Genomic DNA, 72089 nt, shown 5'->3' with positions numbered 1-72089 from the left:
AAAAGCTGGGTTTACCTTCCACTGCAGACTTGTGCATACTCCTGAGGCCACACATGGGTCTAATGGTTTTCTGTGGAACACAGAGCATAGAATGTTGAATGTATTTACTACTAGACACATGGAAATATATCCATGCTTTATTCTTTATACCTCATACTCTCACCATGAATCTGACAGAGAAGAGGTCAATGGACATGTGCAATGGCCTGCTGCCGTTGTCAGACACACATCTGATTAAATCTGCCCTAATGAAAGAGCCATTGTACAGGTGAGGCGGTGCTACCAGGTGTGGTAATGTGGTCAGAGCTCAGTGAAATTCATCCCTAGAATTTAATCACAAAACCACGTGTGTCTATTTCTTCTTCTTCTTCTATTTTGTTCGTTCATTACAGAGAATGGAAATGTCCTGCTCCAGAGATGCAGACAGTCAGTGCTCAGAGCTGCAAGGAGAATCTCTGAGTCAAACAGAGGAATTTGTGCCCTACATTGCAGATCAGGGTGAAATGGGTCCCTATAGTCCAACTGCAAAAAAAGATATTCTGAAGCTTACCTGTATCTTGAAGAGCATGGCTTCACTGTTGTGTTTCTGCAGGTTGGTTGCTTTATGCTGTTCTCTCGTCTGTGGTCTGTTTTGGCTTCTGTCCTCTTCTTGGTTTCACCTCGTCTCTTCCTGTGTGGATGCAGAAGTTAGCAGTCAAGAAGTGGTGAAGGATGCTGATGCTTTTCAGGTGAGCGGCTACCTGCCCTTATATAGGCCAGGACTAACAAAGCCACGATACTGGGAACAGGCGTATCCATCACAAGTGGGATTTCCACAGTGGTCACCACCATCAGAGGAGGAGGAGAAGGAGGAGGAGGAGGAAGAAGAGGAGGAAGCTGATTTCTTTAGAGGTGAGATGAGGTGACCTCATTTCTCAGTGGGCAATTAGGTAAGTGTGGGGGAATGTGCACGGAGCCCCTCCTACAGGATGGGCATATTTATGACAAACTTAAAAAATCTGCTTCAGAACAACGCAACTCACTTCAGCAGGTAAAGACTTACTTTTCCCATGCTTCACTATACTGGCTTTCACAATGCCTACTGAATTTATTTTGAATGCAAGTTTCAATCATGCTACATGTTAGTGATAATAACAGGTTTTTCATATGTCAGCTTGATATGCATGTGATTTGAATATTACTTTACATTATGCTATACAGAGTAAATATTGCTGCTGTATAGGCAAGATTATTATTGTGATGAAAAGCTGTTATTTATCATATTAACATGAATACATTGGCTATACCAAACTTTTAGAGAGGTTAAAACGGATAAACATTACCTTAGTATGTTGTGCATCTCTTTAGTTCCTGGCTTATAGGCAGAAACCTGCTCCTGCACCTGTCAAATGACAGCAGGCAGACTGAATACAGCCTCCGGAGTTTCTCTGTGTCTCTTGCCACTGTCTCTCTACTACAATGAAAGCCGGTCCTCCTGTTACTGGGCAGGGCCAGAGACTGACACGTTTCTGTAAACCCCTTTAGTAGTCCAGTAAAAATGTCACTTGACCTCACACTAATTGCAACAAAACCAAACTCAACTGATTTTGTATCCTCAATATGTCCTCAATGAAGGAAAAAAGTGTTAAGGAAATGTATGAAGGGAAATTTTTGAAAATGACCTGATGCTACCAAAAACGTTTTTTTATTTATTTTTTAACATTTTTTTTTTTTTTCTTTTTTTTCCCTCCTCAAGCAAAAAACACATACAGGATATAAGTGATGAGATTTATGTCACATTAAAAAAAAAAAAAAAAAAAAGAGGCTTCCATAGGCTTCCATAGGCTACCATCTTATTTAGGTCATTTTCAAAACTTTCCCTTCATACATTTTCTTAACACTTTTTTTCCTTGATTGAGGACATATTGAGGATACAAAATCAGTTGAGTTTGGTTTTGTTGCAATTAGTGTGAGGTTGACCCACATATTTGCGTAAAATGCCTGGACTATAGTGAACAAAACACAAGACAATTTCAAGCTCAGTTATTATAACCTAAGCAGAATTTTCTGCCCTTCATTATTCATTTGCTATTAATTGATATTAGTTATTTATTAATTTGATTAATTTATCCTATTTTCTGTTTGTGTAATTTTCAAAAATCTTTGCATGAGTGCTCCGATCATTTTGTTCACTGGAGTAAACCCCTGGTTTGTCATTAAAGTATTTTTCTGACGCATGCACCAAACAGGCCATGCTGCTGTTTCCTACAAAGTGACGTCACTCTCTAAATGAATTGATTTGACTGTAGTGCATTTGTAACATAGCCATACTCACCTGTCCCTTTGGCAAATCCTACTATGCAATAAATTTGCCAGTATTCAAGACAGTATAGCGAACCAAAGTGGAACGTCACTTCCTGCTTCAGCACTGTACCAGAGATTTTCATCCGCCATTTATTTTCCCATAGACATTTCGTAAAATGAGTATAAAAATAGTTTTACTTGTTCAAACCAAACGGTTCAGATATATTTAGAAACAGGAGAGAGCACATAACATTTCACTCAGACCAAAACATAAAAAAATGCGGGTTTAAAGAAAATGTTTTTTTATGTTTTTTTTGGTCTGAGTGAAATGTTGTATGGATTCTCCCGATTCTAAATATATCTGAACCGTTTGGTTTGACCAAGTAAAACTTTTTTTACTATTTAAAACTATTTTTATAAGCATTTTAGGAAATGTCTATGGGAAAATAAATGGCAGATGAAAATCTCTGCTACAGTGCTGAAGCAGGAAGTGGGTTCCACTTTGGCTCTCTATACTGCTCTGAGTTTGTCTGCTGCATGATTTATATTATATTGTATAGACCAGGAGTGGGCAATTATTGTTCCTGGGGAAGCCACATGAGAACAGAAATTGTTGCCGGGGGCCAAAACAATATTGCCATGCTGTGACCTCTAATTGTATGACTAGATTAAAACATACTGTGCACTTATTCATCAGCATTTATTATATTGAAAATCACCCCAAACAGCCAATTTAGGTCATCTCATTTGATTTCTTTAGCTTCATCAGTACAATGGTGTGGTTCGTGTTAGACCTCCTGGGCCAGGCAGAACCATCATGAAAGGCCGGTTCTGGCCCCCAGGCCATTTGGATTGCAAATTTGTTGTCTGTGACATTTGTTTCATTGCTTCATCTGCCCATTGTTCAGCTGGAAAAAAAAAAAAAACTATAATTGGACAAAGAAGACACTATGGCAACACCAGATGGTTTTCCAGCCAGTTTCTATGGCGAGCCCGGAGTGCTAGGCTTGTTAGCCAATGGGATCAGTGCATTCATCGTACTTCTACAGAACTTCAATACAGCACACACTGGCATCGCACCAGTGGGGGTGGAGAACATCCTCGCAGGTAAAACTTAGAACAAATCTACTATTTTCATTACATTTCAGTTTTTTTACCTGTGCATTGTTTCGCTTGCCTACAAGAGCTGACAGCTACCAACCAAGAACATTGTGATCCTTTAAACATTTAAACTCACATACTGTACAATTTTGAATGCATTCAAAATGTTGGCTATAGTCTTATTGCCTTACACTAACCTACTCAACAATGCTTCTGCAGGTGTTCACCTCATCCTGATTGGCGGGTTAAGCCAGGTAGTAGCCGGCCTCCTCTCCTTCAGAAAATACGATCATCTGAGTGCCACTTCCTTCATGGGCTATGCCGCTCTGTGGGGCAGTTATGGTGCCACCCGAATCTACTTTGGTGCAATAACTGAAAGTCCCACTACAGCGCTCCTACCCCAGGAGATGATGAACATGTCTCTGTCCACTAACCCGATGAGCAACATGACGCTGAATGCCACTGTTGGCTTCTCATATCTGTCCCTAAAACAGTCGGCCATCTCTGGTCTGGTTCCCTATATCCTTCTCTCTTTTCTCCTTGCTTTCTGCTCCGCCACAGTCAACGTCATCATGCCTTTTGTTTTTGGAGCGATCACACTCACCTTAGTGTTTGAAGCAGCGGCTCTGGCGACCACCGCATGGGCTCTCGTGGTCTCTGGGATCCTGGAGCTTCTCATCCTGATCTTTGCCATCTACGGCTCGGCTGCACTGCTCGTCAAAGGCCTGACTCAACGTCTAGCCCTCAAGGGCTTCGGGACCCCCCTCTTCAATGTCCTCCTGCTAGGGACCACCAACTCAGCAAGTGCCCAGAACATTGGCCAGGAGAAGAAGAAGAACACAAAATATGCAGAGCCAATGGCCTTGGGTTTCTTCTGTGACACAATTGCTTCCTTCATCTTCGCGTTCTACAGCTTTGGCTACATGAAGTCCTTTGCCTTAGGGGTTGCATGGGTCTCCATCATCATTGCTGCCCAGCTGTTCTCCAGCTACTATGCCCATCTGCGGCAAGATTGCTACCACACCACAAAGTTTGGTCTTCATGCTACATATTGGCTGATCAAGGCTTGGGGTGAGTTTGTGGCATCTGTTCTGATCGTGGAAGACAGTAAAGTGGCCTCTGGGAGAGAACCGATGGTGGGCGATTGGTTCTTTGTGGTGGCAGCCTTGGTGCTCTGTGTGGGAAGCCTGAACACGGATATGCTGGAACTCATCCACAACATGCTGTTCCTCCTGCTCACAGTCTCCACCATCCCCCAGATCCCTCTCCAGGGATACTACGTCTTCTTCGGTGTGGCCTGTTCGCTGTTCACCGCAGTCTCCCTCTATGGCACCTTCTCCCGGCTCATCAACACCATAGCAGAGAAGTCCCTGATTCCCATAGGCCCCCAGCCCGTCTCCACCAGCCAGCTTCAGAAGGCTCTGAGTTGCGGCAGGTCCAAAGGGACAGACCAGGGGGCGCTGCTGCTCCATGCTGAACAGACCCCAGATGCAATGTTCTACCTTTGCAATGGGGTGGCAGCTCTCTCAGCACTCCATGCAAGTGTGACCAGCATGAACCCCTTCTTCCTCCATCTGACTGTTCCTTGGGTCCTTATCTCTGGAGCCATCATCCAGGCCTATGTCAGCCGGCTGCAGGTCACAGGAGGTGGCCGCTTTGGGTCGGTCATCCCGTCCTTCTACGTAGCAGTATGGGCAACCTGGACCTGGTTCAGATTTGCAGGTATGTCTGTAAAAAAAAAAACTTGAAATTAGAAGATAGAATTGCTGATTGAATTTAATTAAATAATAAATTAAATTGATTTAATAATAATTCTTCTTCTTCTTCTTCTTCTTCTTCTTCCAGGTGACCTGCTCCAGTTTTCAACAGAAGCAGCATATGGCTTTACAGCAGGAGCCATTGCTTTCCTGGTCATTAATGGTTTCCTCATGCTGATTGGTCAGTTTAATTAATTATTTTTTATAGAGCAACAAATTATTTAGTTTATTTTTCAGCTAATGGTCCTATTCTTCTTCCATGGTTTCTTTCAGCTGCATATAGGAACCTGGTTTTGCTGTTTCTAACAACAATCATGGAGGTGGTGCTGGTCTGTTTCCTGCTCTCCACCCTGCAGCGACTTCCATACCAACTAGAAAGTAAGGATCGATTAGATCTAGTCCCAAACTCAGCATTTCCACTGAAATAGACTGTTACATTTGACAGTAGATTTACTTTGATCTATCTACACTAGCCTTTCTTTAAGTTACTAAAAGATTGTGAAATAATTTTCTTTTCAGTGGCCATGCTTGCAATCTTTTCAATAATCTGTATGTATGGAGCGCTGGCATCATTCATAAATTGCATCTTCTCAGAGAGACTGCTACCCATGGGCCCACCCTTATTAAAGGTGACATATTTAGAGACCCATATTCTATTTTATTCTATTCTGTTCTGTTGCGTTTTGTTCCTTTAATGACCATCGCCCTCCATCTGGCCTGTCTTAGGAAGTGAAAAAGCAGGAGAAAACTCCAGAACTGCCATGTCCTGTGGCCGACTCCCGGCATACCAGCGGCCTTCTGAAGATCTCTCTCCTACTAGAGGAAGGTGGGGTGTGTGGTATTCCCACTGATACAGTGTACGCCCTGGCTGCCTCCTGCAAGAATCCCCAGGCTATCGAGAAGATCTACAACATTAAAGTAAGATTGAAAAGAAGCAGCTAGTCGGGTGTATCGTAATGGGAGATAAATCTATGGGACACAGCTATATCACGATATAAGCCTCACTATTGATGTGAAAAACTCATGAACTTCTTGTCTCTGACCTTTTCCAGGACAGACCAGCGGAGAAGCCCATCTGCATTTGCATCTCCAGTGTGGAGCAGCTGGTGGCAGCAAAGCCTCCCTTCAGCCCTCTGCTCTGGGAGTTCATGAGGAACGTATACCCTGGAGGCATCAGCTGTATCGTCAGCAAAGGAGACTGGCTGTTCAGACTAGGTCAATAAAATCGCCCATGGCTGCTGCGATTGAACACCTATTTGCTATACTAGAATGTCCTTAGCTTACCTTAAAACATTTTTTGGCAACAGCTACAAGCATTCACTTTACTTTTTAAGTGGTGCAGCCGCTTCTATACCTGACATGCGTGTCTGTTTGTAGCATGAGGGGATAGACCAATCAGGACTAGCCTATGCATACAGTATGGAGAGGGGGGCGGGGGAGAAGGAGCCGACCTGCATTTTCTCAGATAACTGTTCCTAAACCTGCACTGCTTACTTCAACACCTGGGTGTGATTTTTTTATTTTTTTATTTTTTTATTTGTTCATTTATTTATTTATTTATTTATTTATTTTAGGCGTGGGACCAGCTTATGACCGTGTCGGCACGAAGGACAGCATCATGATCCGTGTCCCTGACCAGACTGTGACCTGTCACCTGTGTGACATCACTGGGCCCCTTGCCATCACCTCAGCCAATCCCAGTGGAGAGCCGGACAGCACCCACCACAGCATGGTCATCAGGTAAGCGTCTCCTCATTACAGAAGCATGCCTCTCGCTATTCATCTGACCCACTTACACCGTGTCTGTGTCTGGCGGGTCATGTTTCAATCTGGAGAGATTTGGAGAATAGTTTGTTGTTGGGATTCATTCCAAAAGAGCATTCCTGAGGCATGTACTGGGGCAGAATGGGCTGATCTGACCTATGTTACCGGATCTAATAAATCTTCTCAGCAGATTAATTTGAGTGTGTCTAGTGTATCAGGGTGACAATAAAATGTGTGGTTTATCAGTCTGTTGTGGTATATTGGTAATCGTGGATGACACATTCACTCATCCCCTCTTTCTACCATCTATTTTTGCTGCAGTCGACTGGGACACAAGATCCAGGGGGTTCTGTGTGACGGAGACTCTAATGAAGTGGTGGCCTCCACCGTGGTTAACTGCCTGAAGATCGATGAAGGTACAATGCCAAATCTTTACCAGTAAATTGCTTTTGTTCCTTTGTTTTAAGCAGCACTATCTCATTCAAACCTATGTTTCTGTTTCCACAGGGACCATCACCATTGTCAGAGAAGGCTGCGTCCCTGCATTAAAAGTCCAGCAGATCTTTGACCGAGTGAAAAGCACTATGCTGTGATTTCCATATGGACCTTTTCTTTGCCTCATCCTGTCTCTTCTCTCTTCTCTCCTGGTTCCTCACAGTTTCTGCTCCTCTTTGCCCACTTAGGGACACTATATGAAGAATATCTATTTATATATATTATTTTAATTACTGAATGTTAATAAGTGAAAATAATCTATTGTTGGTTATATATGCCAGGTGTGATTGTCTTTGAAAATAATGTAATTCGATCAACAGTAGATCGTACTACATTGTAGTAACTACAATGTAACTAATGTTGCTGCTAAATGCGCTCACTGTAGCAAACTTTACAACCTCAACAAAGTATTAAGCCCACTTACCATGAAGAAGTCCAACAAACATACAAAATCTAGATCAAACAATCGAATGTAGCACAATTTACCAGGAAACCGGAAAATTGAAATGAATCCTCTACTAGCTGGTGAAACACTTCAAGCAATCTGAATTGAGAAATGTGAAAAGGGGAAAAGCAATATGCACCTGCAGTGCAAGCTGCAGAACAAGAACAACAAGAACAACTCAACAGGGCATTACATGACATTACATATACCCTGGAGGCATGAGCTGCATCGTCAGGCAGTTTGGAGCAGTTTGGAGACATGCTAACCTTTCTGGCAATGACAAAAGCATCTCTGCAAACCGACCTTTACGTTTTCTCATATGTACATGAGGGTATGCGAGTTTGTTAGTTTCAAAAAATATCAAGGAAGGGTTCGATTATTGTAATAAAAAGTAATAATTCTGTAAATATGTATTCACAAGTATGAATTATACTAAACATTGACATGAGTTGTGAATTTTAAGGGTCAAGTGGAATCTTTTCTCCTAAGTTAAGTTCAGTTATCCTTTATTTATCCCCATGGGGAAATTCATCCTCTGCATTTGACCCATCCTCTACTAGGAACCTTCCTAGAACTAGGAGCAGTGGGCAGCCGCAGTGCAGCACCCGGGGACCAACTCCAGTTCTTTTTGCCAGTGCCTTGTTCAAGGGCACTGACAGGAGTATTAACCCTAACATACATGTCTTTGATGGTGGGTGGAAACCGGAGCACCCAGAGAAAACCCACACATTACTGCATGTGTTCCAGCTCTTTGTCTATTCTCGTATTGATTATTTCTTTGTGAATAAATGTTTCGTTATTGTTGTTGTTGTCTATAACTTATATTTTGTAAAACTGAATTTTCAGTATGTATTGAAAATTATCTGGAATGTTTGCCACAATTTTCCAATAAAGGTTTACCATTGATATGCATGTCCTCATCGTGTGTTTTTCATTACCATTAAGGGCCAAGCCAGATTTTGTAATTGTCTTGATGTGGCTATTAAAGTTTAAGCCAAAGTCCACAACTACACCAAGATTTCTGTCATGTGAAAGGGCTTCAAGGTGAACACTGACCTAAATTCTCTCCTCTTTGACACCAAAAACAATGATTTCATTTGTATTTGTATTTACAGTAGTACATTAGTAGTAGTAGTAGTAGTAGTAGTTGCATTTAGTGATTCTATTGTAGATGATTAAGCAGTTGTACTCAATATAAATCCCAGTCACATTTTCAAGACATTCAATATACTGGATTCATTATTTATTCTATTTAAAAATGCTAAAAAGTAGCAAATGCAATGTAATTAATGGGCCCAATTCAATAGCATTTTGCTTTTTCTATATGCAAAGATATGGTATGAAAACACAATAGCCAGCTAGGGTGCACAGCACACAGAAAGAAATGGACAGGACAGGACAGGACAGGACAGGACAGGACAGGACGGACAGGACAGGAAGGAAAGGACAAACAGGACAGGACAGGACAGGACAGGACGGACAGGACAGGACAGGAAGGAAAGGACAAACAGGACAGGACAGGGCAGGACAGCTACCTAATGCTACAAGACCAATGAAATACACTGAAACACACCAAGCCAGGGAAATAAATAAATAAATAAATAAATAAATAAATAAATAAATAAATAAATAAATAAATGAATAAATAAATAAATATGGACAAGACACAATAGGACACAATGACACATACTGGTATTTCGTCTAAATTAAGATACATGGTAGTGAAAAAGGCGATCTAAGACAAGCTAATCTGAAAAATATATTTACCTTAATCAGACAAGTTTCATGATGTTATGTAAAATGCCTATGCCTATCTATTGGTTCTAATCATATGGTAAATGGAAACAAGAAGCCTGCATTGAAACTCGGGGCTTTTGAAGAGGGTGGGAATTCTGGTAAACCTGATGATCATTCTCCAGTGTATCCAGGGTGTTTCCATGGCAGGGAAGGGCAATGGTCAAGAGTATTAACTTACTGGACAAACACTTATTTTTCCTTGTTCCTTTCAGCTTCAATGCAGCTTGTGTGTGCAGACACAGCTGAGTAACTGTACCTCTACCTTACTGGAATGTCCTTCCATCTGACCCCACCACTCATTTTGAACCATGAAGAGACGTCACGTGGAAAAATCACTCCCAAAAGAGACTTACCTTGGACAGTTAGACTGCATTTCTGAACATGTTTCTCTCAAAGCTAGAAATAAGATTGATCAGATTGATTGAGAGAGCAAATATATTGACAAATGACATCAGAATTATGTGTGTTCTCAATAATATGTGGATCCAATGAGTAATAACCCTCATAATCCCTTGTGAATATTTTGATGACAAAAATCTTAACCCTTGGACATCCTTTATTAATTAACCTTCATGTGACCTTTCACACAAAAATCTGCACTAGTGTTATGAGTAGTATATTTGTTGGCATAATATCTTTATTTTTTTCAAAATTTTAACCAACTTCAGTCCTGATCATAGATATAAAGAAAAAAAATCTATTTGTCGTATTTTAACATTTTAAATGCCCATTTGTTTACTTACTAAATTATTTTTTTCCCATATACTGTATATGCAAATTGGATGGTGGGGTTATCACAGTCTGGGGTATGTCAATTTTTAGCAACAACAATGATTTTGATAAAATGTTTGTGCAGTCATGTTTTTGTAAATCTAATCAAGACATAATCAATCAATAGGAGGTAATTATGTTTCCCTGGTACCTCACCCTGAAAGCACTTGAGTGATACACTGATGTAGCAATATGATTGAAACCAAACTACTAAAAATAGGCTCATGAGAAGAGGAAGCTCTCTCCACTAAGTAAGCCATTACCAGGAAAAGTTTCATTGAATACACAAGCGGGAAAACTGCATCAATAAGGGGAAATATTAACCATTAGCCTACTAAGTCAAAGTCAAAGTCGGACGGAAAAACCCATATTTATTGTCACATGACGACCCACCAACACACACATACATCCTGACGGTGGCCGGTGAAATATAGGGCTCCAGCTCTATCGTTACATCGGCCTATAAACTGCGCTTATAGTGCCAGGAGCAGGCCAGATTAGTGGGTGTGGACCAGCGCACTCGATATTTTGGTGTCGGCGCTACACGCGGCCTTATAACCACGCCTTTTAAGCGTAAAATTATGCACAATCTGCTCATTGGGGAAGTGCAGTAAACTAATCACAAGCTTCACTTTTAAGCTCCAATTCCACGGAGCGATCCAGTCCGGCTTCAGAAAAGCAGAGGGCTCTGATCTCCCCCCTCCCTTTTATCCCCTCTGTCTGTCTCCATATATAGGCTATTTTCCATATTATTATGCTTCTCAAACCAATCTAACTGCAGTTTAAATACTGCAAGCATGTAAATACGCTACACTATAGCAAGATCAAAGTGAAAAGAATGTTCTAAACGCATCAGCTAGAAAAATATAGCCTATCCGTATGATGAGATTAGATTGGTGAAAGTTTGTCCAGAATGATATCGTTTTGCTACCTTTTCTTCTCCCCTGCTGCACAGGTAGGATGATGCAGGTAGGACGTTCGCAGGTGCCACTGTCATAAAACCCATTGAACAACTTTACCATAGAGCCATCAAGGTATTTGCTAGAAAACCATTGTCATACCACCACTGTAACATTCTGGAACAACACCGCTTTTTGACCTTTGAGAATATACCTTTCTATCTATTTCGGCTCATTTTGTTGCTATTTATTATCGAAATGTATTAGCCCAATGCATGCTGGGAGATTTCACATTTGTGAAAGCCAGGCAGTGAACATTTGTTTGGGCAGAATGATCTCGTTTTCTCTGGCCTTTTCTTCTCCCCCACTGCACAGGTAGGATGATGCAACAGCCTCTCAATGTCACAGGCTCAAAACTGTCATGTTATAAAAAACTGTCATGTTGTTATACTATGTATGGTACAACAACTTCGGACTTGTGCCTGTCTGAGCGAGGGAGTGAGAGAGAGAGAGAGGGGGACAAACTGAGATCAGCAGAGCATAAGCTGTGCGTGGAATATCCGCGGCGCACTGAATAAGGCCTGGTTTTCAAAAGCGCAAAGCGCTAAAACTTGCAAAAACTCTTATCACTGTTACATTGACACAAAGTTCACGTTCTTGTCGATGCAAAGAAACGTACTGTACACGTTCTCTAGGTTGCAAAATCATTCTACATTGTCAGCGGAGCCGCCCCGTGTTTTGTCTAACAACACCCGAGATTAGCATCTCGTTCCCTTTGGTTTGAAGTATTGCAATAACACACGCACCTTCTGAAACAAGATATAGAATTTATATTTTTCAGGTCGCCGCCTCCATGACAAAGTTGAATTAAAAAGTGGATCAGCAAAAACCCAGAGGAGTGAATGCTCTCTCAGTCACGTAGCCGAGCACTGTGGAGGCACAGGATCCTGATGGTGTGGATAAGTCCTCACAGGCAAGAGAAGTTATCCGCACGCACATCTGACAGGGAGATGTTTGCTGCTGTGCACACCCTACCAAGCAAACATTTTATAACACCATAACATGTTCTCCATGTGCATGTGCATGTGCATGTGTTTACACTGTTGTTTAGATTGTCTGGGTAATTTGTATTTACAGGGAATCTTAACCCTAGTCACGGCCTTTGACCTTTCAAACATATACAAAACATCAGAAGAATAGAGGCGGGAGGTTGTGTTTATATGTACTGGAAAATTAATTTCTACGCCTACAAATCTGTAACCTGTGGTTCACATTGCCAGTTGTGTTTGTGTGTATGTGTGTGTGTGTGCAACTACATTAGTTACACTGCCATGTTTTATCTCTTGCTTCATCTTTTGCTGAGTAAAAGCACGAAAAAAGGACATTTACAGATGACAAGTAGGGCTGATAAAAATTCTCTCTCTCTCTCTCTCTCTCTCTCTCTCTCTCTCTCTCTCTCTCTCTCTCTCTCTCTCTCACACGAGTGCGTGTAGAAAATATATAACCTTTATCTTTGTTTTGCACCTGAGTGAGGTTTGCGTTCAGGGCGTTTCGAGATATGAGTAAAGAAATCAAGAGTTAATCATTGAATTATCTGCAGTGGCTCTGAAATGCAATCACTTCAAAGCTGAGGGAGCCTTTGAAGTGTGTATAATTACTCTATAATTATGGGTGTCTTTATTAACTGCTCCATGCTCGCTTGAGCGGCTATCAAACATCATGTCATTTGACCTTCCTGGACAGATCCTCTGGAGGATCAAGCTATCCCAGTAGCTCATTCACTTTGCTTCAACAGTACTTCTCTGAATACTGCAAGGTTTTTATTTTCACTCCCTGAGGGCGCAGTGAAATCCAAGAGAGCGTTTTATGAAACAGTTTGTAAAGCTGCTTGTTTAGAAAGCAAAACTTGTTCAGATTTGTGCCTTCAAATTTGATATACTTTTAATATATATTTTCTTTATATAATTTAATGTTGATTCATGTTTAATGTGGCCTATATGAGCAACCCACCATGTCTTGTATGTGTGTGTTCAAAATGATTTATTTATGAAAAACCCCTTGAGATGAATCATCTCGTTTTCGAGGGGGTCCTAAGATACGAAAGAACAATTCAAGTTCAAGGGAAACAAGACAGACAAAAAATGTCAACAAAATGATAAAACAACAGGACAGGACACTACACTACAACAAATATAGCAGAATTATTAATACTTAATCTAATTATATAATATTTATATTTATAATATTATCTATAATAATTAATAATATTAATATAGTATAAATATATAATACATAAGCAGTATATTTTATGAAGTGAACTGTGTAGAACATGCACAGAAGCATATATCATATAACCATAAACATACATTTACACATGTATGATATACAGATATATATACATATTCATAAAGGTAAAGGTAACATAAGTATTAATAGGCAACACAATCATATCACACCTCATCAGAAACAGGAGCACGTCAACTCAAAACAAGAAGATAAACCTTTCTTAAACAGGTAAAATTATGTGATGGTTCTTATGTTTGGGGGTAATTTATTCCAGTCTGAAGGGGCTTTAAACATAAATGCTCTTTTACCAATTGTTCTCCTAACTGAAGGGATGAAGAAATAATATTGTGAGGAGTGTCTTAGTTGATATGGTGTTGAGTAAGGAACCAGAAATTGCTGTAAATAATGTGGATAATTGAAATGTATGCATTTGAAAATGAGTTGTAACCAGTGAATGTGTCTTCTTGTACTGACGGCCACTTGAGTGAGTTGTACATTGTACAGTGATGAGTGGTGAAGGAACAACCAAGTGAAAATCTACAGAAGTTATTGTATGCTGTATTCAGAGGTTGAAGGTTAGTTTTAGATGCATTTTGATAAATAACATCAGCATATTCAAAAAAAGGTAAAATAAGTTGAGCAGCAAGTTTCTGTTGTACAGAACGAGTAAAACAATTTCTAGATCTAAATAGAACAGCAGTTCCAAACTTAATTTTGTGAAGAGCATGATCAATGTGTTGAATGTAAGCTCAGAGTCAAGCCAAAGACCAAGATATTTAATTTTCTCAACTTTATGCAGAAAAGTCCCATCACTACATGTAATAATTAAGTTATTCGATTTTGTTTTAAGGCTTTGTCTAGAACCAAAGACCATAGTGAAAGATTTTGTTTTATTGAGCAGTAGTTTGTTCGATAGAAGCCATTTTTGTAGTTCATTCGAATCAGATTGAAGGGCAGTTTGAACTTGCAGTAGATTAGGTTTAGATGTATAGATGACAGTATCATCTGCATAAAGTTGAACAGAAGAGTTAGAAAAGATTAAAGGAAGATCATTTATGAAAATAGAGAAAAGGAGTGGACCAAGCGTCGAGCCCTGCGGCACACCCATTTTTTTAACAAAAAGGTCGGATTTACTCCCTTGAACAACAACACACTGTTTTCTGTTATGTAAATACGAGCTGAACCACAGTAATGCATTTCGAGATAGACCAATTGCATGGAGCTTATCTAAAAGTAAATAATGATCAACAAGATCAAATGCCTTCTTAAGGTCAATAAAGATCACACCTGTGAGGTCGCCAGAATCTGAAGCTGAAAGTATGTCATTGGTGAGTTTTAAGAGAGCAGTGGTTGATTGATTGGGTCTAAATCCTGATTGAAATGGTGAAAGAATGCTGTTAATCTTAAGATAGTGTGACAGCTGATTAAAAACAAGTTTTTCAAATATTTTGGCAAAAGAACAGATTATTGATATGGGTCTATAGTTGTTAGGATCAAGACTGTCACCTCCTTTATGCAGTGGAGTGATACGTGAACACTTCCAGATAGCTGGCAACTCACAGGAGGATAAGGACATAATAAATAAGTCAGCAAGAGGATACATCAGGACATGACCAGCTAGTTTGATATATCTGGATTCAATCCCATCAAGACCAGCACCACTGTTCGAGTTCAGTTGTTTAATAGCTGTTAAGACATCGATCAGTGTTATTTTCTTAAAGGAGAAGGTACTATGACAGGGTGGAGTGAGATTGATACTGTCAGTAGAGCCAGATAATAGGTCCGAGCAGACAGAAGAAAAATGCTGACCAAACACCTGGGCAATAGATAAACGATCATGAATTGTGTTATTATTATTATTATTATCATTATTATTACTATTACTATTGTTATTACCATTATTACCAACATTATTGTTATTATTATTATTATTATTATTATTAGTGTTATTAGTGGTAGTAGTAGTAGAATTGTCTCTTATTTTATTAATAGTATGTTTATCTGTTTTATTTATTATGGAATTTATGCTGTTCCAGAACTGTTTGGGATTTTTAAAATTATTAGAGAGACATTCTTTATAACAATTAGATTTAGCATTTCGAGTCATAGTCTTAGAGATATTCCTTAGAGTGGACATCACAGTAGGACATGACAGTAGAACCGCGTTACACTGTCACTCATCTAAATCACATTAAATCTGCAAGGGATATATAGAGGCCCAAGATGACATATTTATGTTTCACATAGGGTTGTGTTTTGATTTCAATGTTTTATTTGGTCCAATATTGAAATGTTCTACAATTGCAGGTTGTGTTAACATTACACATTATTTAGATCTACCTTTCTATCTATTTCGGCTCATTTGGCTGCTATTTATTATCGAAATGGATTAGCCCAATGCATGCTGGGAGATTTCACATTTGTGAAAGCCAGGCAGTGAACATTTGTTTGGGCAGAATGATCTCGTTTTCTCTCGCCTTTTCTTCTCCCCCACTGCACAGGTAGGGTGATGCAACAGCCTCTGAATGTCACGGGCTCAAAACTGTCATGTTATAAAAAACTGTCATGTTGTTATACTACGTACGGTATAACAACTTTTTTTTTCTATCGGACTTGTGCCTGTCTGAGCGAGGGAGTGAGAGAGAGAGAGGAGGACAAACTGAGATCAGCAGAGCAGAAGCTGTGCTTGGAATATCCGCGGCGCACTGAATAAGGCCTGGTTTTCAAAAGCGCAAAGCGCTAAATTTACGCCAGGGGGGAAGATATCATTAGGCCAGTATTTAAGGCTGAAACGCCCATTCTGGCCTATTCTGGCACGCCTGTTTGGCGTACAGCACATTTCGTGGCCTAAAACCATGTTGCTATCTTCCCGAGGCAGGCGCAAGGCGCGTTTTTTTGCGTTTAAGGCCAGTTTCTGCGCCTAAGGCCTGTGGGAAAATAGAGCCCATAGTCTCTGCTTTTAACCCATCCAGGGTTGTCCATCCTCCGGGGGGCAGCCAGGAGCAGTGGGCAGCTTTCTTGTGTACAGCACCCGGGACAACTTCAGATGTTGTCTACACTGGTCAGGTTATGATCTTCTGCATGTTTTTACGGGGGGGTCCATACCGATGTTGTATGTAGGAACCCCAGGGGAGCACGGGGAGAACATGCAAACTCCAGACAGAAAGGCCCTTTTTGACGAGATAGCCCACCTGGGCCATGGGCACTGAGGACATGGGGGGGACACACACCCTCAGCGCCCACAGCATCCCGGGAATCGAACCCAGGACCTTCTAGCTGTGAGGCGACAGCACTAGCACTGCGCCACCATGCCCCCCATGTCGCATAGCCTACTTCCTCAATGAGGGGGCACACACACACACACACACACACACACACACACACACACACACACACACACACAAGATGCTCCTTGCTCAGTGACGTTCTGGTCTCAGTGTGAGACAGACATCAACACACTGTTTGAGATTGTGGATGATGTTTGGGCCAACAGTACAGATAATAATAGAGTTACCACTGCGCTCAGACTGGTGCGTCGTCCCAAAAAGACTTAATGGAAGAAAGGAAAAGTGGGGACCGCACTCGAATGCAATAAACAATGAACAATTGTTTTCGGTCAACTTCATTTATAAAAGGAACAATTGTTTTCGGTCAACTTCATTTATAAGGAACAATTGTTTTCGGTCAACTTCATTTATAAGTTTATAAATTTATAAGTAAATGAAGTTGACCGAAAACAATTGTTCCAAAAGAAACTAAAAAGCAGAAGACCAGGCATTAATTATGTCCTAACTTATGATCCATTCAGTTCTGTCATTAAGTCCACAGTAATGAAACACTGGCACATTCTATCATCAGACAAAGCGTTGAACAACCGGTTCCAACATCCACCACTCTTTACACACAAACGGGCGACCAGTCTCAGAGACCGCCTCGTAAGGGCAGACACATATTCAAAACCAGAACCCTTTATTTATGGGAATTTCCCATGTAGATCTTGTACATCATGCAGCAACATGATCAAGACCAATACATTCAATGACACCCACACAGGGAAAAATTACAAGATTCGATCTCTTATCACTTGTAATACAACCCATGTTGTTTATGTACTATCATGCCCGTGCCAGAAATATTATGTAGGACAAACATCCCGCAAATTGAAAGTGAGACTTAATGAACACAGAAGCAACATTGTACGGGCTGATATAAACTCTCCACGACATTTCGCTGAAATGGATCATAAAACTAGTGATCTCAAATGCATTGGCTTAGAAAGGGTATGGCTCAACAGAAGAGGTGGCAACCACCGAGCAACTATTATTGCAGCGGGAGTGCTTATGGATTCACAGGCTTAATTCCATGTTCCCCACAGGAATGAATGAAGAACTTAACATGACTCCTTTCCTGTAGGGGGCATATGTACTCACCCTCTTGTCTCGTCTATTGGTTGTAAACAATTTTTTTGTCAATGATTAGGCTACACTGATTCATGAACGGTCTAAACAACCTGATGCCAGTGAGCTATAATTGATTTGCATAAGCAGGTTATTGTTTTAATGTGAATTGTGAACATATTGATAATGTTTTCTGTGACATAGACATGTCACATGTGTATATGCTGAACAAGCTGGAGCTTGACTCCCAATCACCTAATTAGGTGCTGATGACTGATGATTGTCACCTGTCAAGGTTTACCACCTGATCATTCATGTTGCCTCACTGCCTATTCAAGGCCTGTTTGTACACCATTCCAGCAAGCACACTGATGATGGCCGGACGGCCGAAAACGTTCTGTGCCAAAGTACATTAAAACTTTGTATTGCATTCGAGTGCGGTCCCCACTTTTCCTTTCTTCCATTGGGCCAACAGTACAGACACATGGACCTGTGTCCAGGCTGTTAGTCACTCTGGTTAGCAGTGTGAGGAGGAGGATGAACTGTCGCCTTCAGTCCAGCCAGCCTGTGGATTAGGTGACTCCCTCAGAAGAACATGGCAACACAGTCCTGTAAGACAAGACCCTGTGCTGGCCTGTGCTGGTTCTTGATTCCCAAGTCAAGCTACATTCGTATCAGAAAAGACTGAGGTTCCATCATAAGTATTACTGGTACCACTCGATTTGGAATCAGAATCACTTTTATTGCCAGAGTATGCAAGTTACATAGGAATGTGTCTTAGTGTCTGTATGCAGCGTAGCGGTCACATCAATATACTGTACAGAGATAAGAAGTAGGAAGATAACTAAAGACAATCACAAAGTCGCAAGTGCAATCAAATCGAGTAAATATATACAATATGTACATGAGTGGTGAAGTGTTCTGTGGATGATAAATATGAATTTACATGAGATTTACAGACTGAGTTAAGACGTTAAATAGGCAGTGGATTTACATGAATTTACAGTCGGAGTTAAATAAGAGTTTACATTGAATGTACATGAAATTTACAGGCCAAAAATAAATTTAAATTTGCATTAAATGTGCAGGGAATTTACATGAATTTACAGTCCCAGTTAAACAGGCATTAAATTAGATATGAGTTCCAGTTTTATGGGGGGGAGGGGGAGTTCAGTTGAGTTTAGGAGGAGTTTGTGTGTGTGTGTGTGTGTGTGTGTGGGGGGGGGGGGGGTTGTTGGTGAGGCTGATGGCGGTTGGGAAGAAGCTGGTCTTGTGGCGGGTGTTCTGGTCTTGGCAGACCTCAGTCTCTTGCTGTGGGGGAGTGTCTTAAAGAGTTTGTGGCCAGGGTGGGAGGGGTCAGCCATGATCTTGCGAGACCACTTCAGTGTCCTGGCTGCATGCAGGTCCTGGAGGGATGGCAGGTTGCATCCGATTATCTTCTCAGTGCAGCGGATGATGCGCTGAAGTCTGTTAATGTCTTTGAGAGTGGCAGCAGCATGCCAGACGGTGATGGAGGAGGTGAGGATGGACTCAACGATGGAGGTGTAGAAGTGCACCATCATGGCCTTTGGCACTTTGAATTTCTTCAGCCGCCGCACAAAGTACACTGTGCCTTCTTGGTGAGAGCTCTGATGTTCAGCTCCCATTTTAGGTCCTGGCTGATGATGGTCCCCAGGAAGCGGAAGGACTCCACAGTGTTGACTGGGGAGTCACCCAGGGTGATGGGGGAAAGTGGGGCTTTGTTCCTCCTGTAATCAACAATCATCTCAATTGTTCTTTGACATTTAAATAAACGTGACCTGACAGGAAATAAAAATTGTCCGATAGGAAAGAAGAGGAAAGAAGAGAAGAGGAAAGAAGAGAAAAGAAAACAAAAAAACGTGTTTGACAGGAACACACACGGCATCACTCATTCTCAGTAACTTTTAGATTCTGCATGAGGCCGGGCCACACAATCCAACCTTTCCCCGGGCCACAGTCCAGCCCAAACAGCCGAACCTTGGTTCGATGAAGAGAGGCGGTCTCCGTCCAGATCAAACTGGACCATGGTTCGGTTTGTTTGTAGCGTGAAAATATTTTTTGGATGGTTCGGATTTTCTGACCAATTACAGGAGGTTCCAGCAGGCTATAGAGGAAAAAGAAGCCACGGTAGTCAATCAATCAATCAATCAATCAATATCCTTTATTTAACCACGTAAAAAAACCTCATTGAGATTAAAAGCTCTTTTCCAAGAGCGACCTCGCCAAAACGGCAGCATAAAGACAGTTACATCAATACACACAAACACAAAATAAACAGATAAAATACAGTCAGTCTGTAGTACAAGTAAGCACTAAAGCAGGAGTTTGCAGTCAACTAGTTGAAATTAATATGTGGCAGTATTTGTGGGGGTCAAAATCTATGTAGGGTGTACCACCACAAATAGATCAGTGTATGGGAAACACTGACTATTAAATTGTGTGACTAGAAAGACATCAATAAATCTGAGAAAATGTACTTTAATTTTGAACAACAGCCCTACAACGGTGGCATTACAAATGGTATTATGAAATTATTGTGTGAAAAAACAAGAATGCCACTTTTTTCATGAACTTTAAGCAGAAAATTAAAAAATAGTTTTAAAGCAAAAATAAATAATAAATAAAGATAATTTTAACATTGGCTCAACCAGCCCATCTTACTGACCACCAGGGGTCCTGGTCCTTAATCCCTTTTTATTACTCCCATGCCACTGGTACTGTACACAAACAAGGCTGTTTAAATATCTGCCTTGCACTCCCTTAGAGCAGGGGTGTCAGACTCATATTAGGTAGAGGGCCGGATTTGTTCAACTGAGACCTCATGGGGGCCAGATTTTTTTTTTACTAAAATCAATTCGACTCATTTACCCATTTACTTCACAAAAGAAATACTGCTCTTTCCATTTCTCTTGAAACTGCCTGCATTCCGTGTCAACCTTTCTCTTTTTCGACAGCATCTTGTTCAGGGGCAGACTGGGATCATAATTCAGGCCGGGCATTAGATACCAAGCAGGCCAGGCCGATACGGGCCGACGCGCGTGCCGGCGTCAGAAAAATTTGGGGCGTTTAAAGCTCAATTTGGGCCGTTTGAAGCCAGATGTGGGCCGTTTGAAGCCCAATTTGGGTCGTTTAAAGCCAGATTTGGGCCGTTTGAAGCCCAATTTGGGCCGTTTGAAGCCCAATTTGGGCCAAGTCCAATTTTACAATGAGATGCACCCACTTTAATCCTGAATAAAGTAATAAAACCACTAGTAAACCAATAGGCGGCGCCTGGCCTGCTGTTCAATGAGTGACCTGACTGCGGGCACAATTTTTTTTTTTTTTTTTGCAGGCCAGGCCAGGCCAGGCCAGGCCACCGGGCATTTGCCCGACGTGCCCGATTATGCAGTCCGCGCCTGATCTTGTTGATTCTTTTGTTTTTTGGTAGGTAGCTGAATGCGCGATTCAATTCCAGCGTGGCATCATGGCGGCTTTGTTTACACCTGATGACCTACTGACATACTTCCTTGTAGTGCAGGTTAATTAACTTATGAATGAACTCTTAGCTTGCTTATTAGCCACACGTAGTTCATGATAATGGGGTGCGAATTTAATAATAATAATAATATATATATATATTTTTTTTAATATTCCAAAACATCTCGCGGGCCGGATGAAACCTGCCCGTGGGCCGGATCCGGCCCGCGGGCCGTATCTCTGACATCCCTGCCTTAGAGGGAAATAACAAGCCTGTAAGAACTTTTATTGAGATACTGAACTAACATCACAGCAAGACATAAGTGATGCCATGCACGCATGTTAAGCTATCGTCATCATCACATCAGACAGGCTGTGTAAAGCAGCCACTTGCGATTCTGAAGGGCTTAATTTCATTCAGATAACAAGGGACCCGTTTGAAAATGTTTGTCACTTATATATGTTTCTCAAAAAACATCACATCCATTTACACCCGCTTACTGCGAGCTAGCATGACATGGCTGGCTGGTGCCATGGTAGCCTACCTACCTTCCTCCAGTCCACCTGTTTGTCTGGCAGGCACAGCGACAAGTTCTTTTGTTTAGCCTACGACAACGTTACGTGCTAATTTGCATATCAATATGCGCTAATTAAGTAACTACTAACGACTCTGACTGCTCAATGCTCACCTCAGTTTCATTGATCATGAGTGGGGAGAACGATTGTGTGGACTGTGGAGGACCACTTCGCTGCTGTACTGTGTGTGTGACCTGTGTGAAGTGATGTGGGATTAGGCAGATAGATGGAGGAGGGAGCGCCTGCGCAGCCGCGGTTCTAGAAACTTTTCGGGTGGGCTGAACCCCCCTAAATTTTTGTCTCAGCCCACCCTAAGAACATAGAGGGGGGGGGGGGGAAACATGCACACAGCGCATTGAGTGTAGTCAGAAACTGCTACTAATGACCACCATGGATTTGGAGAGGGATTTAAAAAAAAAAAAAAATTGCCTCTATTTTTTTGGGTGGGCTGAGACTATTTTTGGGTGGGCTAAAGCCCACCCAAAAACGGCCTAGAACCGCCCCTGATTTGAAGGCACCGGTGGAATTAAAAATAGATAGTGTTAGTTTAGAAAGAGTATATGAGAACATATTCCTGGGCGTCATAATCGACCACAACTTCAGCTAGAAACCCCATGTCAGCTATGTCAGGTCCAAATTAGCAAGGAGTGTGGGGTTACTGGGTAAAACGAGGCACGTTCTGAACCATAAATCACTGTATACACTGTACTGCACTCTTATTCTACCATATCTAATCTACTGTGTGGAGGTGTGGGGAAATACCTACAAGAGCACACTTCAGACAATAAGCACCATGCAAAAAAGAGCAATTAGAATAGTGAACAATGTAGGCTATTATGAACACACCAATGACTTATTTTTAAAGTCACAGACATCGAAATTTAGGGATCTAGTGGATTTCAAAACTGCACAAATAGTGTTTAAAGCAACACAAAATCTACTGCCAAACAACATCCAAAAAATGTTCAATGATAGAGAAGGGGGATATAACTTAAGAGGGAGATTTAATTTAAAACAGCCGATTGTGCACACCACAAAGAAAAGCATGTGCATTTCTGTCTGTGGGGTGAAGTTGTGGAATGGTTTACCGGAGGAGTTAAAGGAAAGTAAAAATATTGTTCATTTTAAGAGAAAGTTGAAACACTTTATACTGGAGAAATATAGAACTGATGGTTAACTGTCTTTCGATGACGTATAGATCAAATGCAAAAAAAAGAAAAAAAATTGCTTGCTGTTTTTGTTAATTTGTTCGTTTGTTTTTTTTGTAATTAGACCATATGGAAAGTTTGTAATTTATAAGATGAACTGGGTTAGGGCATTTACAAGCTTATAGCTTCAGCCCTAACCTTTTCGGCCAGCATCGTATGTTTGTTTTGTTTCGCATGTTTGTTTTTTTGTGATGTGGCGCGAAATAAACTTTATTCATTCATTCATTCATTCAAGATCTGACAGAGCTACCCCCTTGTATGTAACACATTTAAGTCAATCAGAAAATCAGCTTTCTATCATCTTAAAAATATAGCAAGAATTAGGGGCTACATGTCCAGACAGGATCTCACTGTGCCAGTGCATTGACCAAATAAATGACTGGATGTGCCAGAATTTCCTCCAGCTAAACAAAGACAAAACAGAGGTGATCGTCTTCGGTCCCAAAGAACAAAGGCTTAAAATGTTCTTATGTCATCCATTTTATGTGAAGCACTTTGAACTGCATCTGTGTAAGCAATGTGCGATGTATGAAATGTGCTATACAAATAAACCTGACCTGCCTTGAGTTTGCCTCTCTATTGTTTCATGGGGGGGGGGGGGGGGTAGGGGGGCTTGTTTGACAGGAAATACAAATTGTCTGATAGGAAAGAAGAGAGTTATTGTATTGTAGGAGAGTTATTGATAGAGAATAGAATTCTATACATCCGCTTAAATGTATATGTAAATGTATATCACAGCTTATCTAATACCAAATGAATTGAGCCTTGAGTCCAGGACTGTTTAACACAAAAGTATATTTAATAGCTTACATTCTCTGCAATACATGTATATTGACAGAGGGCATGAATCTCAATGTACACATTCTGATATGTCATACAGAGTCAATTATTCAGCCGCGATGTCACAATTTGACATACGCTTTATACTGTAGAAGAGGAGCAGAGAGGAGGGGAGGGGGTGATGACTTGACTTGGAGCCGCAGTGCTGCCTGTCTGTATCAGCAAGTGTTCCTGTCTCATGGCCATTGTCATGCTGAGTTTCTGAAGGCCAGAGCAAAGGGGAGAAATCTCCTGCTTGATAAGCTAGTTATGTGTCTCTGCATAGTGCAAATATGCATTTGTGAGATGTCATGGGTGAATCTATATGTCAGATGTCATGTCATAATGTGTATGTCATGTCATCGTTTATAGCATTAATTATGTGTATGCAATTATAGCTTATAGCTTATTGATTAGGAAATATTGATTAGGAAATGGCATGGAACTTATATTTTTCTCCAACAATCCACCCAATTGTTATGTTCATCAACTATAACAATAATAATTACAAAATTTAAGTTCACTATTCACTATAATGCTTGTATCTGTACTTGTGGGCCAGGGCTGGGCAGGGGGGGTTTTGAAAACATAGGAAACATTAAACACTTGAAAGAAAACAGAATTTTTGATCAATATGCAGTCCAGCGCAGTCTCAGCTCATATCACAGCATCTCCATTATCTATTGGAAAGAGAAAACAGATTTTAGTGATATAATGACAAAATTACATCACCACTGCGGCTATAATAATATAGGAGTGGGCCTTAATGTTAACTCTATATGGTTCAATGCAAACAGTCTAATTAATAATGCATTGAACTTAATATTCAGTGTGTTCCAAATCACACTTAAATCTTTTCCACTATTGTAAAAGAAGCTTCTTATATACTTGTATAATTTCACTTTATTCAACGCTCGAGTCCTTCGGACCTTCCTCTAAAAGGAATCATGTTAAGTATTCACAACAGGAACAATATTTTCAAAGTATTCACAACAACAACAATATTTCTCATCTTATGTGATGACTCTAGTTCATTCATTTATTTGTTTGTTCCTGGTGCTGTTGTTGTAATTGTTGTTATTAAAAACTATTTAATAGCCCAACTCCATGCAGTGGTTTAATTTCTTTTTGGGAACTATTTTATTAGAATAAAATTCTATTTCTAGTTTACTTTAATATTGGTTTGTTTGGAATAATGAACTGAAACTTTCTAAAATGCAAAACATTCATAACATTGATTAATCATATTCATTAAACCATAATCACAGTATCATATAACTGATTATTCTTAAAATGATACTTTAAAACACTTCATTTGCAATATTGAAAATAGAAAGAATTTTCTTTACTCTAGTGAGCACAGTTAATCGTCCTCTCTCTAGTAGTTTACTAAACTAGGGAGCACAGTACTCAAAGTACAGATTTGTGCTGGTGTTGAAGGTTTTCTGTGACGTACAACCTGTAACTATAAACATTAGATTTCACAATGTGCCTGTATTTTAGACAAAATAACTTCATTACAAGTTATTAGTACAACAAGTACGTACATACGGCAGATAATGTTTTGAGATACTCTGTGAGTACATATTCAATTGTTTATTTTATAATTTGTTTGCAATGAACCTCATAAACAAGATGGCTCCTTGAGTCTGCCTTTCAAGTTTACAGATTTCGTGGACTTGTCTTGAGTGGGCTGGATGAATTCCCAAAAAAAACTGCTTTAAGAGCTAGCTTATTGGGGTGGGTCAGTCCCCAGACTGAGGCAAAACAACAATACTCTAAACGCAAACTCAAGTGTAATCTCGTCCTCAGAGGCCATTGGCTTATCTATAGATACTTTTGAAAACATCTCACCGTACTTAAGTGTAAATTTTGCTTATGTGTAATCATACCAAGAGTTAAATGTTGGTATGCCCATTTAATTTTATTTCTCATCCACCCAAATGGTGGTTGATAAATGTGCATTTTTCTGTTTAAGAAAATACTTCAGATTCAGATTATCGTACACAGGAAACTCTTATCCATCACCACACATCTATTATGATTTATTTTCAAAATAATAATCAACAGTCTATTTATTACTATTCAAATTTGCTTACTGCACTTTAAATAATGCAGAGCTTACTTCACTTCTATTGATTCATAACAAACAAAACATTCAATCACATACTGTGGGGTTTGAACCTGGGGCTTGTTTCGACATTCAATTTCATAATGTGTAATACTGTGGGGTTTGAACCTGTGACAGGGCTTATCTCTCCGACCTAGAAAGGCGGTGGCTGGCTCACTGTTTGCTCAAAGGTTTTGGGATTATCTCAATTGTTTCTGGCTAAGTTTAACCTTGTTGGAAGACTGACTGTTCCTAGGGAACATAAACAAATTATTTCAGTCTGCTATCACATTGGGCCAGCTACAGTATAGGGGAGAATGACCACCGTGTTGCTACTTGAGCCAATTGAATCAACAGATGGCTGTTTGTCCACTGGCTGCTCCCGTTTTTTCTTATTCCGACATCTAGTGGCCCAGTGTCCGAGCTTACCACAAATATGACATTTGTCCGTGCTAGGTGAGGGCTTTTGATATGCACCCCCCGTTATGTTTGTATTGGGGGAAATCACAGGCTTATTGAGTGTTTCTGGCAGGCCACGATTTTTACGTCTGCTACGACACCTGTTCGCCCAATGTCCTAACTTACCGCACGCATGACATACGTCGGTGCTGCTAGGTGTGTGCTTTTGAGGTGCTTTTTCCATGGTGTTTACATTGGGGAAAATCACAGCAATAGTTATTGGGTTTGGCGCTGTGGCTAATTGTGGGGGCCCAAGCATCTGCTCATATTGTTTGATAACAATCCCAAGCTGTCTAATTGTCTCTCTGGCTCCTTCACACTCTGGCCTTCTACAAGGCCCTTCAGCATCCATTATGATAGCTTTTTCAGAGAGCAGAACCAGATGGCTTCCTTACAGTATGAAAAGACAACTGAGCAGGCCTAGGCTTATCTACAGTATTTGTTTTAGTTTACACACGACTCGGTGAGCCGTTGTTTTGATCAATTCTGTTACGTCTCTCTCTCTCTCTCTCTCTTTGGCAGAAGGCAAATCACTGATTAGGTAAACTGACCTCTCAGGAAAAACTCTGGAGGCAAACACACATCTCAGGTCAACTCAAAACTCTGGAGGTAAAACACACATCTCAGGTGAACTCAAAACTCTGGAGGTAAACTGACCTCTCAGGTGAAGGCAAAACTCTGGAAGTAAACTGACCTAAAGTAATAAACCTGTATTTTAGAGAGAGAGAGAACTAAGAGAGAGAACTACGTATTTTGTTTATCACTTACTTGTGATCTCTGATAGTGTCCGTGTGTGTAAAGTAATTTTCAACACTTTACCTTTTAGTCGATGTGGGGTCTCTGGTGACAGAGGGACGGTTGTTCTCCTGTTGACCAGTTCCGTCCGTGTGTGGGGTATCTGGAATTTACAAACTTGGTGACAGATCAATTTGTTCAATCGACAATTGATTCTGTATTTTGGGATTGGCTAAAATACACTTTCTGCAAACTTCCTTCAATTTTTTTTCTTTAAAATAGGCTTCTTAAGAAATTGTGTTGTTTTACAATGAAACAGCTGCTTATTTTTGGTTGTTTGTTTGTTACATGCTTGTTACACATTGTGGGAATCTCAAAAAACTTATCAACCATATTGCTATACAACTATGATTGATTACAAAAGCATCAACTTGGTCCTGCGTTTGGACCTGTTGCTGGACTTGTTATGTCCTCTTAATAGCCTCAACTAAGTCCTGCTATCGGACCTGTTGCTGGACCTGTTTCACAAAAGCCTCAACTAGGTCCTGTTTGCTTGGACCTGTTGCTGGACCTCATTTAAAAGGAGATCCATAATGAAAAGACCCATTTGTTCAAAAGCATCAACTTGGTCCTGCTTCCTTGGACCTGTTGCTGGACCTACAGTATTTATAGATCCATCTCACAAAAGCCTTTTGATAAACCCACAACATGCAAATATTTCAGATTCTTTTAAATATCAGATGACAGCTCAGTAATGAATTATGAAATTAATTCAGACTTACCCGCTCTGTCATAGATATCCTGTTCGTGACACGCCAATTGATAGAGAATAGAATTCTATACATCCGCTTAAATGTATATGTAAATGTATATCACAGCTTATCTAATACCAAATGAATTGAGCCTTGAGTCCAGGACTGTTTAACACAAAAGTATATTTAATAGCTTACATTCTCTGCAATACATGTATATTGACAGAGGGCATGAATCTCAATGTACACATTCTGATATGTCATACAGAGTCAATTATTCAGCCGCGATGTCACAATTTGACATACGCTTTATACTGTAGAAGAGGAGCAGAGAGGAGGGGAGGGGGTGATGACTTGACTTGGAGCCGCAGTGCTGCCTGTCTGTATCAGCAAGTGTTCCTGTCTCATGGCCATTGTCATGCTGAGTTTCTGAAGGCCAGAGCAAAGGGGAGAAATCTCCTGCTTGATAAGCTAGTTATGTGTCTCTGCATAGTGCAAATATGCATTTGTGAGATGTCATGGGTGAATCTATATGTCAGATGTCATGTCATAATGTGTATGTCATGTCATCGTTTATAGCATTAATTATGTGTATGCAATTATAGCTTATAGCTTATTGATTAGGAAATATTGATTAGGAAATGGCATGGAACTTATATTTTTCTCCAACAGTTATGTTATTGTAAGTCGACTATGGTTGCCAAATGGTGACTATGGTTGCCAAATGGTGACTAACCAATGTCACGGGCCCCTATATATAGATCTGCAGACCATATCAGATCTGGAGACCATAAAAGACACCTGTCTGACAGAGTTGACTGAAAGCATGCTTGAAAACAGGCACTTCTTTGTTGAGCTAGGAGGAAAGAAAAGCAGATGGGGAAGACTCAAGAATGCCACAGGGAAGTGTGCTTGCACCACTCCTCTTTACCATCTACACCAACGACCAACCAAAACAGCCGCCGCTTCATCTATGCAGATGATCTTGGCATAGGTGTACAAGATACTGACTTCAAAGTTGTGGAAGACAGACTCTCCAATGCTCTGGAAGAGCTAACACCTTATTATGAAGAGAACCACCTATGCGCAAATCCATCCAAGACGCACGTGTGTGCCTTCCACCTGCGAAATCGTGAAGCCAAGCGCCAACTGAAGGTCAGGTGGTCAGGAACCCCCCTTGAACACTGTGAACACCCAGTCTACCTAGGGGCAGTGTTGGGAGTAACTAGTTACTAAGTAACTAGTTACTGTAACTTAACTACCTTTTTCAGTAACTAGTAATCTAACTAATTACTTTTTCAAATTCAGTAACTCAGTTACAGTTACTAAAATAGTAACTGGGCTAGTTACTAGTTACTTTAGGACATGAAAATAACGGACAACTTCAGAGGATTACCCAGTTTCTGATCCTCAGACCTAGTCCGGGGAGAGAGCTGCAGCCAGAGCCCCAGAGGCTAAGGACCTTGATAGGCTATAAGCCTCCCCAATAAGTGAATGTTCAATGCCACACTGTGGCACAGCAACACTAACATAATGTGTGCATTAATAACAATCGAAGCGGAATTTTAAAAGTAACGCAAAAGTTACTTTCCCTAGTAACTAATTACTTTGAAGTAACTGGTAACTTTAAAGTAATTAAATTACCTTTTGAGAGAAGTAACTAGCAACTGTAACTAATTACCAATTTTCAGTAACTTTCCCAACACTACCTAGGGGTAACCCTGGACATATGTCTCTCCTTTAAGACTCATATTGAGAAGACCAAATGCAAAGTGAATGCGAGAAACAACATCATCCACAAGCTCACTGGCACAACCTGGGGTGCTAACCCACAGACCCTGAAGTCAACTGCACTACAGTAGCTCTCTGCTACTCAGCTGCCGAGTACGCCTGCCCAGTATGGGAGCGAGCTACCCATGCAAAGAAGTTAGATCCTGCCCTCAATGCTAGCTGCCGTCTTATCACAGGCTGCCTGAAATCCACACCTACGGACCGTCTGTACATCCTTAGTCTCGGCTCCCAGACGTTTGGTGAGCTGCGCCACCAAACGTCTGGGAATTTCACTGTCAGACACTGTCTGTCCGAGCCCGGCGAGAACCGCCCGCAGCAGACACGCCTACATTTATTATTAGAATTTTATTTGGTAGCGGCGATGCCATTTATCATAGTCCTAACACAGAGCATGAAGTTGATATGCTCCAAACAAAATTTATAGCTGTGGTTTATTTTACAAAAAAATTTCCTACCCGGAAGTGGTCCGCTTGCTACTGTGAAGTCATCAGCAGGCTCTGTAACGTTAGCCTCGGGAGTCGGGTTTATCGCTGGGGGAAAGACCTCTAGCCGCCGGGGCCGGATGAAACACGTCCTATTAACAGGTTATGTTTGTTTCTAAGTGATTAATATGTTTCTCCGCAAATGCGACGATGTTTTGCGAGACACCGGTTCTGCATGAGATCTGCCCCCAGAAAGCAGGCACGCCCACAACACTCATGATTGGTTCTCCGATGCAAGGCTTCCAACAGCGCCACCTAACGTTATGCAAAGATTTAAATAGTAATATTCTCAGTCTTACATATTTGAATGACGGGACGTTGTGTGTGACTGCGACACCGAACCACACACCATGCAGCACCTCCTGATATGCCCCCTGCTGGAACACCCCCAACACAACAGAGTTTAATGAGAAAGGACAGCAGTGTGTTCAGCTGTGGCTGAAACACATCTAGCATTGTAACTGACATTTATTTGTGGACACGATAAGAAGAAGAAGATCAGATCTGACAGAGCTACCCCCTTGTATGTAACACATTTAAGTCAATCAGAAAATCAGCTTTCTATCATCTTAAAAATATAGCAAGAATTAGGGGCTACATGTCCAGACAGGATCTCACTGTGCCAGTGCATTGACCAAATAAATGACTGGATGTGCCAGAATTTCCTCCAGCACAAAGACAAAACAGAGGTGATCGTCTTCTAAGCAATGTGCGATGTATGAAATGTGCTATACAAATAAACCTGACCTGCCTTGAGTTTGCCTCTCTATTGTTTCATGGGGGGGGGGGGGGGGGGGGGGGGGGGCTTGTTTGACAGGAAATACAAATTGTCTGATAGGAAAGAAGAGAGTTATTGTATTGTAGGAGAGTTGTGTTATTGTAAGTCGTTGCCAAATGGTGACTATGGTTGACTAATGACTATGACTATGTGACTATGGTTGCCAAATGGTGACTGTGGTTGCCAGAGTTGATTGAAAGCATGCTTGAAAATAGGCACTTCTTTGTTGAGCTAGGAGGAAAGAAAAGCAGATGGGGAAGACTCAAGAATGCCACAGGGAAGTATGCTATGTGACTATGGTTGCCAAATGGTCACTGTGGTTGCCAGAGTTGATTGAAAGCATGCTTGAAAACAGGCACTTCTTTGTTGAGCTAGGAGGAAAGAAAAGCAGATGGGGAAGACTCAAGAATGCCACAGGGAAGTATGCTTGCACCACTCCTCTTTACCATCTACACCAACGACCAACCAAAATGAGTACGCCTGCCCAGTATGGGAGTGAGCTACCCATGCAAAGAAGTTAGATCATGCCCTCAATGCTAGCTGCCGTCTTATCACAGGCTGCCTGAAATCAACACCTACGGACCGTCTGTACATCCTGGCGGGCACAGCCCCACCAGAGATACGACCAAGTGCCGCAAGCAAGATAGAGCATCAACAACAGGCTACAGATCCAAAACATCCTCTCTAAGATCTGGTGTTGGACGAGCAAAAGCCACTCTCGCAAAATGGGGATATTTGAATGACGGGGACGTTGTGTGTGACTGCGACACCGAACCACACACCATGCAGCACCTCCTGATACGCCCCCTGCTGGAACACCCCCAACACAACAGAGTTTAATGAGAAAGGACAGCAGTGTGTTCAGCTGTGGCTGAAACACATCTAGCATTGTAACTGACATTTCTTTGTGGACACGATAAGAAGAAGAAGATCAGATCTGCCAGGGGCCAAATTAACGAGTCCAATGCAATTAGTCATTCAATGTACTGTGAGATTGTGTGGCTGCTTTGTGTGTAGGCCCATATGCTCTCTCTTTGTGTGTAGGCCTATATGCTCTCTCTTTGTGTGTAGGCCTATATGCTCTCTCTTTGTGTGTAGGCCTATATGCTCTCTCTTTTCTGTTTATTGGTTGTGGTTTCGACTGTTTATTTCTGTATGTCCTGCTGTGTGTGTTTACTTGCGTACTGTAGATGTGGAAGTGTCCTCTTTGGACTTCTGTTTTGAAGCCTCAAGTATGACCTCAGTAAACACTTTCCTAATGCATTTATGGTCTCAATCACTAGTTTCAGACTATGTTGTAGTTGCAGACTATGTTTTGGGGCATGATTGACAGGTCGCTTGTCCACTGTTCACACAGCTCACCGATCACGGACCAATAGCAGGCCGTGCTCCGTGGGAAACCCCTGGACTCCACAGACCAATGGTTCGCCTCCTGCAGGCCATTCAAAAGAATGCAGGTTTAAGTGCACTTCTACATTGGCTTCAATTTTGACAGAGCTACCTCCTTGTATGTAACACATTTATGTGTGATGACTGGTTTACACTTTAGATTAGGGGATGCAGAAAGCCTTGTCAATTAATTGTAAATGATTTACACATCATTTATAACCGGTGAGGAACACTTCATTTACTAAAAGTTTATAGATGACTTACAACACATTTGTGATATGTTAACATAACACTTATTAATCATCTACAAATGTATATTCAGTCACATTTTGTAAGTGATTAGTTCATCATTAACTAAAGGCTTATAAATGACTTATGACTGAACATTATTATAAAGTGTTACCGGTATCATCAGTGCCTATGACATCATCTCGAGACAATCATTTTTTTCTCATATCATTAACAAAAATGTCAACACTGCACGCACCCTATTTGCCACAGTTGATAGACTGACTAACCCGCCTCTCTGTGTAGCACCTGAGTTCCTCTCCACTGTCAAATGTAATGAGTTTGCTGCCTTTTTTACAGACAAAATTATTAATATCAGGCAAGCTATTAGTGGCTCCACACTAAGAAATTATGTGAGATCACTAGGGGTGTCACAATATATCGTCCCACGAAATTTCGCGATAGTAAAACGTCACGATATGTATCGTTGAGATGAAATCTCATATCACAAAAAAAAAAAAAAAAAAAAAAAGATTTTTTTTTTTTTTTTTTCAAAAAATAGACTAAGAAACGTCTTTGTTTGTTGAAGTTCAATGTGTGGAAAGTAGTTCAGTTGAACAAGTCTCTGAAGAGACACATGAGAAGTTATACAGGAGAGAAACCATTCAATTGAGTTTCTGGCAAAACTGTTTACTTGACAGGAAAAACTGAAGATGCATAAAAAATAGATTAAGAAAAGTCTTGTTGTTTGAGTTTGAAGAAAAACTGAAGATGCATAATGAGAATTTATACTGCTGAGAAACCTTTTAGTTCAAAGTAAATCTAAGTGACGGTGTAACTCATTCTATTTCAAGATAAGCCTTATCTCCAATCTCATGTTTTTTCTAGTTGTTATTGTAATAACAATTTCCCACAACAGCATGTTTTGTATTTGTGCATTTCAAATAAAATACTACTTTTCCAGTCATATATTGTCATTATTCAAGTTAAAAAAAATATTGTTAAAATCGTATCGTATCGTATCGTTATCGTGAACCCAGTATCGTGATACGTATCGTATCGTGAACTGAGTGTATCGTGACACCCCTAGAGATCACCCTACCCACTGAACCCTAGCTCGATAAATTTGTCCCAGTTCAGCGCTATTGACCACAAAATTTTAGATGAAATTGTGCAAGGCCTTAAACCATCTTCGTGCTTTCTCGACACCCTTCCAACAAGTTTTTTTTTAAGCGTTTATAACTGCTTGTCGTCTGACTTGTGAAAATATTTTTGGGATGGTTCGGATTTTCTGACCAATTACAAGAGGTTCCAGCAGGCTATATAGAGGAAAAAGGAGCCACGGTAGTCAATCAATCAATCAATCAATCAATCAATCAATCAATCAATCAATCAATATCCTTTATTTAACCACGTAAAAAAAACTAATTGAGATTAAAACCTCTTTTCCAAGAGCGACCTGGCCAAAACGGCAACATAAAGACAGTTACATCAATACACACAAACGCAAAATAAACAGATAAAATACAGTCAGTCTGTAGTACAAGGAGAAGAGTTTTTAATTTAAATGATTTGGTCAGAAAGAAAGTCAGGGAGGGGAGGCTGGCCAGCAAGACTAGAGCATCGCTAACCAATGTCACGGGCCCCTACAGACCAATGGTTCGCCTCCTGCAGGCCATTCAAAAGAATGCAGGTTTAAGTGCACTTCTACATTGGCTTCAATTTTGACAGAGCTACCTCCTTGTATGTAACACATTTATGTGTGATGAATGGTTTACACTTTAGATTAGGGGATGCAGAAAGTCTTGTAAATTAATTGTAAATGATTTACACATCATTTATAACAGGTGAGGAACACTTCATTTACTAAAGGTTTATAGATGACTTATAACGCATTTGTGATATGTTAACAGCATCAAAGGGTTGGAATTGGGGGGTTAGATCACCATATGATTCCCAAGCGCGGCGCACGCCGCCGCTCACCGCTCCCCCAGGGGATGGGTCAAATACGGAGAACAAATTTCACACATTGTGTGACAATCAGTGGGACTTTACCTTTACCTTTAACATAACATTTATTAATCATCTACAAATGTATATTCACATTTTGTAAGTGATTAGTTCATCATTAACTAAAGGCTTATAAATGACTTACAACTGAACATTATTATAAAGTGTTACAGTTATTTGCATAACACACAATTTGATTAAGAAATTATTGTATCTTTATTTAAATATGTGCTTTGATGGAAAAAAAAGTAACGCAATTTGTAACTTGTGTTACTTGACAAAGTAACTGGTATAATATTACTGAAATACTGAAGTTATATTACTGAGTTACTGCTAAAAGTAATATATTACATGTAATATGTTACTTTTGTAATGAGTTACCCCCAACACTGTGTATATGACAGCCATGCCTGAGGATGTCCCAAAAAACATGTACAATCCAAACACTCATGCAAACGCAGCTGTCAGATGGAGTGGATCAGCTCTGTGGTTGGACCTCAAGGATATGGATAAAGATATGGATAAGGATATGGATAGGAAGTGTTTTCAGTGGGAGTTATGATGTAGAGATAGTGTAGCATCATCATGTATTGTAGAGTATGTATGCAGAGATCGATGATGCTGGCGGACCCACCCTGGTTTGAGCTGGGGGGCCATGTCTCAGGTGCGAAGGACAACTGCGCCCTCGCACTCTGGATGGTGTGCACCACGTTGTCTGACACACCAGCATGGCTCAGTCTATCCTTCTCAGGTTTTTACATTGTGGCCAACATGAAAATCCAAGATGGCCACCATAATATATTTGCAGGAAGTGGATCCTATCAAAAATGGAAAGCTATGGCTATGGGCAGGATTTGGGGAAAATTGGATGCTTTTGTTAGGAACGTCCACATCCATCTCAACTCAAGTAAGCCACCTGACTAAATGGCTTATAAACACAAGTTTTTATAAAGTCTTACCAATGTTATCTTTAATGAAGTGAACTAGTGATGCAGGTCTCCAACTTGTATCAGAGAACAGGCAATACTTGTACTACATGATGCAATTGACAAGGTTTGATTATGAAACCTTTGATGCAGTCAGTAACATTTCACCTTTACAAAGATCAAAAGCAGAAAAATAATCCATAATCTCAATAAATTAAAACAACCTCTTTCCTGAACATATCTTCTTTGTGTAAATGTTCAATAGACTTTGTAGTGCCATAAAATTAAAACTTTGATATGATTTGCATTTTTCTGTGTGAGAGTACATTATAAACAATAAAATGTTATAATATTGTATTATAAAAACATGAAACATTCCATTATAAAACAAACAAAACAAAAGTGTACATCTGATGAAAATAAAACACAAATATATATACAGTATGGACACATTCTATCTTCTTGGTAGCGCGTTTCTAACAGTATTGGTAATCAGTGTTCTTTATTTCATAATTGCTATTTCCGAACATCAGATTACAATGTTTATGTCACAGCTTTGGCAATATCTTTGAGCGATGCATTGATCCTATGACCCATTTCTGAGGACTGGACTCTGGTCAGGTGAAACTGTGCGTGGTGTTGTGGTTCCTGATCCGCTTCCTGACTCTGCTGTGCTGTCTGAGAGATCACCTTCAAAACCAACATTCGTCTGACCCTGCATGTGCCGCTTCTGGACCTCCTCAAAGATTTTCAGAACCTTCCGAGCAGAGAAATAAAAGAGGCATAGTGTGAACATGCACCGAATTGATATTATTTGTGTGTGAGTGGGATGAAAAGGGAAATTTATTTATTATTTATTTATTTATAATACCTTGGATTTAGGGATGAGACCCACTCTGAAGAAACCAATATGTCCTGTTTCAATCTTGGTGCAGTCAACCACAGTAGACGCAATATTCTCTGGGGAGGGTCCATCGCAGAGCACACCATCTACCTAACCAAGCAAAATGCACGTGTTGCCAGAAAATCGAAATAGCCATTGCCTCTTGTATTTAATAAAGCTGAAATATTGACCCCACCTTGTCGCCCAGCTTGGCATAAACTTGGTTATGGTGAGTGGTATCTGCCTCGCCTGTAGGGTTGGCTGAGGTGACGGCGACGGGCCCCACCTGTACGAGAAAAAAAGGTTGTATTCACTAAATTGTCTGTGGACTATAGTTTTCATTCACAAGACATGTATTCAACGCTATTGAAACATTACCAGATTAATGAGGTGCGTGGCCACAGTGCAGTCTGGGTATCTGATGGCAATGCTTTGTGGAGTTCCAATGTGTTTGGCTGCTTCTCCTAAACCAAAGGTGTCCATCCACGGGCCTGTGTAAGAGAGGGAACGAGGAAATCAATGTGACTCTCAAAATGAACAAACTCAAACGTTTTAGACCATGGCACTTCTTTCCCTCGCCCCCATACACCCCCCCCCCCCCCACCCCCAACAACACCCATATCCCCCTAGCCACTAATCCTACCCACCCCTTGAATCCTGACTCTCTAGCACCTTCTTATCCCTAGCTATGGCCCTTTAACCACAAACTCACTAAACGTCCACGAGTGACTGATTGAGACTGAGTGAGTGACTGACTGACTGAGACTGAGTGAGTGAGTGAGTGAGTGAGTGAGTGAGTGACTGACTGAATGACTGACTGACTCACTGACTGTCCTGACTTCTCCATCTTCTGACCTGGCGTGACCGCTGGTCCAGCGCCGCGGTAGAAATATCATGCACCAACACAGGCACACGTACGCACGCACGCACGCACGCACGCACCCACTCACGCACGCACGCACACACACACACACCTCTGGGTATGACCATGCTGATGGAGGAGGGCCATGCAGCCTGCATGAAGTCCAGGAGCAGCGGGTTCAGCAGGTGCCTGACTGGCTCTAGCTGCTTTATGGAGGAGATCCACAGGGACATGGGCCGGTCCTGCGCCTGCTTCTTACAACTACAGTCAAATACAGTTAGGGAGTCATGAGTCAAATACAGTTAGGGAGTACTGAGAAGGAATCAATAAAGGCATGTGTGAAAGGGGATCTGTGTGAAAATGCAAACTCACTTGAAAGCTTTGATGACAGCATCGGGCCTGTTGCAAGCTGCCACCAGCACATAGACCGTGTCAGTTGGCATTCCACATATGCCACCATTTTTCATGATGTCTGCAGAAGGGAGAAGATGACAAATAAAGTGAGTCACATCATTTAGGACAGTGAACCCTTTTTCATATCAAAGAGCCCTAATTTAGTCCACATTACGGTCAGTGATTTAGGAAACCGAAGGTATAACTTCATAACCGTCTTAGGCTTCTTCTCACCTGCGATCTGCTGGACAGAGGTGGCCTTGCGCGCTGGCACATGCGGACAGGCACTGCTGGCTCCCCCGACCCCAGTCAACTTGACCAAAGGGTCTCCCAAGGGCATCTGTGGCGACTGGAAGGTGCTGTTGAAGAGCTGCGCCAGGAAACAATAGAAACTGACGAGGCCAAAGATGATGGTGACCCCGATGTCGTAACCGTAGGGCAGCGCGTCGACCGCGTCCAGCAGGAAGCTGATGAGGATGAGCTGGAAGGTGAAGGCGTAGGCGAACCAGGCGACGTTGAGAAACAGCGCCGCGACCGTCACCAAAACGTTAAACAGCATGAAGCTGATGATCCCCACGGCCACACTGAAGCTCCTGTGTTGGCCGTACAGGCCTCCGTAGCGCGTCAGCCCCCACACTGTCCACATCACCCCGTACAGGATGAAGGCCGTGCTCTCTAACGTCTTACCGCGAGAGAAAGCCACAGAGCCGCAGAGCAGGTGGAGCGCCCCGCCAGCCACCACCGCCCAGGGAAGGATCAGCACCGACAGAGGACCTCCGTCGCCCACAGTGGCCGTGACGGCGAAAGCAGCCAGCACGCTGCAGGCGTGCCCTAGCACCTCTGCGCCTGCGTATTTGGAGTAGCCCAGGTAAGGCGCGTGCAGATCTTTATCGTGGGGTCTGAGAGTGAGACCGTTCATCCTGGTCACTAAAGCCTTGAACCAGCCCCGCCCCGTGGGAATCTTCATAGTGGCGACCATATTGAACGTGGTAACTAAAAGCACGATGGCAGACGCCACAAATATGGCCGCCTGGACGCCCTGCGCACCTCCGTGGAAGAAGCCTTGAGGCTGCACGGCGATGGCGATGCAGTACGCCACGAAGAAAAGCTGGTAGAGGCCATCGAGCAGGCCCTTCTGACAACTAAACACCGCCAGGATGAAGAAGAGCACAGAGAAGACCACGGGGAAGGGAACGGGGGAGACGGGCCGGATGGAGTAGCTAGCGAGGAGGGCGCTGTAGCCCTCGGCGAATCTCAGCACAGCCGTGAAGCCGAAGAAGGTGGCGGCGAGCGTGTCCATGGCGCGGTAGAGGAGGACGCACGCGCCGAGCTGGAAGACCCCGGCTGTCCACAGCCAGGGGACGTGGCCTGTGAAGAGCTGGGGGATGACACCTAAGAGGGGACAGGCTAACACACAGGCGGACAGCAGGTTCATCACCAGGCCCACTGACGCTACATCGCTGCAGTCCTGGTTCTGCGTTGTCTTCAGCTCGATCTTTTCCTTTTCTGGGCCAGTTCCCGGAGCTTCCACTTTGCCGTGGGTGATGAAGGACAGCAAGCGTCCAAAACCAAAATAAGCCCCCAGCAGACAGACAAGGAGGTAATTAGCGGCGGTGGCAGATTGACCAAAGCCAGCGGCCGACAGACCGGCGATTTGATGCGCGCACGCTAAGCTAATGCACAGAGCTATGATGAACAGGACAACTTTCTTTACTAAGAGTGCCGCCACGCCTACGAGCAGCAGAGCCAGAGTGAACGCTGCCAGGCCGGGGACCAGAGAGGACCTGAGCTCTGCGGGCCGCAGCACCCCCTGCCCCAGCAGAATGTACACCAGGCCCGAGCCACACCACAGGGCCGACACAGTCAGACTCAGGGTGGAGAACAGCTGAGTGCGGGACAGACTGCGACGCACGCCTAGGAGAGAAACAGATGGGAGGGGCCAGGGGGTGGGAGGGGCCAGGGGGTGGGAGGGAGGGGCCACGGGGTGGGAGGGAGGGAACAGAGAGTAAGTCAAGGTGTTTACTCACACAGACAAAAATCGAGAAATGAGTTGAGCAAAAAACTACTTGCAACAGTCACGTATAAAAACCAACCTGCGTAAGCTAAGAGGGCAGCGATGATGAGGAGCAGGACCCCCAGTGTAGTAGGGGGGATGAAGGTTTCTCCAGGGGAGCTGGCATAGTCATTCACCAAAAGCAGGAGAGAACCTATCGTTGGAAATGAAACACATTACCCTGAGGGGCCCTGACATTATTTTCTGTTCAACTGTTCTATCAGGTCGATTCAGGGACTGTCTAAAAGTAACTCTGAGACTTACAGTAGGCTACAGGGGTTTTCAACATTTGCTAAGACTGAAAATCACTTGAAGCAGATGTGCTCTTGCCCCCTCCAATGGTATACATGGTACACTGCAATTTATTTGACAAGAGCAAGTGCATCTACCTATTAAGCACCAAGGTTTTGTTGGGAATTTGCCGTTTATTTCTTGCATTTACATTAGGCCCATGTAATTTCCAATAAATTATTAATCTAAATCTAAATATATAGAGTATACACAGCATTTATGAGTTTGAAGTTATACCTTGTTTTAAGCCTCTCTATTTCTGCCCAATAATGAATTCATATATATTTTCTAAAGCTGCTGACTAACCAAGCAGATTTCATTTGCAGCTAAAAACGTACATCACATGATCTTGGAGTTTAGCCATACTTTCACTTATTGACCTCTTTGCAGATTCAGATTTGAGGCTCCTATTTATATACAAATTATGCTATATTTAAAAAGTAGAGGTCTGACATTGTGTTTTGTTTGTTTTGAGATATGGCATCGATTGTGGCAAATCCTAAAAAAGAAAGTAATAAAAAGGACCTTTGAGCCAATTAAAAATTATTTAAAAGCTTACCAGCAGAGATGCCTAGAATGCCCACGGAAAAATGAAGCGACTGAAGTTGAGTCATCGCGGGAATGAAGGCTGAGGATGTGGAGGCTTCACTTTATAGCCTCAGGCTCCAGCCACATGTGACGTCAGCGGGAAAACCCCCTTAGAAAATCCTCCCCAGAGACAGACTGGTGTTCCTGTGATGTTCCTTACCTTTACAACTATACTTTCTAAAGAAACATAACACATAGTCACAAAAGAAGCCTGAAGGCACAGTGACCTGGTGGAAAAGGGACCGAGATGAACGTGAAAAACATATTTCAAGTGTCAACATGTTGAACTCTGAAACACATTCTTTATACTCTTACATGTTTTTATCTATTAATTAATTAATTAATTAATTAATTAATTAATTAATTAATGTATGTATGTATGATTGTTATTGTTATTGTTGTTATTGTTATAACACATTTAACTTCTACAGGTTAAAAATATATTTGAACACACATGCACATAAGTGCGTTTATTAAAAACTCCACTACATAAGTAGTAAGTAATAATTATAAGTTATAAGTATTGGCTCTCAAACACTGCCATGAAGTATATATGGTTGAATGTTGTTTTATTGTTCTTTGAAAACTGAATGTCATCATGGGGAGGAGAGTTACTGAGAGGATGGAATGATTCAGCAGTTTGTCTCAAAGGCTAACACACATTATCCTCTTGCATGATGTCAGCCTGCAGACAGGAGGGAGTGGGCGGGGACAGCGGAGGCAGGCAGGAGTATAAAGAGCGTGCTTCAGAGTTCAGCGAGCACACCTCCTCTGAAGCACGCTCACACTCAGACTAAAGCCAGGCCACCACCCTCCTCCAGGTGAGACTACACACACTTTACACCTGTTATCCAAACATGGAAACTTTAGCAACATGGATGACGTATTTTTGTAGTCTTACTCAGAAGTCTCTGCACTTCCGGGTTCCTACGTGTAAAAGTCAATGGGATGTTTGTATTGGAATTTCGGTTAAATGCTTGAAATAAGGTCTGTGGTTACCAACATTTTATGAAACAGTGAATTTTGTGTTCAGTAAGGTAATCTTCACAAATGAGGACCACTTTTATGACTTCTGAAACGTTTTCTGAGAATCGCTTAAAAGAAAAACACATTTACGCTTCGAAAACCATAAAAGTGGTCCTCATTTGTGAAGATGATCTTACTGAACACAAAGTTCACTGTTTCATAAAATGTTGGTAACCACAGACCTTATTTCAAGCATTTAACCAAAATCCCCATAGAAAAATCCCATTAACTTTTACACATAGGAACCGGAAGTGCTCATATCCAGGTCTTTCCGGACTCATTCCTGGGGTTCTCTATTTAGTCCACATTAGAGCCACGATTTAGTCTCTCAGACCCAAATGTGAGAATATTGTTTTTTGCCAGATATGATTTTGTCCAGAATTCATGACTATGTGTACCTATTGTAAGGAGAGAGATGACAGAGAAACTATGATCCGAACAATCATTATTCTACATTCTCTAAACTGTGTTAACGTCTTGTAAATGGAATAGTAATGATGAAGTTTAACAATTCATACATTTTATGGGGACCCCCGGAAACCCCCTCAAGGACCCCTGGTGGTCCCAACGTGGACCCCACGTTGAGAACCACTCATTTAAAGGAAGAAACACTGAACATGAGTCCCACCCGTGGGGGTTCTGCAAACAAGACTCCAACCACTCCCTGTTTATCTTGTGTCCACTGAGGCCTTTCTGCACTTGTGGTGTGTTACCTGGCATCTGCACTCCAGCTAACCCCCGCGGTGTGTTACCTGGCAGCTGCACTCCAGCTAACCCCCGCGGTGTGTTACCTGGCAGCTGCACTGCCAGCTAACACCTTGCCTTGTGAATGTTTAATATGAACATGAGCAGCGGGTGTCTTATAAATAGTGCTAAGTCATGCTAACCCCTCCCTCGCTGCTGATATCGGGAAATGAATGGGCAACCAACACCTTATCATAATATGAACGTAATGAGAACTGATAGTGATATTTTGTTCACACAACTTCCCTTTGTGCGTCTCATATTCTCTTGGGAAGCCTCCAGATGTGTAAATGTGTGTTTTGTGTGTGTTTACAGGAACCATGGTGAAGCGAGTTGCAGTACTTCTGTCAGGCTGTGGAGTGTATGATGGCACAGAGATCCATGAGGCATCCGCTGTCCTGGTCCATCTGAGTCGCGCTGGGGCAAAAGTAAGATCAGCACCTGGGACAGTTAGAGAAGAGAGGCAATGACCATTACAATGAACTTCCTTCTTACAAGCTGTCAGGATTTCCCCCCCTGTCCCATTTCTGTGCTTTGAATGGAGGCCACCACATCTACATTTATTTCCAAATATTCCACTGAACCAGAGAAGTGTGATTTAATTAAATGGTAATCTGGCCCAGCAGCACTGAGATACACTTGACTCCATAACAGCTCTGGTGGGACCCCAGCCCCACACCCCCCCCCCCTCCCAGTTATTTGACTTATTTGCATTTTGTCTCCCTCCGGACCCTCCCAGGTGGAGATGTTTGCTCCTAATGCAGATCAGATGCACACTGTAAACCACTGCGAGGGGAAACCCACCGAGGAGAAGCGAAACGTCCTGCAGGAGAGCGCCCGCATCGCTAGGGGTGCCGTGACCGATCTGGCCAAGCTGGACGTCGCAGCATTTGATGCCGTCATCATTCCAGGTTGAGATCGGAAATCAGACTCTGCCATAATAAAAGACAGTATGGACGTCGCTAGCTTTCACCTCCACCGGTGTAATATGCTAAAAAGAAATCCTCCTTGTATGTGTTTGTAATCCAGGGGGATTCGGTGTGGCGAAGAACCTGAGTGACTGGGCAGTGAAGGGGAAGGAGTACACCCTCAAGCCCGACGTGGAGAAACTCATCAAGGCCTTCCACAAGGCTGGCAAGCCCCTGGGCATGTGCTGCATCTCCCCTGTCCTCGCCGCCAAGGCCCTGCCCGGCTGCGAGCTCACCGTGGGCCAGGATAAAGAATGTGAAAAGTGCGTGTGACATTGTGATGGACACAGGTGAACACCAGGGTGTTGAAGCGTGCGACTCACAGTCCTTAACTCTCCCTTGTCCTTTGTTGTCCTTTTCCTGTCAACAGATGGCCGTACGCCGGGACGGCCGGCGTCCTGAAGGAGCTGGGCTGCAAACACGTGAACAAGAACGTCGGGGAAGCGCACGTCGATGGGAAAAATAAGCTGGTCACCACCTGTGCCTTCATGTGCAACGCTGCCTACCATGACGTTTTTGATGGCGTGGGTGTGATGGTTAAAGAGGTGCTGAAACTGGCTTAGTGAATGTGCAAAGTCATGCTGGACGTTTGTGTTTGTTTACCTAATGATTTTACTGTACTGGCAATTTGACAAGTCACTCTTACACCACTCTCACCCTTAACTGAGCCTTCATCTGATGCTGTATTGTAAATGTGTTGTTTTATGATTGTCAATAAACGTTGATTTACCCTTGAGAAATACGCTATTGCAGTTGGTTTATTCTCTTGAAATAATATTTATTTTCCTGGAAATCGTAAAAGTTCATCAAGGTTGTAATAAATGTCATCGTAAATTTACAATTGATTAGAATTTACAATTTATTAGAAGGATAAACGCCTTGAGATGAACCATCTTGTTTTCGAGGGGGTCCTTAGCACACATATACAGAAAGAAAACAGGTGTTACATAAAACAAACAACATACAAATACACTCATACATACACATAAGAAGCTCTCCCAGGCCTATAGCCACTCCCCAACCCCTTAGTCTCCCCAAAGATAGCATAACACATACATACTGTATAAGTGTACACATACCCAGATAAGGTGAATTTACATGCAGGAAGTATCATGAGCAAGTGATACATGGAAATGGAAAGGTGTTCTCATGTGTGTGTGGATTTATGTGTGGAAATTAGCCATCTTTAGCTTTAACTTGAATAAATGATGAGGAAGACTGAATGAGGAAGACTGAATGGTCACCCAAGTCCATATCAAGTCTCCGTGGGTCAAGTTTCAATCTCTTGTCCAGGGAGAGATCCACACTGCATCTGCCTGCTCATTTAAAGTGGACATTTTACCCATCAAATCCTTTCATGGTTCAGTCATTCATTGGTTTAAACCAGTGGTTGTCAAAGTGGGCTCCGGGGGTCCTCAAAGGGGTTCCAGGGGGGTAATAATGTATTTTCACTAGAATTCCAACCATAAGCAACACAATGACAGAATGTATGACTATTTTGACCATGGATTTCATACACTTTCTGTAATCTAAAAGTATGACGACGACGACCCTCCCACTCTCCTGGCCCTGTCTTGCAGGAGCCTGGTGTTGGGGTCGTTATGCACGTGCACCTGGGCCCGGCCATGCACTCATGACTCCCCTCATTTGTTACTCTCTTGAGCCAGGGGTTGTAAGAGTCATACACCAAAGTAAAAGTTAAAACAAAAATAAAACTAAGGGGAAATAACTACCCAACACTAACTACATTGAACAAATGAACAGATGTCCTACTGAATGGCCTGGGCCCACGACTCTAATCTAAGGGGACCAATCTATCTGCTTGACTGAACATGCATTTTTGTTTAGTTGAATATTTTGAATGAAGTTTGTTTGTGTGTCTTGATTGCAAATAAATAAATAAATAAATAAATAAATGAATAAATGAATAAATCAATCAATAAATAAATAAATCAATAAATCAATAAATCAATAAATCAATAAATAAAGACATACATAAATGAATAAATAAATACAAGTCTGACTGACTGACCGACTGTGCAGAGCAGAGATGAGCCCACCACTGCCAAGGGTCTACAGCACTGGTCTGCACCACTGAGAGGTCCATGGTCTGCACCAGTGGTCTGCACTAGCAAACAGCGCCAGCGGGGGCACTGTGGCCTGCTTTTATTGTCGATGATTCCACCTCCCAGTAGGCTACCCCCTTAATCCGGGCGCCGCCCGCCACTCTGAGTCAATTTGGCTGCTGGGAGTTTTAAATGCTAAAGCTAGCAGCCTGTCAGTCTGTGTTTCTTTCTGTTGTGGAAAAATGGGGGCAAAGTACAAGTCAGCTGGACAAGGAGCAAGACAGAGCAGAAGAATCCTGTGGCCTCATGTGTTCCGTCCACAAACTTCTTCTCACTCTCAACAACTTTAGCCCTCCATGTCCGGCAGCAGCAAGTGTCCCGCTGCTAGCTCAGTGCACGTGCTGCGTATTGTATACGCAGCTAACATTAGCTTGGTGCAGACAGTGCACGTGCGTATTGTATACACAGCTAACATGAGCCTAAGCTAACATTAGTGCAGGTAGCTGTGGTTATGCAGGAAAGCAACCGTGATGGTGCTACCTGCAGCTAGGTGCTACCTACAGGCTACAAAGGATTCCATGTGATTTTTTTCTGGATTGGGTTCAAACTGACAGCTGCTCGATGACAACAATTGGTAAGTTGTTTTATATTCATTTATTTGTGATGTAGACTTGTATGCTGCTAGCGTTATATGTCCATTTCCAAAACAAACAAACAAAAATAGCACTGTTTGTGTTGTAGACCGCTGTACTCATTGTTGCTCGCAGTTGCGTTAATAAGTTGTTGTCATGTGTGTGGCTTGACTTTAGGGCCTATCAAAAATTGAAGAAAGGAGCTTAGATGACAAAATTTAATTGGAAGTAATTGTACCTGTGTACTACAAAGAGTTTAACAAAACAGAGTACATCTTCAAGAAGGTGATACGGGCAAGATAAATACCGCAACGCGTTTCAACCGTTGGGTTTTCGTCAGGCTGTATGACTGACTTTAGGGCCTAAAGGGCTAGGCTATATGTGTGGCTGTATCGTGGGCATCCAACATCACTGTGTATTTATTTGCCAGGTTTGAGAATCCATGGCGCCGACCATGGTTCTATCAACAGGTCACTGTTTAATAATGATAAATCCATGGCATTGTCCATTGGGCTGAAATAGCACGCCTCATTTAATCCGCATTTGTCTCCGTCTCTGTTGCCTCCAACCTGCTGCAGGGCCCACTGCAGGTCCTGGTCTGTTTGAATGGGCCATATAATGTTGTATAATACCGCTGTCTATTTTATATTTGAACAGGCCATACTGTATTGTTGTTGACCGCCATGTCTATTTTATGTTCATGTTATTCCCGTGTAAGAAAGACTGACATGGTACTGAGACGGTGTGCCCCTCCCTGGTCTGTCTGGGTTCAGCACCACCGCTGATATAGACAGCAGGTGCTGAAACTTTTGAACGTGACTGGCAACTTTTTTGTTCTTCATAACAAGCTTGTCTGATATAGTGGCTTCACTTTATGCTGTCTTATGGCTTGCTTGTTTATCGTCTGTTACTCTTTCATTGTTGTCATCGTCTGTGTTGCTATTTCACGCGCACGCACGTCACACACACACACACACACACACACACACACACACACACACACACACACACACACACACACACACACACAGAGGCTTGCTTGGCTCGATAAGTGATACTTTGTGTTAATGGTCAGGAGGATATGTCAGCTAAAGTTAAAATTGACTTCATCAGAAGGGCCCCTCAAGAATGCTCCACACATCAGTTAGTAATGGGGAGAACATGCAAACTCCACACGCGACAGTGTTAACCACTGAGCCACCTCTCAGTGCTGCCCCTCTGTGCTGAGAGTCTAGCTCTGCCTTCAGAGAGTGTAAGCAAAGCCGCAAAGCCGTCCAGTCTACTAGAGACACTGCGGAGCACATCATCATCATTCAGAAACCACGCCCAAACGTCTCAAAAAGACCATCAACAGTACAGAGACAAATGTGTTCTCAGAGCACTTTTTATTTTAAAAGGAGCTGTCCATCAGCACCACACAGAAATCAGAAACTAAAGGTGAGGGGCTGTTTACAGTGGGCTAATTAACTAATAATTGAGTATAAATTAATAATCGTATCATTCAACAATTCAGCAGTATTTCCCTTAATACAACTTTTAAGGAAGTTCCACTGTCTGTTTATTTGGACATTTATAGCAAAGCTTTGTGAAACAGTATGAAAAAAGTCCTCCAGCTAAATCTGCATAGGTCGGTGCCAAAACCAAATGTAAATGAAAACTAATTGTATTAATTACTAAACAATTCATTGATACTACATATCAAGGCTTCAATCAGCCAGAAATCACTAAAATAGTTTCCTTTTTATTAGCTCTACAGTTCACATAAAGATATATTTTGATAAATAACAATATACATTACACTACATTATTATTACATTGTTAAACAAATGCTCAACATAAAATTACCATTTACAATTCCAAGTATGAGATACTTCTTAAAAGTGCATTAGTACTTGTAGTAGGTCAGCAAGCAGAGATAAGCCAGTTAATATTCACTGGCTTTGGCTAGAGAAATGATTGAACTGGTCTGTTCCAGTGGCCAACACTGTCATGTGAAAGTTTCTGGGACGGTCAGGATCCTGCCAGGGAACACGAAGAGAGTCAACACTTTAGGAGTCAGGTAAAATACACAGTCTGACACTGTGAAATCACATTGCACACTGAATAGGAAGAACGTAGAGCCATATGAAATCCGTTTTATTTTTTTCCAAATTCTGTTTTATTTTTTGACGAATTCCATTCCGTTTTAATTTTAATTTAGGGGTTAGGACTTAGGAGTGATATTTTTTCTTTTTTTGATGACTTGGCTCTATCAGACAGCCTCTTCGACATGTTTCTCAAGGTGAAAACTAAGTTGTGAGGTGCAGTAAGGGTTCCACGCAAGTCCAACCCCCCCTCTCAAAACACCCCAATCCAAAACTGAATAATTTCTCTAGTCTAGGCCTATTTTACAATGATGAAATCATTTAGGTTACTACGATCATTAGATCTACTTCTTATTTTGATAATTAGGCCTACTTTTATCAATTTCAGCCAAATTATGGAAAATTCTGCAATATTCCATGTTTTACAGTTGATTCAATTTTTATTACCAAATTCCATGATTCCGTCAGTTTTTTCTGTTTTGTGGAAATCATATGGCCCTAGAAGAACGTTGTGTTGAGATTATTTTCACCTGTATGGGGTATGCACAGGTGGGGATATAACGTATCACGAAGCCACAGCGCCGTCTCTGGGAAGTGTTAGGGTCACTGGCATGGACCAGGAGTCCATCGTGGATCTATCAGAACACATACAGAATCATAATACACTTAATGAGTGTAGTCAAGCCCATTAATAATCTGTCCATCATTGGAAAAAAGGAACTTACAGACATCTGTCCAGCTAGCAGAGGGCAAAACACAGCATCCTCAGCCTCCACCAGGTCCTCTGGGATCTCCTGATTGACTGACAGCATGTTGCCAGGGCGGGTTGCTAGGCGATGGGGCAACATGCCAGAGCAGTGGCTGCCTAAGGGAGCCCAAAAATGCACTTATTACTTTTACCGTGCAGGTTGTTCATTTCAGAAAGTACATCTTGTTTGTGCTGGCTGTTCCTCACTGGAATGAACGAAACACCTCTTTATTGTGTCTGGAGTCTGGAAAATATTTTCATGGAGATATTTAAAGGAGAATTTCGGTTTTTTACACCACGGTCCTCATTTCCAGGTTAAAATATGATGTTTTACTCACCGAAATAGTTTGGCTTCATTCGGATGCCCACGGAAGATTTTGAGCTCCGAGTAGTCTCCTCAAACAGGCTATAACGAGAGCCTGCGGCCAGCGTGGGGCATGATGGACGGGAGTGCACGCGCGTATCTTCCGGGAAGATACGCACTGTAACCCCATCCGGGGCAGATCAACGCTGACTGCTGTGTTGTTGTTAGCTTAGCTTCTAGCTATTAGCTAAATAATTATATTTACAACCATAATGAACCGTGATCTGACAGAAAAAGTGTCATTTAGAGAGCGCGTGCACTCCCGTCCATCATGCCCCACGCTGGCCGCAGGCTCTCGTTATAGCCTGTTTGAGGAGACTACTCGGAGCTCAAAATCTTCCGTGGGCATCCGAATGAAGCCAAACTATTTCGGTGAGTAAAACATCATATTTTAACCTGGAAATGAGGACCGTGGTGTAAAAAACCGAAATTCTCCTTTAACTATGGTCCCATTGGGAGGCTGCAGTTACCATAGGTAGGCTAATGGCATACACCGAAAGCATGAAAGCATAAAAACAGAGGAGGCGTGGTACCTGGGATGACCTGTAGGGCGCCGTTCTCTTTCACGGAGTCATCTAAAGCCAGCCACACAGAGAGAACAGGACCTCCAGAAATACCCCAGTACCTGTGACCCATAGAGTTGCACATGAATAACAAGTATGTTTTGCTGAATCCAGGAACTTATCCAGGGTTTTTGTTCCACTATTGCCAGTTTTCCACTATGACTGTGACATTGGCCTTTTTCTAAATCTAACCTCATGTCCTGATGCCAGGCCACATAGGGCAGTACGTCGCGTTCCACTTCCTGTTTCTGGCTGGACACAGTGATGCTGTCAGACTGGGCGGGGGCGGGGCTGAGTGTGGGGTATTTACAGATGAAGCGGGAGTCCAGCAGGATGACGTCAGGGCCCAGGATGGCTTGGACCACTTGTAGGACACGGGGGTGTCTGGCCAGGCCCATCACCCACTGGTACTGAAGGTGAACATTGTGGAGGCTGTACTGCGTGTGCTCTTCGCCTGCAGACAAAGACACAAGTCAGGTAGCGTTAACGTAAGAACGAATATCATGCAGCACCTGTACGGCAAAGCTTCTTTGCAATCCCATCATGTCTTGACTCCCCTCTTTTTTTTCTCCCCCCTCGGCCCCAGACTCACCCCATCTGCCTCCCCCCTCGGCCCCAGACTCACCCCATCTGCCTCCCCCCTCGGCCCCAGACTCACCCCGTCTGCCTCCCCCCTCGGCCCCAGACTCACCCCATCTGCCTCCCCCCTCGGCCCCAGACTCACCCCATCTGCCTCCCCCCTCGGCCCCAGACTCACCCCATCTGCCTCCCCCCTCGGCCCCAGACTCACCCCGTCTGCCTCCCCCCTCGGCCCCAGACTCACCCCATCTGCCGCCGGCACTTACCAAACTCCTTCTCCAGCTCAGAGAAGGCATGTCTGGCCTCCCTCAACTCTGTCTCATCCAGTATGGGCAGAGCCGAGAGGTAGCCCCGCTGGTTGTAGGTCTTCTGCAGCTTGGCCATGCATGTAGTCATCTCCACTTCGCTGCCGCTGCTGCTTCACTTCTCTTCCAAACCTGCCAATATATAACCTTGAGACTGTGTGTTGGTGAGAGGGAGGGAGACAGAGGGGGAGAGAGGGGGTGGAGGGGGAGAGAGAGTGAGAGAATAGTGTGATCTGTCCCCCCACAGTGGCTCATTATTCCTTCACATCAACCTTCCCAATCATCACAACCTTATTCATCTCTCCTGCTTGAAGTGGAAGAGTGATGATCAATAGGACAAAGGCACTGTTCATATCGTGTGTGTGTACAGTACATGTGTGTACGTGTGTGTTTGTGTGTGTGTGTGTGTGTGTGTGTGTGTACGTACGTGTGTGTTTGTGTGTGTGAATATCCCTTGTTAGACACACCAAAGGCAAGAAATGTTTTATGAAAAAGAACACTTTATGATATATTGATGTCATCAAAGTGCGTCAACGGCGGCCGGGCTAAGGGAGTGCCCTGACGTGAACAGAATCAGTCTAATAGGAGTTAATTATGATCTTTACCTGGTACTTCATCACCCTGAGAGCACGTGAGATCTACACGGATGTATCGAAGCTAATACAAATGAGCTCATGAGGAAACTTCCTCCACTATGTAACCCATTACCAGGAAATGATTCTAGAATACACAAAGAAGGAAAATCTGTGTCAGTTTAGTTATTAGGTGAAATACCGATTTGGAAAAGGAGGTTCTCAGTGGAATGCTAAACCCAAAATCCAGAGCATGTTTGAAAAAAAATATGAAAAGGTAACACAGCTCAAATTTCCAAGTCAACGAGGACAAAAGACTAACATTTCACTTATTTTATTTGGCTGACACAGCGTTTGTCTATTGTGATGTGAGCAAAATAAATGAGTGCAATCTACCGGTAAGTATTCTGTCCTCCTTGACTTGAGAAATTTGAGATGTCCTGCTGTACCTTTCCGTTTCCTTATATGTTGCATGCTGTAGATTGATAGATAAATCAATAAACAGCTGTTGACAAAAGAGTGAATCATCATCTGATCCTATTTGAAATGTTCACGTACAGTACATAGTACTTCCTCAAGGAGGGGCCACATATAGTGGATGGCTGTTCCAATCATACAAGTAGACTGTGAAAATATTACACATTATTTATAGACTTCCAAAAAATGACCGTACACAAAGGAAAAAGAATACAACAATTATCTGAGAAATTTGGCATTCGGCCAAAGTTATAACGTTACTTCCCTAACTTTGACTGCAATTTCTACCCCCCCCCATCCCCCCCCTCCCCCCAACACTAATCAGACGTCACTGCTGCTTTAAAGAGTCCGCAAGTTCATCATGTTAGTTCACCAGCAAGACTGGTTGCTGGTTTTCCACTTGTCAGATAACTTCTCAGTTTCCAACACAGCAGTGTGGTTGCTATGGTATTTAGAACACTTCTGCAAAGAGTTACACGTGTGTGTGTGTGTGTGTGTGTGTGTGTGTGTGTGTGTGTGTGTGTGTGTGTGTGTGTGTGTGTTTGAATGAGCCAGAGAGGTCTTTGTTGTGTTTATATATCTCTATGGAGTGGGCCTGGTCGTGGTTTCCTCTCAGTCTTGGTTGCCCTCGCTGCAGTGCTTGGGGCAGAGTGGGTGGTGTTGTTTGCGTTGTGGCTGTGTGTGAGCTCTCTCTCCGCTCGCCGTGCTCTTGTCGCCCCGCGGTGGTTGCTGCTCGTTATTGCAGCGGTGGACGAGCACAGGGTCCTCCTTGGTCGTGGGGGTTTTCTTCAACAACAGCCGCTGCAGAATCTGCTTGTCGGACCGCTCGCGTCGGAAGTCGTCCTCGTAGACCTTCAGCTGCAGCGATGCCAGCACCGCACAGACAGAGTCAGGAGGAGAACATTTCAATGAGAAGCTTAGTTAGAAGACATCAGGCCAAGTGAATTCATCTCCATCATTTGGCAAAATAGACAACATGTCCGTGTGTATAAATGTCTTTAAGTCCCCAAGGGGTTATTTATTTAAATGAGGCTTCATGAGACCAGATGGTTAATATGTCAAAACTGCCAATGCCTGCTCAAAATGTGACAGTCTGTCCTTGTTTGCTGTGATACATGATGGTGATGTCTCTCAACAATTGCATTTTCTTTATACAGTCTGCCAAGCACATTCATTGTATTGTTGTTTTAGGATCAACTTTAGGCTACACATTCAGATTCATATCTGTGGATATCAGAGAGAGAGTCATATCTGTGGATATGAGAGAGAGAGAGAGAGAGAGAGAGAGAGAGAGACTCTCTAACCTGCTCTTGCAGTAGTGCCACCTGTTGGCGCATCTCCTCCCTCTTCTTCCTCAGCCTGCGGTTCTCCAGCAGTGTGTGTTTGTGGTCCTTGTGCTCCGTCTGGTAGTCGGCCTCATAGCTCTGGGTCTGCTGACACAACACATCAATGTGGCCACGGGCCAATAATACCAGAATCCTATCTTACAGCTCTTTACAGATCCTGTTGTTGTGCTGTATTCAAATTTCAGATGGCGAAGAGCCGCCACTTGGTGGTGCAGTTCACCAGCTAATTCAAGTGCCCATTTGAGCATGAACATGCAGAATATATCCACCCACAAATCTTCCCCTGGCAACAGTGTGTTGACATCAGCTGTGCTGTCATCACCAGGGAAACCGTTACATTTGTGGATAGTAGACTGAAGGGAAACCGCCCACCTGACATCTTAGCGCCTGCAGCTGCTCTTTCAGGTCATGCACCTCTTCGTGGTCTTGGTCTCCCGGTGCTCCCAGTTGGGTGCTACTGCTGTGTCTTTTGCCCCACAGCGCCCCCTCTGGGCTGAAAGTTGTTGGGGAGAAGCAGGTTGGGGGGGCGTGGTCAGAGATGTGGCTGGTTCCCAGGTCGGGACCACCGGGAGCACCGCCGTTTGGGCAGGACTCTTGGCTGCGTACCGTACCACCAAGGCTGCCCTTTAGGGGGGGGGGCAGAGAGGACACCAAGAGAGGACGGAGTGCTTTAGTCAAAGATCAGAGAATATAGACAGACATAAAAACAGACTAACAGATGAACTGGCAGACAGACACACAGACTTAATGGCAGATACACTTGAGAGGCTGTGTACCTGTTTGGCCTGTGCCCAGTCTCTGGCAGCAGTGTCTGTGTGGTGCCTTCTGCTCTCCAGCGTTCGGATGTATTCTTGCAGGTCTTGGTTCTTCTTCAGCTCCTGCATCAGCGCGTGCTCGTAGTACTCCTTTGCACTCTGCAATCCCAAATGTGCTCAGTGTAGATGGCATGCAAGGGTACCAAGTGTATGTTATCTAGCACCATCAAGGGTACCAGGTGTATGTTATCTAGCACCATCTCTACCACATATACAGTATAGTATAGCACCTTCAAGGGCAAAATCAGCCAGCTGTCGACTCTTTCGATCATCTCGACTTTTCAGGGTCTATAGAGAGCCAAAGTGACCGCCTACTTCCTGCTTCAGCTAGAGAACCAGCCAAAAAAAAGGAATGGTGGTGAACGGTGAAAGACGATACTTGTTGCCTGTTTAGCTGTTTAAATTGGGCCATGAAGTCCGCATTATGTGTACATCATGGCACAATTCAAATGGGATTAAAACATTATTGTCTTTCTCCATTCACCACATTCATATCTTTTTTGCGGCTGGTTGGCATAGGGCCCGCCTGGAAGGGGGAGGGACTTTGGCTAGTGCCAAAGTTTTGCCATCACGAGATTTCCCATGGGGCCTAAGGAAGTGAATTCCCCATTCATTTTTCCATTGATGTGTCGTAAACTCCTTATTTACTTGGACAAACCACATTTTTTTATTCAGTTTTTTTGGTCCACTAGTGAAATGTTCTTTGGTCTCTGATGATTCTATACTCTAGCTGAATCGCTTAATTTGTCGACGTAAAACAATTTTAGGATTTTATGAAACGTCAAAGGGAAAATTAATGGAGAATGAAAATCCCTTAGGCCCCATGCCAAACCCGGAAGAGGGTGTGTGTGCGTGCGTGCGTGTGTGCATGCGTGCGTGTGTGTGTGTGTGCGCGTGCGCGTGTGCGTTTACCTGTTCGTGCTCTACTTTGAGCAGCAGTCGGCTGTTGAGCTGTTTGATGGCAGAGTTCTCCTGCTCCACAGCCTCCACTCGGTGCTGCAGGCCCAGCGTGGCAGTGCGGTACACGTGGTCCCAGTCCTCGTTCAGCTTCATCAGCTGCAGCACATCGTCATCATCATCATCACCATCATCATCACACAGTCATTCCCACGTCACCACCACCATCATTCTCTTCATCATCAGCATCATCATCTTTATCACACTATCCCAATGTACAGTAGGCAAATTAAGGGCAGAAGTGAGGCACTTCACTCCTTTATACCTGTGTGCTATCAAACAGCATTTGAAACTAGAGCAAATAACGATTATTTTCATTGTCGATTAATCTGTCGATTATTTTCTCGATTAATTGGTTAGTTGTTTGGTCTATAAAATGTCAGAAAATGGTGAAAAATGTCTATCAATTTCCCCCAAAGCCCAAGATGATGTCAAATGTCTTGTTTTGTCCCCAACCTAAAGATATTCAGTTTACTGTCATAGAGGAGTAAAGAAACCAGAAAATCACATTTTAAGAAGCTGGAATCAGAGAATTTAGACTTCTTTTTTAGAAAATTACTCAAACAAATTGATCGATGATTAAAATAGTTGGCGAATAATTTAATAGTTGACAACTAATTGATTAATCTTTCCAGCTCTACTTGAAAGCGAAAAAACTATGATCTTCACAGCTTAGCAGCAGCAATTGTCACAGAACGCCCACATTCCTCTTCTGCTCTCCAAAATGAACTCGACACAAAATCCCCAAGATCAGCAGCATCACAAATGGGCCAGAGTGTGTGCTGTAGTTTTGGGTGAGGTTGTACCTCTTTGTTGACTCTGCATAGCTCCATGTTCTTGTTGAGGAGCAGAATGTGTGCTGTAGTTTTGGGTGAGGTTGTACCTCTTTGTTGACTCTGCATAGCTCCATGTTCTTGTTGAGGAGCAGAGTATGTGCTGTAGTTTTGGGTGAGGTTGTACGTCTGACTGCATAGCTCCATGTTCTTGTTGAGGAGCAGAGTATGTGCTGTAGTTTTGGGTGAGGTTGTACCTCTGACTCTGCATAGCTCCATGTTCTTGTTGAGGAGCAGAATGTGTGCTGTAGTTTTGGGTGAGGTTGTACCTCTGACTCTGCATAGCTCCATGTTCTTGTTGAGGAGCAGAATGTGTGCTGTAGTTTTGGGTGAGGTTGTACCTCTTTGTTGACTCTGCGTAGCTCCATGTTCTTGTTGAGGAGCAGAATGTGTGCTGTAGTTTTGGGTGAGGTTGTACCTCTGACTCTGCATAGCTCCATGTTCTTGTTGAGGAGCAGAATGTGTGCTGTAGTTTTGGGTGAGGTTGTACCTCTTTGTTGACTCTGCGTAGCTCCATGTTCTTGTTGAGGAGCAGAATGTGTGCTGTAGTTTTGGGTGAGGTTGTACCTCTGACTCTGCATAGCTCCATGTTCTTGTTGAGGAGCAGAATGTGTGCTGTAGTTTTGGGTGAGGTTGTACCTCTTTGTTGACTCTGCATAGCTCCATGTTCTTGTTGAGGAGCAGAGTATGTGCTGTAAGGCTGCCACGATTAGTCGACTAGTCGCGACTACGTCGACGATTTAAATCGTCGCCGACGAATTTGGTAGTCGATGTAATCGCATGTTTTTTTTGGAGCTGAAAAAAAGAAAAAAACGTTTGTTTTGTTTCCGCGAAGCTGCTGCCTGCGATGGCCTCACTGGCTGGCTTGGCATCCAGCCATCTCTGTCCTGTCTTTGATGGACATGCGCAGTACCCATCATCCGGGGAAAACGTGACATCACCGTGACCGGAAAAACAACAAGCAGCTCCCAGTGCTTTCTCAACAGAAAAAATGTCTAGCCGTCCTCATACTACGTCCAAAGTGTGGGAGCATTTCACCCACAATAATGTGAAGTGCAAAATCTGCTAAATAAGCTGAACTCGCTTATCATGGCAGCACGAGTATGATGCGCGAGCATCTCAAAAGGAAGCACGTTGTGGCGAATGCAGATGAAGGATAATTAGCTTGTTAGCTCACTGGCAACCGCAACGTTAGCTGCTAACGTTAGCTATTGGCTAACGATATTGGCTGGGTTTCCCAAAAGCTTCTTTGCGCTAAGAAGCTAATTCAACCCTTCTTAAGGCCCCCTTAAGAAGCAAACGCGTTTCCCAATTGCTTCTTTACGAAGGCATGCGTTTCCCAAAAGCTTCTTAGCGCTAAGAAGCTTCTTTGACCCTTCTTAAGGCTCCCGTAAGAAGCCAACGAAGCCAACGCGTTTCCCGATTGCTTCTTAGCCTAAAATTATCTTCCAATTATCCTCTGTTAAGAAGGCTGCGTTTCCCAAAAGCTTCTTAGCGCTAAGATGATCTTTCGTTAAGAAGGTTTTGTAAGAAGGGTCTGGAGCCTTCTTAACACCTTCTTAATGACAAAACACTGGCAGATCCAGCCGCGTCAGGCAAAAGGAGATACTTGTGTCCACTGTTCCTCTTGTGTTTTTCCCTTTTTCCTTTCTTTCATGCACCCTTTAGTGTTTAAAATTAGGGAACACTTGAAAATCTTCCCTGTATGTATGGTTACTTGTGTTTTAAATGTTTTACCGTAGGCTATATTCCTCTAATCAGAATGGATTCCTTTTATAATGTTGTGGATTTATATAGCACCTTTCACAGAACCCAAGGTCGCTTAAATTCTGTAGTGTTTCTCTGTTTTGTTGTATGCTGTGTATATAAAGCAATTTGAACTGCAGTCCATGTCTGAAATAAATAATGTTTAATAAAGTTTAACATGACCATGATTAGGTGTTAACAGTGTTTCTCAACCACTGAGTCGTGGCCCACTGCTGGGCTCAGAGTGCCATCAAGTGAGCCGCTCCAGTTAAGATGCTTCTTAAGAGCCTTCTATTTTTTTTATTTTTCTCGACTGTTAAGAAGGCGTTTGGGAAACACTTCTTTGGAGCCTTCTTAACTCCTTAAGAAGCTTCTTAACTCCTTAAGAAGCTTCTTAACTCTTAAGAAGCTTCTTTGTTGGGAAACTCAGCCATTAACGTTAAAAGCCTGCTGTAACGTTGTCATCTCATAGCAAAGTTAAGCTCATGTGTTGCTGACGGGAATACTGGAAACCTCATTTTACTCCGCAGTTTGCACTCTACTTACGACATTTAAAAATGTGTTTGATGCCTGAGAAGACTGAAACAATTTATTTTTGTTGATATTTTGGTTGCAGTGAATAGTTTTTGGTTCCATTTCCATGCCACGTAGTAGTGCCCTAATTTTATTTTGCATTATTCATTCAATGGATAGTACATATTTCATTGCACTATATGTTTTCAATTTCAATGTGTACTATTTTGCAGTTTTGCAATTTGCACTATATTACATTTATTACATGCAAGTACATTGATGCCAGAAATAAATATGCTGCTACATGCTCTAAACTTTAAAGTTCATGAATATATTATTTCTGAGTGAATTATCATCATTACCGGTACTTGTCTTTATTTTTATTTGGCACATGCTTAAAACAACTTGAAGCTAAATTTAGAAGCTGATGATAGCTAAATCAGAGCGATTGAGTAATTGTGCGATATGATCCGATTAGTCGACTAATCGTTAAAATAATCGGTGACGTCGACTATCAAAATAATCGTTTGTGGCAGCCCTAATGTGCTGTAGTTTTGGGTGAGGTTGTACGTCTGACTCTGCATAGCTCCATGTTCTTGTTGAGGAGCAGAGTATGTGCTGTAGTTTTGGGTGAGGTTGTAGGTCTGACTCTGCATAGCTCCATGTTCTTGTTGAGGAGCAGAATGTTTGCTGTAGTTTTGGGTGAGGTTGTACCTCTGACTCTGCATAGCTCCATGTTCTTGTTGAGGAGCAGAATGTGTGCTGTAGTTTTGGGTGAGGTTGTACCTCTTTGTTGACTCTGCGTAGCTCCGTGTTCTTGTTGAGGAGCAGCAGCTTCTCCTGGTCAGTGGAGGTGACCGTCATGCTCTCTGTGATCAGAGTGAACTGCCCCTCTCCGGACAGCAGCCTCTCCCCCACGGGAGCCACCTCCTCCACCCTACACACACACACACACACACACACACACACACACACACAGAATACAGTGTGTGCGGTTAACATTAGCAGAGTATATCCATTAATAAGCAGCACACAGGTACGCTCTCGTTAGAAACGTCGAGGCACTTTTGAACGCCCACTCGCTCAGAGTGCACTTACTGAGAATCGAATCGGCGCTATTATGCACACCCACGCACACCTATGCACAGTCACATCATGGACTCCGACACACACACACACACACACACACACACACACACACACACACACACATGCACACACACACCCACGCATACCTATGGACAGTCACATCATGGACTCAGACACACACACACACACACACACACACACACACACACACACACACACACACACACACACACACACACACAAGCGTTTATCTGCTCCTGCTCCTCTGGCCAATCACAATCTTTTGTTTACGATCCGATGTATTTGCATAGCCTCTGGAAACGACGGGGCGATCATCCCTTGATCATGTTGATTTCTGCTGAACCATATTATTACCACAAGAAAAATATTTGCGAAACATTAATTAGCCGTATTATAATCAGCCCCCCTTCCTTCTTCTCATCAGTCCTGGTGTGGGGTCTTCTCGTGTAGAAGGAACAGCAGCGATGTAAAGCCCAGAGGGGCTGCGTGCTCATCATGGAGGAACACGAGCAGATCAAACGCTGTGTGCCGGCTCCCCCTGGGTTTCTGTTCACTAACACAGGCCTGATGTAACCTCAAAGAGAGCTAAGTACCACGGGAAATCACTATCTGCAATCACCTCCGTCCCGCTGAAGGCCAAACTCCCCCGCAAACACACACGGCGTGCTGTCATCCACTCATGAACACCGTCTTGCCATGTGAAGAACAGTGTTACACAAACTCAGAGACATGTCTCCTCAGCTCGGGCTATACATGATACAAATAGGATATGGTGTAGGCTCAGGGCCATGTCATATCCAGCTCCTGTAATACCACGCAAGGTTGTTTTCTCTGCTACCACCACCATGACATATAATGAGTTATTTCTCCTCACAGGCTATGTTCCTTACCAGTAGGATACGGTACATTAGGCATGCCATCGTTATTGTGATCACATCTGTAAGGTGTTTGGTTATTGCTGTTGTCGTGTGAAGATCTTGTAAGATCTTGTAACTCCCTCAGTTCAGTTGAAGGATTACATGGTGGTCACCTATGGGTTGAGAAGATTATCCGATCTCTTGGGCTTATGAAATCCTTTCAAAACCCATCGGATATCATCAGAAAAGCATCGCTGTCAAGCTAAAACACGAGCCTGTTCCTGAAAATGTGACATTTTGGTTTTATCCAAATTCCAAAAGCGAGGTTATGTTTTCCTCATGAAATACAGTGCTACTGTAGTTTCCAGAGAGATGTAAAGAGATATTGTGTACTAGTGTAAACCTGCATGGCTTTATCAAAAGAAACAAAAAACAATTACCGGTATGTAAAAAGAGAGTTTAATATTTTTCAAAATCTATTATTATTATCTATCTATGTTATGCTCTGGCTACTATGCCGTCTGTCATCCATCGCTCTGGGTTCAACATTGTATCCTGTGTGCAGCGGTAGGGCTGCTCGATAAATCGATTTTGAATCGTAATCAAATTAATTAGTTAGGACGATGTTAAAAAAATGAAAATCGTAAAATCGATTTTTTAAACTAGGGTAATTACGTTGCGGCGGGGTGGCTCTCTGTCATGTATGCGTGCTGCTACTCGTGCTTTCTCCCCCCTGTAAATTCCCTCTGGTGGCTGTGACTACTGCTGGCTACTAAAGACAGCAGCAATGAACTTATTATTAACGTTCCCAGATCAAACATGTTTCACACCTGCTTCCTCAGGTTTGCTCTTAGCTTGCTGAAAAAGAAAATAATGAAGAAATAGTAGATGAAAGAAAAATGATAAGAAGACAGTTGTACTTGAAAGTAAAGTAAAGGCTCTTTCCTGCAGCGTAAGTGTAGGTTGAAGGGAAAAGCCCAAGCTCAATTATGAAATGAAAGGAAACGAAGTGACAGCTCGATTATAGTGGCAGATATATGAGCACAATGCGCGACACACACCCGTATATTGAATAAGCTGTCTTGGAGACTCGGCATTGCATATATTCAGTCAACCCAGTGGGATCCCACACTTCCATGTCTCCCTGATTTCCTCCCTTTTTCCGTCTCTGCAGTTTCTGACAGCTGGTATACAGTTCTGTGACCCAGTTTCAAAAAGTTTTCAATCATCTTCCATCTTGGAAGGACACCAAGATGCCACTGCCTCTCCCAGCAATATGGTAATTTATTGTCTGGGAGCCGTGATAAAGAGGCAGATAATATCTTCCCCTCTCGCCGATGGCAGCTCTGACAAATATCACTTTCACTCCAGATGTATCACCATTCGCCAAGAGGTCACAGACACAGAGTCTGCTCCCCTTCTGCTGAGCAGAAGCACTGTCTGTCTGTATGGAGTTTCACTCTCTTGCTTCTTCAAAAGCACACTAAGGATTTGTGGAGGTGGTGTGGTTTCAACAGTGTTGGGCAAGTTACTTTCAAAATGTAATATACTACATATTACTAGTAGTTACTTTTGAAAGTTGCTTTACAATATTACTGTCTGTGTAGAGTAACTCTTTACTTATTACACTACTTTTGCATTACTTTCACCAAAACAACAGCAGCAGCAGAATGACGTCGAACCATCCCGAAAAATAATTTAAACCACCTTGAAGTTAGTATAAACAATACAAAAATCGAAATGTTATTCTTTTCCTTTGTTATTGTCATCTATTAGTGGTTATTTGCATAAAAACACACAGTTTGATTAGGAAATGATTGTATCTTTATTTAAACATGTGCTTTCTTTGATTTCTTTTTTTAAGTAACTCAATTTGTAACTTGAGTTACTTGACAAAGTAACTGGTATAATATTACTAAGATCCTATAAGTAATAAGTTATATTACCGAGTTACTGCTAAAAGTAATATTACATGTAATGTTACTTTTGGAATGAGTTACCCCCAACACTGGGTTTCAATATTCACCCACTAATTGGGCCCATGTTAAGAACAATTTGTATTTGTATAATACGGTAGTTGTTTAAATCGAAGTGACCACAAACCATAAAATATAGGCCTATAAGATAATCCAGACTGCAATCATATCATCATCAACATTTGTTTTTCCGTTCTGACTAAACCGTTGCTTATTCATAGTTCATCTTATTGACTTCATAAGATGTTGCCCCATGATGAAGTATCACTGTTATTATTTGTTATTGAACAATTTGTCATGCAGTCATTTTAGGACCTAAGGGGAACTCCGCACTCACTCCTTATAACTCTTACTTAGTCGAGGAGGGCTGTGTTTTTAAATATATACGTATATCTGAGGATGTCTGAAATGTGATCATCATCATCACCTTATTAATATTATTTTACTTATTTTATTCTATTATCTTTTTATCTTATTTATACGGGTATGAGGTATATGTGGGATCTCTCTCTCTTTTTTTAACTCGTATATCTTTTTATTCCTCCTATGTAGCTTGGTACTGCACTCTGAATTTCGTTGTACAAGTTACAATGACAATAAATGATTCTATTCTATTCTATTAAACATATACAGTAATTTGGCCAGACCCAGGATTTCACAGAGTTTATAGCTTTTCATAGATTACAGAGACGACGGTCTGCGAATATTGAAAATGAAACCCACACAAACGTCTAGCCCACTCAAGCTCAGTTGGTCTAAAACACGGTATATCCAAGGAAGGCAGGTCATTGTTTACAATAGAAATGTTGAATATACACATACAGTACAGTACAGTACAGTACAGTACAGTACAGTACATACCATAGTTCTACAGTGGGTTTATATTCCCGTTGGCTCTGAAGGAAGGTGTCACTCCGACGTGAAGAATCTGCCTCTGCTGCTGAAGACGAGGATGAGGGCAATGAGAGCGTACGTCCTCCATCCATGACTGAACACATCTGAGACACGTTGGAAGAGCCCAAAACAAACTACAGAAGCTGGGTGAGTGACTCTTCATAACGTCTCCTGTAAGCATGCGGATGGTGAGGTGTCAATACGGTCATCAGTTTGTTGTTGATACAGAGCAGAAGAGGAAGCAGCCTATAGAGCGTGTCCCACATGATGCAAGCTGAGTGAGAACAGGAAGTGACACAGAAAAAAACCCTGAGCTGACTTTCTGCTCTATGTAATGGACTGCCTGTCGCCATGTGACTTGAAGAGCACATAGCAGTTTTGGTGACAGTCTGATGACCGTACTGTATATACTAGTTGTGTCAGCTGACATTATTGTGTCGACTTAAGATCATATAGAGAGGCAAAGTGACCGACCGCCTACTTCCTGCTTCAGCACTGTACCAGTGATTTTCATCCGCCATTTATTTTCCCCATAGACATTTTGTAAAATGCTTATGAAAATAGTTTTACTTGTTCAAACCAAATGCTTCAGATATATTTAGAAACAGGAGAGACCGCATAACATTTTACTCACACCAAAACGTAACAAAATTGCGGATTTAAAGAAAGTATGTTTTCGATGTAGTTTTTTTTTGTTTTGGTCCAAGTGAAATGTTCTATGGTCTCTCCCGATTCTATATCTGAACCGTTTGGTTTGAACAAGTAAAACTGTTTTTATAAGCATTTTACGAAATGTCTATGGGAAAATAAAAGGCAGATAAAAATCTCTGGTACAGTGCTGAAGCAGGAAGTAGGCGGTCACTTTGCCTCTCTATAGGAGAACCCATTGGGAAACTCCCTATATACATCATAGTAGGAAGTGTGCATGTGCGTGGGCGTGTATGTGGGCGTGTATGTGGGTGTGTGTTAGGACTTTAAGCTGTCTGCTCTGTTTTTAAACAAGCAAATTAGATCAAGGCTAACAGTCAGATAGGGAATAGAGATGCATATTATGTTCTACATGATTATGTATTTGCATGGCAAGTACTGTAATTCATAATAATGCTGATAAATGCAAAACATTTATGCATGTTAAATGATGGCGGGGTCAAGCTGATTGCATTGGGCTGAGTCTACTCATCACTGTGAGTGGAGGATCTGTGGGCTGCAACAGGTTTATGAGCAATTTCATGTTCATCCAAGGAAACAATCAAGAGAATTAAAGGATTTCTGGTCATTATGTTGCTCTTAGACAGGCTAAGCTGTCTTTATTAAGACTAAGAACATGAATTTGCCAGCCTACTTTGCTACATGTTCTCCTCCACCAACTGAGCCTGATAGATTCAAAGCTATTAGTGGTAAAGAATTTGTCTGAGGAGAAGTAGACACAGCATGGAAAATAAGTCTGAGCTTTATGACTTAATGTATATACTGCTGCAGGTATGAAAATATGATGCAGCTCTACAACAACTGATGAAGATGGTTCCTGTGTGAAGTGATCTGCAGAGTACATCTCCAAGGTAATACATGGGAACCAAACGCCTGAACCGCTTTATCAGTGACACTTGTCAGCATCACTAGAGCAATACTACTCAGAGTGAAAGAGTTCCCCTTATAGCAAAGTACATGTTGTACCTCATACTACTCAGAGTGAAAGAGTTCCCCTTATATTAAAGTACATGTTGTACCTCATACTACTCAGAGTGAAACAGTTCCCCTTATATTAAAGTACATGTTGTACCTCATACTACTCAGAGTGAAAGAGTTCCCCTTATATTAAAGTACATGTTGTACCTCATACTACTCAGAGTGAAAGAGTTCCCCTTATATTAAAGTACATGTTGTACCTCATACTACTCAGAGTGAAAGAGTTCCCCTTATATTAAAGTACATGTTGTACCTCATACTACTCAGAGTGAAAGAGTTCCCCTTATAGCAAAGTACATGTTGTACCTCATACTACTCAGAGTGAAACAGTTCCCCTTATATTAAAGTACATGTTGTACCTCATACTACTCAGAGTGAAAGAGTTCCCCTTATATTAAAGTACATGTTGTACCTCATACTACTCAGAGTGAAACAGTTCCCCTTATATTAAAGTACATGTTGTACCTCATACTACTCAGAGTGAAAGAGTTCCCCTTATATTAAAGTACATGTTGTACCTCATACTACTCAGAGTGAAAGAGTTCCCCTTATATTAAAGTACATGTTGTACCTCATACTACTCAGAGTGAAAGAGTTCCCCTTATAGCAAAGTACATGTTGTACCTCATACTACTCAGAGTGAAAGAGTTCCCCTTATATTAAAGTACATGTTGTACCTCATACTACTCAGAGTGAAACAGTTCCCCTTATATTAAAGTACATGTTGTACCTCATACTACTCAGAGTGAAAGAGTTCCCCTTATATTAAAGTACATGTTGTACCTCATACTACTCAGAGTGAAAGAGTTCCCCTTATATTAAAGTACATGTTGTACCTCATACTACTCAGAGTGAAAGAGTTCCCCTTATATTAAAGTACATGTTGTACCTCATACTACTCAGAGTGAAAGAGTTCCCCTTATAGCAAAGTACATGTTGTACCTCATACTACTCAGAGTGAAAGAGTTCCCCTTATATTAAAGTACATGTTGTACCTCATACTACTCAGAGTGAAAGAGTTCCCCTTATATTAAAGTACATGTTGTACCTCATACTACTCAGAGTGAAAGAGTTCCCCTTATATTAAAGTACATGTTGTACCTCATACTACTCAGAGTGAAAGAGTTCCCCTTATAGCAAAGTACATGTTGTACCTCATACTACTCAGAGTGAAAGAGTTCCCCTTATATTAAAGTACATGTTGTACCTCATACTACTCAGAGTGAAACAGTTCCCCTTATATTAAAGTACATGTTGTACCTCATACTACTCAGAGTGAAAGAGTTCCCCTTATATTAAAGTACATGTTGTACCTCATACTACTCAGAGTGAAAGAGTTCCCCTTATATTAAAGTACATGTTGTACCTCATACTACTCAGAGTGAAACAGTTCCCCTTATATTAAAGTACATGTTGTACCTCATACTACTCAGAGTGAAAGAGTTCCCCTTATATTAAAGTACATGTTGTACCTCATACTACTCAGAGTGAAACAGTTCCCCTTATATTAAAGTACATGTTGTACCTCATACTACTCAGAGTGAAAGAGTTCCCCTTATATTAAAGTACATGTTGTACCTCATACTACTCAGAGTGAAAGAGTTCCCCTTATATTAAAGTACATGTTGTACCTCATACTACTCAGAGTGAAAGAGTTCCCCTTATATTAAAGTACATGTTGTACCTCATACTACTCAGAGTGAAAGAGTTCCCCTTATATTAAAGTACATGTTGTACCTCATTCTACTCAGAGTGAAACAGTGTCCCTTATTCACCTTATGTTCAGACCTTACAGTGGGCCAAATTCTTCCGGGTCCTGTCAACACTTCCGGCGGTCACGGCGCAAAATAAGAGAGTTGTTTTTATAGCGGACAGTGCAGGGGGTAAAATACAAACCTAGCCTACTACTTTGAGCTCGGTACACAGCAAGCAAGCGAGTATCCACTGTTAGCCAGGTCAGATAACGTTATCGTCGACAATGACGAGCACTTTCTTGTAAAACATACCTGGACTCCAACAAAGAAAGCTTCAGATAGTTTTCTCTCCTCCGAGCGCTCGAGCCACTTACGTCAATAAGACCCGCAGACGTTAACGTAATTCCCTGGAATGCGAGACTTAACGAGCCAGTTACATGGCGTTGCATTCTTAGACATTGCCGTTAAATTGGCTAAATTATTAGTTAATTCAGAGTTAGATGATAGAGTCACACGACCACACACCCGGGTCAAATGGGCGTGGCTACATAAGGTGAATAGTAAAGTACATGTTGTACCTCATTCTACTCAGAGTGAAACAGTTTCCCTTATAGTGAAGTACATGTACCTCATTCTACTCCTCCGAGTGAAAGAGTGTCCCTTCTATTAAAGGTCCCATTCCGTGCAAAAGCTGTTTTTACTTGTAAATGCATATATACTGCTGTCAGCCCTCGCTGTAATGAGTGGTCACACGCTCAGAACTGCCACAGTTGGATTTGTCCCTATCCAGCGTCCCTCTGCAGTCTCCTCCAAGCCACACCCCCAAACGCTTCGTTTGCCCAGAGGGGAATCTGGGGGAATCGGGACGTCACTAGCTTCCTCCTGCATACTGCGCGGGTCTCTCTCACACAAGCTACCTGCACCATTTAGTCTATAGCCACAAAATTAACACTTCTAGCTGGAGCGACGCCAACTGTACGTGATCCAGCAACTGCAGAGGTGCATTCGGTAAGTCTAGGCATTTTGAGATGTCCTCTTTAGCGTAGTACCGTTTAGTTAACGATAACTCGCAACCTAGCGTGCTGGTCCACAGACGCTAATCTGATTGGCCGCTGGGAGCCTGGGGCGGGCTCTCCCTCAGCGGCCAATGGGAACTGTTAGTTCTGAATATATTATAGAAACAGGCCGTTCTTGGGAAGCAACCAGAAGAGGGAGTGAGAACTCCGTCACAACAAACGGGTTTGCTATATTTTCGACAGATTAATCCAGAATCATGTTTTATGGACCAGAGACACACGTTTTTAAGAGGTTACAGCTGCACGAATTGGGACCTTTAAAGTACCTCATTCTAGTCAAAACCAGTTGATTTGACCAAAGGAACCAATGCTGCATATTGTGCAGGTTGACCCGACAGTGTGTTGTTGTTGTTGGTATCCATGGGGCCAGGGGCAAGTTAAAGGATGCCTCCGGTGCTGGTCTAAGTTTCCAGATTGGCAGCGCTGCCGTGTGATTTTTGTTTTGTTTATACCTTATTTTATAGAATAAATAGTTTAGATTTCCTGAATTTGATGTCATTATTCTATCTCTTGAAAGCAGTGTAATATAGCAGAGACCAAACTAGCTTGTTGTTATAGTTCATACTAATTTATGGGATGCATTGTAGAATGATAAATTAATTTATGGGATGCATTGTAGAATGATAAATTAATTTATGGGATGCATTGTATGATAAATATTGGTTTATTCCCCACTGTGGGATCAATAAAGGCAATCAATCAATCAGAGTAGTTTCAGGTTGATAAACACGCGGTGGGACTTCGGAAGTAAACAAACCCAACTCAGGTAAAGTTGTACACTTGAGATCGAGGCACCACGTGTTGGCCTTTTCATTCACAAATACAATTTACATTGTATGCATTACTGTTTTAAGCTTAGATCTTATACCCATAAAAAAATCCTCCTTGGATTTCATTACTACAGATTTCATAAATTTGGATTTGATATTGTAAATGACAAGTGATATCATGATTGAATAACATCTACACGGTATGATAATGGCGTGTAAACATCCACAGCAATCAGGCCAGAGACGAGATGGGCCGATCTATAAAACGAGGCTAACGTTCACCAACGCTGAAGTTGTGTCGTTTTGCCATCTGATGCGCCAACATGAGATGAAGGCAGAAGAAGCAACACAAAAGTGTCAGTGTTGTTGCCCAGTAGCTCCCCGGCTTGCTCCGGTGACTCCATCCACATGTCTATGCCATCTATCACCAAGGCCAGTCAGAGTATTGCTGTTCCAAGCACAGGCTGTTACTGGGAGGCCCAATGAGGGAGTAGCCATGCAGTGCCTTTATTGACCCAAGCCTCTGTCAGAGCCAAGGACGAATGGGCTGTTGCTCCACGGCGGGATTGATTTTGCCTCTAACGGGAGATAGTGGAGAGGGATAGCTAGGGGAGTTTCCAGGGAGAGCGGACTACAGAGAACTAGTTCTCCTGGACTAACTGCTATATTTACACAATTGAATTCTCTGCCAGCAGCTGAAAGGTGGAGTGTTTCTGTGTGGTAGTGCTGGATTGGAACAAAACACGCACATTTTAAGTAGTAGCTAGCTGCCTCTGCTGAGCCATTCTAGTGCTCACAGCTGATCAGCAGCTCATTTGCAATAGTCTGACCAACTGTACCAGCGTCAGTGACCGAATTTGACCAACGTCAATCTCAACATGTCTCAGATATGACATATGGAACACAGGTGTGTGTGTGTGTGTGTGTGTGTGTGTGTGTGTGTGTGTGTGTGTGTGTGTGTGTGTGTGTGTGTGTGTGTGTGTGTGTGTGTGTGTGTGTGTGTGTGTGTGGCTTTCTGTAGGCTATATATTTGTATGCGAGACTACGGGTGGGCCTGTGACTGGAAGTGCATGCTCTGGAGAATTCCTGTTAACTTAACAATGCATCATTAACCTGTCAGTTTAACCACAAAACAGAAGTGACACACACATCTGGTTATGGCAGTGGGGCAGTATACCGTAGCATGCAACTCTCACACACACACACACACACACACACACACACACACACACACACGTCGTGCTCCATGCGTGTGTGTTAACTGTCAAATGAAGGAAAAAAGTACATTAATTCAACATAAAAGTGTAATATTTTCTACGCATGCCATTGTGTGGCATCAGCCTTGAGCTTGTAGAGCATGGGGGCTGATTAGCGTGCTAGCTGCTAGGTGCTGTATGCACGAGGCAACAGGGGATGCACAGCAGTGACAGCACAGCACACAAAGGCATAAATCATTCTTGTCCTGCAAAGAAGAATGAGTTTGCATGCAGACGCAGGCAGCTGAAGGTCATCTTAAATGCACAAGCTGTCAATAATAAAAAAGGCTTTTTAATGAAGTGTCTGATAGAACATGATGGTGAGCTCCGTCCTGTCAGTGGCATTAGCATGAGAAAAGGAGCATGTCGTGTGCTCGCAAATGGAAGAGATGCACTTGTTTAAAAGCATGTATAGAGTCGACGCATGCTGTAGACTAGAGACTGCTGAGTAGGCTGCGTTACCACATAGCATCCACCCCCCCCCCCCCCAACTGCCAGCACGCTTTTCTCATTAAAAGTGACCGCTTCACAAAAGCACTGCAGCCGGCATTTAAAAAAAAAAAAAAAAGATTATTATTTTATTTTTTTCCATCAGAGCAGATCGCTTTCAAAAGTTGAGAAATGTTCAACTTTTCAGAAAAGTCGCAGCTAGTTCAGGGTAATTGGTCTCTCCTCTCTCCTGGAGCTGTGGAGTTTGGTTTCCGAAACCTCAAGACAGACATTGGCATCAACATTTAGTGCACGAGCATCAAGTCAGCCAGAATGTATGACTACTAGCCTTGTTTATGGTTTGTTGCTAGGCAGAGCGAAACAGCGGAAGGCAGGCAGCTGCGTTTCACTTCCGGGTTTCACTTCCGGGTTTATCCGGTCCGCCGGTAGGCAGATAGAGAGAGAGAGCCCCCTGTTGACGCGAGGTTAGATAGACACAGACTCTATAATCATCAAGAGAGCAATCTCCGATTCACACGGCTTTGGTCTCAGCTACTATTATAATGTAAGATGTGATGCATCAATATTGTAATTATACTGTTTAGTAACAATCGAAAATCTTGCTCGTAGCTGCTTTAAGGTCAGAAAAGAGCAGGAAAAGATCGATAGGAGCATTGTAACTGTCACTGTACATTCATTAGGTACAAAAAGGCTGCGCTCAGCTCGCCCGTTCACCAAAATATGAGCTCGTTCAATGAACGGCGCTCGTTTAGCGCATTCATGCACAACAACGGTGACCAACTTGCATGCTTAGTTATCCTATTGATTGACGCAGTTCGCGGTCTTAAAGGGATGCACACACAAATGAGGGATATACACGCAACTGCTGCATCAGGTATCAATGGGTTATTACTCATTTGAGTGTATTGCATCGAATAACAATGCAGAACACTGCTTTGTTACAATGGAAGCAAAACAAAGTGAAGAAATGTGTTCAGTGGAGCATCGCTGTGCAGATAAAGCAAGCATAACCCAGATAAAGGGCCACATCTAAAGTACTAAATATAATTACTTGTGAGATTTAAAGTTGAACAACCTCCTCCAGCAATATAAAACAATAAGAGCAGATAAGATAAGGAGCTTAAGAGCTTTAAGAGGTGCTAGCTTTGTTTTTAAATCATATTGTTGGAAAGATCAGGTGTGAGTCTCACAGTACATATCAGGACATCATCATCCAGGTAGAGCTCCTCACTGCAGCTGAATACCCTGCAGGACATCATCCTCATCCAGGAGGAGCTTCTCACTGCAGCTGAATATCCTGCAGGACATCATCATCCAGGAGGAGCTTCTCACTGCAGCTGAATATCCTGCAGGACATCATCATCACCAAGGAGGAGCTCCTCACTGCAGCTGAATATCCTGCAGGACATCATCATCATCCAGGAGGAGCTCCTCACTGCAGCTGAATATCCTGCAGGACATCATCATCATCCAGGAGGAGCTCCTCACTGCAGCTGAATATCCTGCATTGCAGAATGAAGGGCTGGGCTGAGTTCAGCGAGAGTTTTAATGTGGCAGTCTCTATTAACTTTGGCCAGTTAATCACAAATGCTCACTATTCCCCATGAACTAAGCTTTTAATGTTCCCATTAAGAATGAATGGGACACTACTCTGCACTTCAACATGGGTGGCCTCATTAGGGAGAATCATCTCTGAACACGGCTCTCCTGCCATGCCTCCACCATGACACGATGCATCATCTGCCCCCGCTGCTACTGTCTGTCTGGATGATCTAACCTGGTCAATCTCAATCTGCAGCCCAGCCAGTCCAGTACGTCTCCATCACTCGTCTGGCCTTGCTCTCCTCCTCGTCCTCCAGCGAGACAGGAGGAGAGGAGGAGGAGAGCCAAAACGCTTTGCATAACTGGCCCGGGCCCTCCACTGGCCAGTTATGACCCCGATTAATCAGCTGCGGAAATTATACTAGGCGAGGAAAAAGATGGAAGAGCAAAAGTGTGATATTGTACAGCACAGGCAATAAGAGGAGCCGAGGGGGAAACACACTATGAATCACATGCACAGTGCAGAGGGGGAACTACAGTGAAATGCTGCCCAGATCTTTTTCATTTCATTAGAAAATGGCGCTGAGCTGGAGTGGCTCTGCCCATCACATTGGCTAGGAGGAGGGAGAGGAATG

General features: G+C 42.5%; 4 protein-coding genes across 4 annotated transcripts; 1 reads left to right on the top strand and 3 right to left on the bottom strand.

Moving 5' to 3' along the window:
* Positions 1-35893: 35893 nt before the first annotated feature.
* Positions 35894-40831, bottom strand: LOC310790832 (uncharacterized protein; the record flags this gene model as incomplete). Its single annotated transcript, XM_083652539.1, has 9 exons — positions 35894-36492; positions 36607-36729; positions 36815-36904; positions 36997-37109; positions 37593-37741; positions 37853-37952; positions 38108-39787; positions 39967-40080; positions 40777-40831. 9 exons carry the CDS (start codon positions 40829-40831, stop codon positions 36322-36324), a joined length of 2595 nt encoding a protein of 864 aa, XP_083508665.1. The 3' UTR covers positions 35894-36321.
* Positions 40832-41580: 749 nt separating this feature from the next.
* LOC310790719 (glutamine amidotransferase-like class 1 domain-containing protein 3, mitochondrial) lies at positions 41581-44277 on the top strand. Its single transcript, XM_083652458.1, has 5 exons — positions 41581-41626; positions 42891-43003; positions 43315-43486; positions 43605-43806; positions 43914-44277. The coding sequence occupies exons 2-5, from the start codon at positions 42896-42898 to the stop codon at positions 44104-44106; spliced, it is 675 nt and encodes a 224-aa protein (XP_083508584.1). The 5' UTR covers positions 41581-41626; positions 42891-42895; the 3' UTR covers positions 44107-44277.
* Positions 44278-48172: 3895 nt separating this feature from the next.
* On the bottom strand, positions 48173-50977 carry LOC310790831 (putative alpha-ketoglutarate-dependent hypophosphite dioxygenase; the record flags this gene model as incomplete). Its single annotated transcript, XM_083652538.1, has 6 exons — positions 50846-50977; positions 50193-50454; positions 49971-50062; positions 49051-49190; positions 48856-48960; positions 48173-48259 (listed from the first exon to the last, which is right to left on the bottom strand). Exons 1-6 carry the CDS (start codon positions 50973-50975, stop codon positions 48173-48175), a joined length of 816 nt encoding a protein of 271 aa, XP_083508664.1. The 5' UTR covers positions 50976-50977.
* A 1278-nt stretch (positions 50978-52255) lies between these two features.
* Positions 52256-63162, bottom strand: LOC310789794 (uncharacterized protein). Its single transcript, XM_083651475.1, has 7 exons — positions 62948-63162; positions 58930-59080; positions 55007-55150; positions 54056-54193; positions 53652-53903; positions 53238-53363; positions 52256-52791 (listed from the first exon to the last, which is right to left on the bottom strand). The coding sequence occupies exons 1-7, from the start codon at positions 63082-63084 to the stop codon at positions 52546-52548; spliced, it is 1194 nt and encodes a 397-aa protein (XP_083507601.1). The 5' UTR covers positions 63085-63162; the 3' UTR covers positions 52256-52545.
* Between the last annotated feature and the right edge of the window lie 8927 nt (positions 63163-72089).

This window comes from Poromitra crassiceps (assembly GCF_964638095.1).
Source record: "Poromitra crassiceps genome assembly, chromosome: 15".
In the NCBI taxonomy this organism is placed as follows: Eukaryota; Metazoa; Chordata; class Actinopteri; order Beryciformes; family Melamphaidae; genus Poromitra; species Poromitra crassiceps.
The sequence above is the reverse complement of the archived record's forward strand: the minus strand, read 5'-3'. Positions and strand labels throughout refer to the sequence as shown.

Coding starts and splice junctions, on each gene's coding strand:
- LOC310790719 (XM_083652458.1), top strand. CDS start 42,896: ATGGTGAAGCGAGTTGCAGTACTTCTGTCAGGCTGTGGAGTGTATGAT. Junction 43,487..43,604: donor TGATGCCGTCATCATTCCAG/GTTGAGATCGGA, acceptor TTTGTAATCCAG/GGGGATTCGGTGTGGCGAAG. Junction 43,807..43,913: donor CAGGATAAAGAATGTGAAAA/GTGCGTGTGACA, acceptor TCCTGTCAACAG/ATGGCCGTACGCCGGGACGG.
- LOC310789794 (XM_083651475.1), bottom strand. CDS start 63,084: ATGTGTTCAGTCATGGATGGAGGACGTACGCTCTCATTGCCCTCATCC. Junction 53,364..53,651: donor TGCAGGCGCTAAGATGTCAG/GTGGGCGGTTTC, acceptor TTGTGTCAGCAG/ACCCAGAGCTATGAGGCCGA. Junction 52,792..53,237: donor TGGCACTACTGCAAGAGCAG/GTTAGAGAGTCT, acceptor GCATCGCTGCAG/CTGAAGGTCTACGAGGACGA.